This window comes from Kogia breviceps, chromosome 8 (assembly GCF_026419965.1).
Source record: "Kogia breviceps isolate mKogBre1 chromosome 8, mKogBre1 haplotype 1, whole genome shotgun sequence".
Taxonomy (NCBI): Eukaryota; Metazoa; Chordata; class Mammalia; order Artiodactyla; family Physeteridae; genus Kogia; species Kogia breviceps.
This window is the reverse complement of record NC_081317.1, coordinates 52,233,815-52,305,903: the sequence shown is the minus strand read 5'-3', so window position 1 is coordinate 52,305,903 and position 72,089 is coordinate 52,233,815. Positions and strand designations below refer to the sequence as shown.

Here is a 72,089-nt window from a genome sequence, read left to right as displayed (position 1 = left end):
AAACAGAGTTGTATAAGGAGTCAGCACTGCCCACTCCTGCTCTGTCCTGGCTGCAGCTTCACAAAGCCTCCCCTCGCCCTCCTTCTCACCCTCCACTCTCTCTTTTCATCTGAGGAGTCAGGCTCCGAGGAGAAGCCCAGGACTCAGCCTAAAGGGAGAGATGAGGCGTCAGGGAGGGGACAGAAAGGATGGGTGGAAGGAAAGGGGATGGGAAGACAAAGAGAAGATCAGAAGAAAGAGAGTGAGGCAAGCCAGGGGGAGATTGAGAAAAGGAGAAGAGAGGGAGCTCTTTTTAAATATATTATGGTCTAAATATTTCAGGGACTTTTCCTATAAGTCTCCAGCAGTGATGAAAGAAATCTGAGACAGAAGAAGAAGGAAACAACAAACACATAAAGATTAACTTTCAGCTAAAACAAGCTTCATTGAATGAACTTTGGGTTATAAATTGCTTTTATTCTCTGGGAGTACTTGTGACTGTTTGGATTTCGCTAATTTTTTTCCCTTCAATTCTCATCAGGGTGAACTGGATAGCGTATAAGATGTTCAGCAAGTTGTTCAGTAGGTAGGAGGAAGTCACTAATTTATCCTCCCTACTTCACTGACTACCAAGCAAATCCACTTAGAGGTGAAGCTGCAGAAATGCCTTCTACATGACTGACCAGCAGTTAGACAATGTGGATTCTGGGACAGGATGATGTCAGCAGCCTGTCAGACCTAAACTTTGCTAATGTTTCGCAACTTTGCATAAGTCATTTCAACCTTCTGTCTTGCTTTCTCTTAGTGGCCAGGGGAGGAAAAAACAATGATTAAAATCTACTCCATGGGGCTTCCCTGGTAGCACAGTGGTTACGAATCCACCTGCCAATGCAGGGGACATGGGTTTAAGCCCTAGTCTGGGAAGATCCCACATGCTGTGGAGCAACTAAGCCCATGCGCCACAACTACTGAGCCCATGTGCCACAACTACTGAGCCCGCCCACGCTCCACAACAGGAGAAGCCACTGCAATGAGAAGCCTGCACACCGCAATGAAGAGTAACCCCCGCTCGATGCAACTAAAGAAAGCCAACGTGCTGCAATGAAAACCCAGGGCAGTCAAAAATAAATAAATAAATCTATTTTTTAAAAAAATTTACTCCATGCATATTTATAAAACATTTTGAGAGTCTCCTAATGGAATTTTTCTACAAAGTGCAAAATACTAAATTACACTAACCATCTTTAATGCTATGCTGGGGGGAAAAGTTTTATATATATGTATGTATACACACACACATAATTTATAATATAACAAATTTAATATAGTTAAAGAGGCTATGTTGAGGGAGAACATTTATATATAATATGCATGACCCATATTATTTGATGCTACTTGAGACCTCCCTTAAAAAAAATCATAGTGTCTTAAACTTATCTTTAAGAAAGTGAGTCTACTTAGAAAGGGCATAAAGATTCATTGAGGTGGAGGATGTTTTGTAAATAAAATATGGTTCAGTGTGAAATTCCTAACAATTTGAACAAAAGTATAGGAAGGATCTCACAGACCTCAATTTCAACATCTTAAAGTGCATTTTTTTTTCAGTCAGTGCTTTTGGTTTTTCTTAAAGTGACTGTGAAGTGAAATGGAGGATAGTGTCTGCTGTCTGGCATAGGAATGGGAATTTACTTCTTTAAAGCTATGGTAGTTTTGCTAGGATTTAACTTCTATGCGGAGTGGAAGGTTAGAATGTATTTACATCTAGTTGGTCCCATCCAACTGTAAGATTCTGTTAATGGCTCTTTTCCTGGGTTTATTTGTATCTAACACCTCAATTTAAATCATGTGACTTTTCCCCAGGAAGTCACAGATTATCTGAAGATGAGGAGTTGTCTTTACAGTAAGAGTGGCTTTTAGATAGTGAAACCCACTCTTTAGAACTACTTTGCTGCTTCTCAGTAACTGTTGTTTTGTACCATCCCCCTCCCCGCTGAAAGGTATACATTCCCTTTAGCCCTTTGCAGATGAGCTAAGATATGATTTTATTTCATTATAAATTTTAAAGGGACCATCTACTGATCCTTAAAGGAGCTGTCAAACTAGATTGTGTTCTCCTGTTAAAATCCTAGACCTCTTGCATACCTTTAAAAATAAAAATAACACAGAGGTGACTGGAAGATTGATCACTCCTCCATAACAAGATTAAAGGCTACAGTTTTCAGAGAATGGATTCTATTTACTAATAAAATTTTATAGTAAAAGCCAGTGATATTCAATTGCCCTGTTGTGTGTCCAGTCACTTCTCATGATGAAATTTTTGTTTTATCCTCTACATGAAAATGCAATTAGATCACAGTATAATCTCCTACATAAAACATTTTAATGCTCTGAATGCCCTATAGAATAGAATCAGAACTCCTTAGCATATAATATAAAGATCAAAAACATAAATGCTGATGGGCTGGAGGTTGATGACTGTACTGAGGGAGGAGAGGCCTGAGGCAAACTGGGCAGTACACACATCATGTATGGTGCTGCGCACAAACTTAAACAGTATTGCCAGATCCTCTAGATTTTCTAGAAAGCCTGGAATCCATATTTTTCCATGTAAAATATTCTAAACTTTAAATGTTGACACCTTATTTAAGAAAAATACTGAATGAGCCAAACAAAACCAATCTAATTTCCAAATTCAGGCCGCAGGGCCCTCTTTGCAAGGCTGGACTCTGATGTCTGCCACCTGTAGGGCTTCATCTCTTACCCCACACCTTAAGCACATACCCTGTCCTCTGGTCATAGTCTGAGAAGAGCAGCTCTGTAAATGCACTGCCTTCAGTCCCATGTTTGCAAGCCTCTTCTTGCGGCCTTTTCTTGCCTGCGAACATGGAAGTCATATTTCATGATTCAGCTCATTGGCCTTTCCTCAAGACATCCCTCACCCCTACTTAGGCCATACTCACCACACTGTGCCTTATACCCCTCTCTCCAAATTCTATATAACTTCTCAATTACATCTGTAATTTACTGCTCTTTTTTATTTACCTGACTCGTCCTAAGAGACTCTAAGCTCCCCAAAGACAGGGACAGTATTTTATCAATCTCTGTATTCTCAGTACCTAATGCAGTGCCTGGTATATCACCATCATCACTAACACATATAGTACTTAACTGCATTCCTAATGCCTGATAAGTATTAACTTGAACTCTCACACCAGACTGGTATTATCCTCCTCATTTTACAGATGAGGAAACTGAAGCACAGAGTGTGACAAGATTCAACACCAAATAGCCTGGAGTTAGAGGCCAAACTTCTGGACCATATTTCCTCCCATATGGAGCAGTGTTATTTGCTGGAAATAAAATTAAATCTAAGTGTCATTTCCTAATAGTTGACCACTCTTTAGTAATCCCTTTCTTATGTATCTTTCAGTTGCCAGTCAAATAGAAAAGCTGAGAGGCTATTTTGCTAAGAAGGCAAAACTTCATTAAAATAATGGTGTTTAAGGAATCTAAGCTCACCTAGCCTTCTGAATTCATCTGCCCTTGATTCAGCCTTGGTGAAAAACAGAGTGCAGCCTGACCGGGTGATAACCCCATTAGGGAGTTTCTTTTGGTGCAAACAGCAATTTAAGCAAATATGCCCTTCTGTTTTTTCTAGTGCTCTTTGTTATTGTAGTAAAATCCAAGTTGAATTTCATGTGGGAAATCAAAAAACCAACGACGGGGACCTTTCATTATACACAGAAATGCAATGAAATGCTTTTTATTCCCATTTAAGCACTTATTATTTACCTGCATAGCTAAGGAATGGAAGATCTAAAAATAAACTAAGTGCTAGACTGGCCTCTGCTCTTTTACCCAGATGGAAATTTCACAGGCCTGTATGAAGTTTCAGGGTAAGTGCTGTCACTCTCAAAAACCAGTAGGTCTGCATTTTCCTTTACAGTTCAAGTACTCAAACTAGACATTGTTACTGTTTTTAATCTGATTATAAATATTTCAACTAAAGTAGTTAAATGTTTAGAAAAGGTGAAGACCTGGTAATACTAAGAGACTGAGGTACTCTGTTGACACTTAAATAATGTAGCCAAGGACAACGTAGGAAGTCATTTAGTGCTATTAATCAGTAATCTAAAAGCATTGTGTCTATGTGCATGTGTCTTTCTCTTGGCTAACATCTGTGAAATGATCATTGAAAAATCTGATAAAGGAACATTGTAAAAGTATCCAGTAAAATCCAAACGATTGCCATCAATTACAGCTCACCTTTTGTAAGGCTCAAACTTGACATTTTAAAACATTTTAGTTATCACCTTGCTTCAAAATGAACAATGTACTCGTGGTTAAAATTCTACCTTCCTTTCATCAAGATATTTGTGACCTAGAAAGTTCAATCCTCTAGTAAGTATTGATTTTACTTCTGTAATTTTTAAAATAAAGATTTCATGCCCTGTATATCTTTTTTCCCCAAAAAAATGTTGTTCTATATTCCTGACCCATGAAAAGTGCTGCCATCTGCTGGCCATTGATATATAACTCTATATAAGCTGTTTGGGGTCCTTGAGGAAAGATCTCTGAAAAACTCCGTGCGTTGTTCTACCAGCAACTGAAGCTGAGAACACTTGTCACTTTAGAATTGCCCTTTAAATTATAACACCTCTCTCACTCTCTTTCTCATATGTTGACTTGTAGGGTTAAAAACAAACAAAAATAGGTAATGTTTGCTGCCCCCTGCTGTTCAAATTCCTTAGCATTTCCGAGCTTTTCTCTCTTGCTGAAACTAAAAACATAGCAATTAATGCATTTGTTCCTCCATTCATTCACTCATATAGCCGTTCACTCAGTTATTCATTCGATGAATGAATATAAGCCATCCTATGCACCTACAAACCATTACGTATGCAGATGACTGGGACACAAAACTGACCAATGTGACAAGGAAAGAACAAAGAATTTCTAGGCAAAGTTACATGAAATCTGTTTTTAAATGTCCCTAGAATCCATCAATTCAGTTGTACAAAATCTGTGATACCTGGGCTTAATAACAGTCTGAGGCATAGAGAATGGACTTGAGGACACAGGGAGGGGGAAGGGTAAACTGGGACGAAGTGAGAGAGTGGCATGGACATACATACACTCCCAAATGTAAAATAGCTAGTGGGAAGCAGCCGCGTAGCACAGGGAGATCAGCTCGGTGCTCTGTGACCACCTAAAGGGGTGGGATAGGGAGGGTGGGAGGGAGACTTAAGAGGGAGGAGATATGGGGATATATGTATACATATAGCTGATTCACTTTGTTATACAGCAGAAACTAACACAACACTGTAAAGCAATTATATTCCAATAAAGATGTTAAGGGTTTCCCTGGTGGCACAGTGGTTGAGAGTCTGCCTGCCGATGCAGGGGACACGGGTTCGTGCCCCGGTCTGGGAAGATCCCACATGCCGCGGAGCGGCTGGGCCCGTGAGGCATGGCCACTGAGCCTGCGCATCCGGAGCCTGTGCCCCGCAACAGGAGAGACCACAACAGTGAGAGGCCCGCATACCGCAAAAATAAATAAATAAATAAGATGTTAAAAAAAAAAAAGTCTGAGGAAGAGAGGGAGAGAGAATGGAAGGGGAGGACAGGTAAGAAGTGGGAGAGAGAAAAGGAGGGTGTAGGTAGGTACAGTGAACATGATGTAATCCAGTCATGACAACTTGCTGCTTCCTCTTTAAGTCCATTATAAGCATAAAACTTTTTAATAAGGAGCTAGATGAGTTTAATGGGAGTACATTCCTTCTGGAGCAATATCTGTGTCTAATGTTTTAACTTTCTCCAGGAAGACCAGGAAATGTGCTCTGCTCTATCCTTTCATAGAACCTAGTGGCAGTCTCTACCCTCACCCTAACCACACTGTTTCATAATATCTGACTTTTCTTTCTGACTCCTCTTACCAGACAGGGAGTTCCTTAAGGGCTGAGAAGTTGTACATCTTTCTCTCTTTAGCTCTTAGCTTAAGGCCCAGCACATGGTGGGAAGAATAATATAGTAGTTAAGAATTCAGACTTTGCAGGTGAGACAGGTTGAGAACTGAATCCCAAATACCCTAGTTATATAAATTTGAGAAGACTTCTTAAATGTACTGAACCTCATGTGATAACTGTGATAATAACACCTACGTTTGTGCTTTCTCAAACATCACATTCCATCTAGATTTTTATCTTACTTTGTTTTAATCTCTGTAAAAGTCCCAGACCCCAAGAAAAGGTAGCATTTTAAACTGCAATTGGGCATTTAAAGCTTAACAGGGGGCTTCCCCGGTGGCACAGTGGTTAAGAATCTGCCTGCCAGTGCAGGCGACATGGGTTTGAGCCCTGGTCCGGGACGATCCCACATGCTGCAGAGCAACTAAGCCCAAGAGCCACAACTACTGAGCCCACATGCCATAACTACTGAAGCCCATGCACCTAGAGCCCATGCTCCGCAGCAAGAGAAGCCATCGCAAGGAGAAGCCCACGCACCGCAACGAAGAGTAGTCCCCACTTGCTGCAACTAGAGAAAGGTCGCACACAGCAACGAAGACCGAACACAGCCAAAAATAATAAATAAATAAATAAATTTATTTTTTAAAAAAACTTCACAGGAATGATAGATTTGATGGACTTTTTGATGGGGTGTGGGGATAGGGGAGGGAAGACTGAAGGCTCCAAAGAGACAAGGAAGCATTTGAAAAAGGCAAATCAGCAAAAAAAAAGGGGGAGAGGGTCAGTCAACTTCTCTCAGTCTCATCTGTAAAATGGGGATTATAACAGCATCCAGGTCAAAGGGTGGCTGTAAGGATTTAATGAAGAATATACGGTTTTCAAAAAATATTAGCTATTTTTATTGTTGCTCTTGAAGATTCTCAGAAGACAAACATGACCCCGTTCCCAATTTTTTTTTTTTTTTTTTTTTTTTTTTTTTTGCGGTACGCGGGCCTCTCACTGTTGTGGCCTCTCCCTTTGCAGAGCATAGGCTCCGGACGCGCAGGCTCAGCGGCCATGGCTCAGCGGCCATGGCTCACGGGCCCAGCTGCTCCGTGGCCTGTGGAATCTTCCCGGACCGGGGCACAAACCCATGTCCCTGCATCGGCAGGCGGACTCTCAACCACTGCGCCACCAGGGAAGCCCCCTATCCTGGTCCTTTTATACCCAGAGCACAGAAATGCCCATGTCTCTTTTTCTTTTTTGAGAATTCATGATGTCTTTATGTTTCACAATAAGGGGGAGATACAGAGAACAATTTAATTACATGGATACTCTGTGGCACATATTTTTAAAATTAACTTTTATTGGAGTATAGTTGCTTCACAACGTTGAGTTAGTTTCTACTCTACAGAAAAATGAATCAGCCATACATATACATATATCCCCTCCCTTTTGGGTTTCCTTCCCATTCATGCATTAAGTAGAGTTCCCTGTGCTATACAGCAGGTTCTTATTAGTTGTCTATTTTATACATAGTATCAATAGTGTATATGTGTCAATCCCAATCTCCTAATTCTTGCCACCCCTCCCTTTCCCCCTTGTTATCCATACATTTGTTCTCTACTTCTGTCTCTATTTCTGCTTTGCAAATAGGATCATTTATACCATTTTTCTAGATTCCACATATGTGTGTTAATATATGATATTTGTTTTTCTCTGCCTTACTTCACTCTGTATGACACTCTCTAGCTCCACCCACGTCTCAACAAATGACACAATTTCATTCCTTTTTAAGGCTGAGTAATATTCCATTGTACATATGTACCACATGTTCTTTATCCATTCCTCTGTTGATGGTTTTCTCTGGGTATATGCCCAGTAGTGGGATTGTTGGGTCATATGGTAGTTCTATTTTTAGTTTTTTAATGAACCTCCATACTGTTCTCTATAGTGACTGTATCAATTTACACTCTGCCCAACAGGGCAGGAGGGTTCCCTTTTCTTCACACCCTCTCCAGCATTTATTGTTTGTAGATTTTTTTGATGATGACCATTCTGACTGGTGTGAGGTGATACCTCATTGTAGTTTTGATTTGCATTTCTCTAATAATTAGTGAGGTTGAGCATCTTTTCATGTGTTTGTGGCCATCTGTATGCCTTCTTTGGAAAAATGTCTTTTTAGGCCTTCCACCCATTTTTTGATTGGGTTGTTTGTTTTTTTGATATTGAGCTGCAAGAGCCACTTGTATATTCTGGAGATTAATCCTTTGTCAGTTGCTTCGTTTGCAAATATTTTCTCCCATTCTGAGGGTTGTCTTTTCATCTTGTTTATGGTTTCCTTTGCTCTGCAAAAGCTTTTAAGCTTCATTAGGTCCCATTTGTTTATTTTTGTTTTTATTTTCATTACTCTAGGAAGTGAGTCAAAAAAGATCTTGCTGAAAAGAGTGTTCTGCCTATGTTTTCCTCTAAGAGTTTTATAGTGTCTGGTCTTACACTTAGGTCTTTAATCCATTTTGAGTTTATTTTTGTGTATGGTGTTATGGAGTGTTCTAACTTCATTCTTTTACATGTAGCTGTCCAGTTTTTTCAGCACCACTTATTGAAGAGAGTATCTTTTCTCCATTGTATATTCTTGCCTCCTTTGTCATAGATTAGGTGACCATAGGTGCATGGGTTTATCCCTGGGCTTTCTATCCTGTTCCATTGATTTATATTTCTGTTTTTGTGCCAGTGCCATACTGTCTTAGTTACTGTAGCTTTGTAGAGTATAGTCTGAAGTCAGGGAGCCTGATCCCTCCAGGTCCGTTTTTCTTTCTCAAGACTGCTTTGGCTATTCGGGGTCTTTTGTGTTTTCATAGAAATTGTAAAATATTTTGTTCTAGTTCTGTGAAAAATGACATTGGTAATTTGATAGGGATTGCATTGAATCTGTAGATTACTTTGGGTAGTATAATCATTTTGACAATATTGATTCTTCCAATCCAAGAACATGGAATATCTCGCCATCTGTTAGTGTGTCTTTTATTTCTTTCAACAGTGTTTTATAGTTTTCTGTGTACAGGTCTTTTGCCTCCTTAGGTAGGTTTATTCCTAGGTATTTTATTATTTTTGTTGCAGTGGTAACTGGGATTGTTTCCTTAATTTCTCTTTCTGATATTTCATTGTTAGTGCATAGGAATGCAAGAGATTTCTGTGCATTAATTTTGTTTCCTGCAACTTTACTAAATTCATTGATTAGCTCTACTAGTTTTCTGAGGGCATCTTTAGGATTTTCTATGTATAGAATCATGTCATCTACATACAGTGACAGTTTTACTTCTTTTCCAATTTGGATTCCTTTTATTTATTTTTTTCTCTGACTGCCGTGGCTAGGACTTCCAAGACTATGTTGAATAATAGTGGTGATAGTGGGCCTCCTTGTCTTTTTCCTGAAAGGAAATGCTTTCAGTTTTTCACCATGGAGAATGATGTTTGCTGTGGGTTTGTTGTATATGGCCTTTATTATGTTGAGGTAGGTTCCCTCTATGCCCACTTTCTGGAGAGTTTTTATCATAAGTGGGTGTTGAATTTTGTCAAAAGCTTTTTCTGCATCTATTGAGATGATCATATGGTTTTTATCTTCAATTTGTTAATACGGTGTATCACATTGATTGATTGGCATTTACTGAAGAATCCTTGCATCCCTGGGATAAATCCCTCTTGATCATGGTGTACGATCCTTTTAATGTGTTGTCGGATTCTGTTTGCTAGTGTTTTGTTGAGGATCTTTGCATCTATGTTCATCAGTGATATTGGTCTATAATTTCCTTTTTTTTGTAGTGTCTTTGTCTGGTTTTGGTATCAGGGTGATGGCCTAATAGAATGAGTTTGTGAGTGTTCCTTCCTCTGAAAATTTTTGGAAGAGTATGAGAAGGATGGGTGTTAGCTCTTCTCTAAATGCTTGATAGAATTCACCTGTGAAGCCATCTGGTCCTGAACTATTCTTTGTTGGAAGATTTTTAATCACAGTTTCAATTCCATTACTTGTGATTGGTCTGTTCATGTTTTCTATTTCTTCCTGGTTCAGTCTTGGAAGGTTATATCTTACTAATAATTTGTCCATTTCTTCCAGGTTGTCAATTTTATTGGCATAGAGTTACCTGTAGTAGTCTTTCACGATGCTTTGTATTTCTGCGGTGTCCATTGTAACTTCTCCTCTTTCATTTCTAATTTTATTGATTTGAGTCCTCTCCCTCTTTTTCTTGATGAGTCTGGCTAAAGGTTTATCAATTTTGTTTATCTTCTCAAAGAACCAGCTTTTAGTTTTATTGATCTTTGCTATTGTTTTCTTCACCTCTATTTCATTTATTTCTGATCTGATCTTTATGATTTCTTTCCTTCTACTAACGTTGGCTTTTCTTTGTTCTTCTTTCTCTAGCTGCTTTAGGTGTAAGGCAAGGTTGTTTATTTGAGATTTTCTTGTTTCTTGAGGTAGAACTGTATTGCTATAAAAGTCCCTCTTAGAACTGCTTTTGCTGCATCCCATAGGTTTTGGGTCATAGTGTTTTCATTGTCATTTGTTTCTATGTATTTTTTTGATTTTCTCTTTGATTTCTTCAGTGATCTCTTGGTTACTTAGTAGCATATTGTGTAGCCTCCATGTGTTTGTGTTTTTTAGGTTTTTTTCCTGTAATTGATTTCTAATCTCATAGCATTGTGGTCAGAAAAGATGCCTGATACAATTTCAATTTTCTTAAACTTATCGAGGCATGATTTGTGACCCAAGATGTGATCTATCCTGGAGAATGTTCCATGAGTACTTGAGAAGAAAGTGTATTCTGCTGCTTTCAGGTGGAATGTCTTACAAATATCAATTAAGTCTGTTTGGTCTATTGTGTTATTTAAAGCTCGTGTTTCCTTATTTATTTTCTGTCTGCATGTTCTGTCCATTGGTGTAAGTGGGGTGTTAAAGTTGTTCCCAACTATGATTGTGTTACCACTGATTTCCCACTTTATGGCTGTTAGCATTTGCCTTATGTATTGAGGTGCTCCTATTTTGGGTGCATAAATATTTACCATTATGTATCTTCTTCTTGGATTGACCCCTTGATCATTACGTAGTGTCCTTCTTTGTCTCTTGTAATAGACCTTATTTTAAGGTGTATCTTGTCTGATATGAGTATTGCTACTCCAGTTTTTTTCTGATTTTGATTTGCATGGAAAATCTTTTTCCATTTTCTCACTTTCAGTCTGTATGTGTCCCTAGGGCTGAAGTGGGTCTCTTGTAGACAGCATATATATGGGACTTGTCTTCATATGTGTCTTTTGGTTGGAGCATTTAATCTATTTACATTTAAGGTAGTTATCAATATGTATGTTCCTATTACCATTTTCTTAATTGTTTTGGATTTGTTCTTGTAGGTCTTTCTCTTCTCTTGTGTTTCCTGCCTAGAGAAGTTCCTTTAGCATTTCTTGATAAGCTGGTTTGGTGGTGCTGAATTCTCTTAGCTTTTGCTCGTCGGAAAAGCTTTTGATTTCTCCGTTGAGTCCAAATGAGATCCTTGCTGGTTTGGTGGTGAATTCTCTTAGCTTTTGATTTCTCTGTCAAATCCGAATGAAATCCTTGCTGGGTAAGGTAATCTGGTTGTAGGTTTTTCCCTTCCATCACTTTAAATATGTCCTGCCACTCCCTTCTGGTTTGTAGAGTTTCTGCTGAAAAATTACCTGTTAACCTTATGGGGGTTCCCTTGTAGGTTATTTGTTGATTTTCCCTTGCTGATTTTAATATTTTTTCCTTGTATTTAATTTTTGTTAATTTGATTAATATGTGTCTAAGCATGTTTCTCCTTGGGTTTATCCTCTGTTGGACTCTCTGTGCTTCCTGGACTTGATTGACTATTTCCTTTCCCATGTTAGGGAAGTTTTTGACTATAATCTCTTCAAATGTTTTCTCAGGCCCTTTCCCTTTCTCTTCTTCTTCTGGGACCCCTATAATTCGAATGTTGGTGTGTTTAATATTGTCCCAGAGGTCTCTGAGATTGTCCTCATTTCTTTTCATTCTTTTTTCTTTATTCTGCTCCTTGGCAGTTATTTTCACCATTCTATCTTCCAGCTCACGTATCCATTCTTCTCCCTCAGTTATTCTGCTATTGATTCCTTCTAGTGTATTCTTCATTTCAGTTATTGTGTTGTTCATCACTGATTGTTTGTCCTTTAGTTCTTCTAGGTCTTTGTTAAATATTTCTTTTATCTTCTCGATCCATGTCTCCATTCTATTTCCAAGATTCTGGATCATTTTTACTATCATTACTCTGAATTGTTTTTCAGGTAGATTGTCTATGTCCTCTTCATTTATTTGGTCTTGTGGGATTTTACCTTGCCCCTTCACCTGCAACATATTTTTCTGTCATCTCATTTTGTCTAACCTGCTTTGTTTATGGTCTTTCTGCATAGGGTAGTCGTTCCTCTTACTTCTGTTCTCTGCCTCCTGGTGAATGAGGTTGGTCCTGGGGCTTGTGATGGTTTCCTGGTGGGAGGCACTGGTGCCTGCACTCTGGTGGGTGGAGCTGAGTATTTCCTCTCTGCAGGGTGGGGCCACATCAGGTGGTGTGTTTTGGGGTGTCTATGAGCTTAATACAACTTTAGGCAGCCTATCTGCTGATGCATGGTGCTGTGTTCCTGTCTTGCTGGTTGTTTGGCATGAGGTGTCCAGCACTGGAGCCTGCAGTCAGTTGTGTGGGGCCAGGTCTTGGTGTTGATATGGATACCTCTGGGAGCGCACACACTGATTAATATTCCCTAGGCCCAGAAATTCTCTGGCGGCCCAGTGTCCTGGACTCTGTGCTCCCACCCTGGAGGCCCAGGCCTCACCCCTTACTGGGGAACCAAGAACCCGCAAGCTACACCGTGTGGCCAGAGAAAGAGAAAAAAAAAGAGACAGATAACATCTGGGATAAATAACAAAAACAACAGCAAACAAACAGCAGCAACAACAACACAACACACACACAAAGAGAGAAAAAAAAAACCAAAAAACAAAACAGCAACGAGAACAAGCAAACAAAGAATTAAAAATGAGAACAGTCAGTAAGGACTAAACCAACAAAAACAGAAAATGAAAACTAAAACAGAAACAGAGAGTAAACAAACAACAAAAGAAGCAAAGAAAACTTAAAATATACATACACGTACAAATCAATCAAAAAAATACAAAAATAAAAACAAAAACAAGAAAAAAACCTCCAAAACAAAAATAAAGTAAAAATAGAAAAATAAAAAATAAATTAAAATAAAAATATATAAGATAAAAAATAATAAAAGCAACAACACCAACAATTGAACAAAACGAGACGAAAAAAAAGGATAATAGTAGTACGAATATTTTCCTGGGGCCTCTGCTGTCAGTGTCCTTGCTCCTACAGTGAGCCAGAGCTGATCCCGCCGCCCTGGGAGGCCTTCCAATACCTCTAGATAGGTCTCTGGACCTGCTGTGAGCACTGTGAGGCCAGCTCAGACCCTGACCTGGCCCATTTCTCACTTGTATTTGTCCCCTAAGTTCACTGCTGGGAAGGCTACACTGAACTCAGTTGTGGGAACACTTGCTGTCTATGCAGGTATTCCACAGTTGCAGGATTAACCAAGCCAATCTTGGGGACTTAATCCAAGGCTTGTGCAGCTGCACAGAAAGAGTTCTGTTCCTCTTCCTTAGTCGCACCACCCCTGGGGCTCAGCTTTGGTTTTGACCCCACCTCTGCATGTGTGCCACCCTCAGGCATTTGTTCCCTGCCCAGGTGAGAGGAAGTGAAAGCAGCAGCTGCTTGGGGCACACTTGCTCACTCAGACCTGGGTGTGCATGAGTTGCCTGCAGTGGTGGGGGCTGGCAGGCAGTTGTAACCAACTGTGGTGGTTCGCTCTGGTGGGAGTCCCTCCCAGTGGCCATGGAGGAAGGAGCTGTATTGTAGGGGTGGTGTCGGGGGGGGTGGCAGCCCTGCCTCCCCGTGTGCCTCTCAACAGTGGTGCCTCTGTTTTCAGGCAGACCACGCTTCCTCTAGGGGCACTCCCAGCCTCGCATCCCCTCTCTCACGTCACCTCTGCTGTATCCGAACAGCCAACAGCGTTCCTCTCCCTGGATCAGTTCTCCTAACCCCACACTTTAGCATTCAGCCCCCTCCAGCATCGGTGGACTCTCATCCCAGGCAGGGGCGCCTAGGGCTGATTCCCAAAGAGGCTTTGGGGTGGGCAGCGCTCGGACCCCTGGAGCCGTCGTAGGCAGGTGGGAAGGCTCAGAAGGGAGCCCCTCCCAGTGCCAGTGGATTCCAAAGAAGCCGGCCGGTGGGGGAAGGGGTTGTAATGGTGGCTGCACCCCTTGCACACCACTCAGCAATGATGCCTTGCTTCTGTGGTGTCCCTGGCTTTTTCTGCAGACCTTCCCCTTTGTGGAGCTCCTTACTCCTGTCTCTTCAGGCTGTCTTTTCACAGCCAATAGCTGTCCCCTCCCTGGGTCTGCACTCCAAACCCCACTTTCCAGCACCCAGCCCCCCTTCACAACAGGTGACTCACAACTCACGCTGGAATGCACAGAGCTGAGATGTAGACCCTGCCTGCCATTCTTACTTTGTCCTGCCTTCCACAGACCATCCCCTGTGTTCTCCTTTGATCCCCTGAAGGTCCTTTTCTGTCCCAGTTGATTTCCCCACCGTGAGGGAGTTTTTCTTAGTGTGGGGACCTCCCTTCACCTTCAGCTTCCTGCCAGGGTTGCTGGTCCCTTTTTTGATACTCATTTTTTCTTCTTTCTTTCATCCTACTTAGTTGTGAGGGGATTTTTCTTGTCCTATTAGGTGTCCAAAAGTCTTCTGCTAATGTTCAGCATGTGCTCTATGAGAACTGTTCCATTTGTAGATGTCTTTTTGATGTACTTGTGAGGAGTGATGAATTCCACATCCTCCTATTCCATCATCTTGACTGCTCCTCATGTATTTTTTTAAAGCATTTTCAAGTAATGTCATTTTTTAATCTTTTACTTTATTTTTTAAAGTTATTTTTACAGTAGGTCCTTGTTGGTTATCTTTTTAAATATAGCAGTGTGTGCATGTCAATCCCAAACTCCCAATCTATCCCTCCCTCCCACCCTTCCCCCACCGCATAACCATAAGTTCATTCTCTAAGTCTGTTCCACCTCTGTTTATAACAAGATTGAACATTCTTTTCTTCACCAAGGGAAGTATATAGGGTTTAGGGTTTCATCTTGCTATTTATTTTCTTACAATAGAAATAATAATATCTATCTCAGGGCTTCCCTGCTGGCGCAGTGGTTGAGAATCTGCCTGCCAATGCAGGGGACACAGGTTTGAGCCCTGGTCTGGGAAGATCTCACATGCCGCGGAGCAACTAGGCCAGTGAGCCACAACTACTGAGCCTGCACGTCTGGAGCCTGTGCTCCACAACAAGATAGGCTGCAACAGTGAGAGGCCCGTGCACTGCGATGAAGAGTAGCCCCTGCTCACCACAACTAGAGAAAGCCCTCACACAGAAATGAAGACCCAATACACCCAAAAATAAATAAATAAATTTATAAATTAAAAATAATAATATCTACCTCAGAGGATGTGAGGATTCTGGGATTCTGGAATTCCAGGATAGATGGTCATTCTGTCAACCAGAATATGTTTTTAGTGTGCAGCATTATTCTAGGGAGAGTGGAAGACTGGTCGAGATTTTCCTTTAATAGATCCATATGTAAGTGACTTATTTCATCTTCAGTGGGGTCTCCAGAAATGAAAGGATAGATACAATCTGAAGTGAAAACTGAAGAAGAGACAAGATGACTTGGAATGGAGGCTATTTCTAGGTATTTTAGGTTCAAATGGACTTAGGATAGAAGAAAGAAATGGAGAAGACTAAAGAAGTAGAACTTGATTGGATGAAATAAGACAATTAAAATAGGTGAATCTCCAACTATCTGGAGCACACCAAGTTCAAAACAGATGGTCACAATTTTCTCTGCTTATCTCATCACAGAACACGTGGTTCCTCCCTCAACCAAAGATACAAGTTATATGTTACTGTTGGACACTCCATTTTTATTAAAGACCAGTATAAAGGATTGCCACCTAAAATTTGCTGTAAATATTTTTTGAGGAAGTTAACTTCTAACTCCCTTTACAAAGTGCCCTGAATAAATGTACTATAAAAATTAGACTTAAATAATATTTTCTTTTCATGTGACACTTCTTTACTCTGATAACAGGAGAATGGAGCACTTTTTTTCTTCTTGTTTACTTTTCTTTTCTTTTTTTTCCCAGGGAAGTCCCATTAGAGACTTATTTGTTTATTTATTTATTTATTTGGCTGCATCAGGTCTTAGTTGTGGCACACGGTATCTCCATTGCCTTGTGCAGGATCTTCGTTGCGGCATGTGGGCTCATAGTTGTGGTATGCAAACTCTTAGTTGTGGCATGCATGTGGGATCTAGTTCCCTGACCAGGGATCTAACCTGGGGTCCCTGCATTGGGAGCACAGAGTGTTAACCACTGGACAACCAGGGAAGTCTCATTTTTCTTCTTGTTTTCTTAAAGTTTTTGTTTAAGTAATGATTACTTACTGGCCTATAAGACAAGTATAAGAAATTTAGAAAGGTCAGATTAATCAGGCTTTCTGTGACAAAATAAATTCAAGTCTCTAGTTACTAAAACGTTAATGTTATATGATATTATGGACTATACTGTATGGTGTTAGAGAGAAGATACGTAGCTTTAGTTTTTAAAAACTAATAAAATAGTTTAATTCATTCAGTTATTTACCACAACCAGGAGTGTTAAAGAACTTGGGGTGCAGATAAATCTTTTATATACTTACCAAGGAATACTAATTTTTTTTTTTTTTTTTGCGGTATGCAGGCCTCTCACTGTTGTGGTCTCTCCCGTTGCGGAGCACAGGCTCTGGACGTGCAGGCTCAGCGTCCATGGCTCACGGGCCCAGCTGCTCCGCAGCATGTGGGACCTTCCCGGACCGGGGCACGAACCCATGTCCCCTGCTTCGGCAGGTGGACTCTCAACCACTGCACCACCAGGGAAGCCCACAATACTAATTTTTTAAAAATAGAATGTTACCTTAAGGCTGGCCTAGTACATATTTGCATATCTTTTACTTCTTATCCTAATAAATACTAGGCACTATTTCCTTTTAAGAACCGTTTTTTTCTTCTCATGGCAGAGGAAAAAGAATTTAAGTATTTGGAGAACTGCCTATGGAAAAATTTCTCTGAACACAATTTTGTTAAGGTTTGTTGTGTCTATTTGACTTTTTTTTTTTTCCAATGACTATACTGTATGCAATGATGACATTGTGGTCTTTGAATCTGAATTTATACCAGTTGAGACATCTCTGGGGTCTTCATGTCTGCATGGGCTTGCCTGACTGGGATTTGAAGGGGCAACAATTTAAAAAATTTATTATTATTACTATTGATTTTCTTACTGTCCTCTTAAGATATTTTGTTATCAATGTTCTGCTACATCCAAAGTGGCTGCTTGCTAATACAATTTCACCTTTCTACCTAAGCTTCCAATGCCAAACTCTAATCTACTGACAAAAGTGGTGGCCAAAATGTCCCTACCCATAATATCTGTGACACAGGAACATTGTAAAAAGATCTGAGTCACACAGAATTGGGGATCTGCAAGGACACACTCAGGTTGTTCAGAATTTTTATTTCAGCAAATTTCTACAAGGTGGTAGGGAGTTACGTGAGTTGCTTCAGCCATGACAACTTGACAGCTTTAACGTGCTTAGTTGAGGAAGGGTAACTACCAGCCTGGGTCTATTTTGTAGTACCCATCCAGCACTGACACACTGGTCAGTAGCAGAGATGTGACCTTCAGTGGGAAAGCTGATATGGTCAGCTGAGATGATATATTTCATGCATTTGTGTGAACATTTCTTCTTAAATATTTGATGCTCCTGGAATGATTTAGAGAAGTCTTTTAAATTAGCATGTAATTTAGTCATATTTAAACACATAAATCATTGTAGGTTTTTCCCTGACAAGGGAACGTGGGACATGGAAGGACCATTGCTCAAGACCTGGTGTGGACAGCTATTGGCAACACCATCTCAGTACCTTGTTGGCTAGGTGATAGAAGCTGGCAAGGTATGTACAAGGGATTACATGAAAAAAGAGAAAGCTATTGAAATATCCATGTAGTGCCATAATCAGAATCGTTGTAAGGTGGCATGGGTACTGTTTTAGAATTGTCTCCAGAAAGACAAGGGTACAGGTAAACAGTAGGAATTTATAGGCAAGAACAGTAGGGCAAGATGCTACTTTCATAGACAGACCCTTGAGACTCCTATTCTCTTGATGAAGATTCTTTATACCAATCAAAAAGGGAGACCACTGATTATTAGAAACTTTGTCCTACTTTGATTCTGGGGATTATAAGAAAAAATTATCTAAAACTTGGAAATAAGCCAAAAAGATTACTGTCTGCCTTTTCAAAGACATATTAAAGCATTGTTCAACAAGTCTGCCCAAAGGTCATCTGCTTCTGGGAGGGGAATGGCAAACAATAGCCCAAGCCCTCCTCAGCCAAACCAGCTCTCCACCTGTTTTTGCATAGCTTCAAACGAAGAATGGTTTTTACAATCTTAAGTGATTGGGAAAATATCTAAAGAAGATTAATATTTTGTCACATGTGAAAAGTATATGAAATTCAAATTTAAGTGTCCATAAGGCTGTACTGGAATATAGCCAGGCTCATTCAATCAGATATTGTCTACATTTTTGAGCTTCACATACTCCTCAATTTTTGCCTCTTTGTAGGCAAGGTTTGCAGACCCTTTACCTAAGGGCTGTAACTTTGTTTTATTGTTTCTTATTGATAAGCGTTCAGACTCTGGTGGTAGATATCTTGCTTGTTAAGATAGATAAGTTACAATCTTTTTTCGAAGTTAAAGATGCAGGTGGTATCTGTTCACAGACAAGATAACCCCGAAGGCTAGAGTTTTATTGCTTTGTAAAATATATACCAGTTTTGTATCTAATTTTTCCATCTTATTCTAACATTCTCTTTTCTGCTGTTGCAGCATCTTACATCCTCTTTGAATCAGCTTTGTCATCCTGCTGGTTCCTTTATTAATGAGTTAAATACATCTCTGATATGTGCCAGCTATTTATTTGTTTGAATGTTTTTAACTTTCTGAAAACTTATTTTGACATGTTCTTCTAAAATCGATTCTTTTATTAAGAAAACTCTACAGTGGTTGTTGTCAGTTCAAATTACCTATAGCAGGCCAGTCCCATGCTTCTAATATTTGTATGCTCTTTTCTCATAACGCATGATGATGAAAACTGCTAGAGTCCCCTTGGAAGGGGGATCAGTTTGTCTTGAACTCCATGCCCCATACACAAAGAACAAAATAGTGCCTTACAGTCAGCTGGTGGGTGGGTGCCTGTTTTCTGAGAAGTTAAAAAATTGTTTAAATTTTGTCTAGAAATACTATTTTCTTCCCAGAAATGGCTTATAAATTACATACATCACTCAAAAAACCAGACCAGATTTGGGACAATGTTCCCTTCACAGACATCACAAGTTCAAGAGCAAAGCTTGAGCCCTGTCCTGAAATTTAAAGTAGAAAAGTCCAGAAGTCCAGTTTAGCCCTGTTAAAAAGAAAACCACAAGCCCAAAATGGCATCACTTGCTTGTGCTAAAAGCCCATGAAACCAAACTTAGACTCAATACCTAACCTAACCGCAGTTTCGACCTTCCTCAGAAATAGTTTGAAATTTTCTGATCAGCACCAATGAGGTAATCTGTCACAAGGGTCCTCTCCATCCACCTCCCTCCTCCCCTCCCCCACTACAGAGGAAGAAGAGGCAATATGCATGATAAAACCCTTGCTGGTCCTTTCCATCCTAAAAGATGTCCTGGCCTAAAAATAATCATTTATTTTCTTTTGCTAATAGCTCCCTGCCCCATCCTTCTTCCTATAAAAACCTTCCATTGTGTACAACACTTCTGAGAGCTCTCTAGTTCTAGCTAGGTGGGATGCTGCCCTCATGAATTGCCTAATAAAGCCAGTCAGACCTTCCAATTTACTCAGTTGAATTTTGTTTTTAACCCTTCCAGGTTTCCAACTCCTTTGTCTAGGGGTCTTCTAATGCTTACAGGATTTAACTTGTTTACAGGGTCTAACTTTCCGCAGGGAGGCAGTGCTGAGTAGAAACTGGACTTGCTGGTCACATTAAAGCACATAAGTTGGTCAAGATCCCCTAATTGTGAAGCAGCCATAAAACCCAAGTATCTGTGTACCTGCAATGGTTCCCCTCTGAGTAGTGGGCTATCAACAATAGGACAAGCAGCAGACAGGTTCCTAGGAAACTACATTCGGGAGGAACTCCCAGACTCCTGCTCTTCCAAAGGAGCACCCCAATCTTCTACTTTTATTCTTTGCTATTTCATTTTATGACTTAAATAGAAGAAAAATTACATTGCAAGAAAATTTAAACCTAGAGCAAATAATGAGAGAGTAAAAGTCTTTACTGTTTAAGTGAACAGTAATACAGGAAGCACCCAGACAGCGATGTTTTGAATGAAATTATGCTTGCGTTTTGTTTCAGTGTTTTACTGCTATAGGGAAAGAGGAAAGTCTACCCTTCCACAGCCATTCTCCCACCCCCAGAGTAATCTGCAAAGTTTCTGTATATCAGAACATCACTGTCACCCGGCATTTTTTTGCAGTTTAATTCATCCAGGGAGTTTAAAGTGGATTATCCCAGTAGAGAAGGGATGAGGATTTTGAGAGTAAGGGATTATCCCAGTGAAGGGCTGGTATAACGGGGGCCGTGGGTGACCAGCTAGTGCTGAGTGATGAATACATGAGTCTGGATTCTGAATCTAGTTGGCTTGGACTTTGCCTGGTGTGGGTAAGGTTAAAGATGGCCCCGGCCCTGTGGACCCAGGCTGGGAGTTAGGTAGTGTTTTATCCCCTTGAAAGCCTGCCCTCAAACTGCCAGTTTGTAGTGTAGGTCAGAAAGGTTATCCAGCAGCACGTTACTCTGTTTATTTTCTTTTTGTCATCCCCGAGTCTTGGGTCAACCCCACCCCTGCTCTGTCCCCCACCAATTAACAGAAAGGAGCAAACCCCCGGTTGGGTCTCGGTGATAAGAAGAGCCAACCGCGCCCCGCCCCGCCCTGCCCTGCGTTAGCAGCTGGAGGTAACCTCAGCGAAGAGCCTGTTCCCGCCTCTCCACGGTTTTCGCTCGCGCGAGAACTTCTGCACCGAGAATGGGCCTGGTTTTACAGATAAGGCCGAGCTTGCAGCTGAGACGAGGCGGAGCTGGGAGTGCTGTTTTTCCTTCTTTGTAGCATTCTTGTGATGGTTAACGGAGCTGATTAAAGTGCAAAACACAGAGTCTGGAACAACATAAGTACTCAATCAACGGTCTCCACTATTCTCACTATCATGAGCCCGTTAGTTATAACTGGGGGTCGAAAAAAAATCAACGGAGAACCGGAAAGGTCTGCAAACGGGGCGGGACACTGAAACCTCGAATTGGAGGGGGGGTGGCGGGGGAGAGCCCACACCAGCAGCCAATCCAGCTGTCCCGGGGAGGAAGAGGAGGAGCCACAGCCGCCCCCGGGACATCGCTGCTCAGAACCGACCCGAGCGCCTGAAACCGCTCCGCTCCGCCGCTCCAAGTCTCCACCCCGCCCGAGGCCGTCGCTCCTTCCTCGCGCAGCCATGGCCTCAGGTGCCACTCCCGCGGCCGTGAAGGTGAGATTAGTCGTTCCGGCTGCTGCGATCCTTCGTGCCCTGTACGATCCCGCTCCCGCCCGGGAGGACCGCGCCTCTGGGCCGCGCGCCCAGCCAGTGCACCCCCGCCGCGGCGGGGAGTGTCTGAGGCCGGTTAGCCCAGGGGAAGCGAGCGGGGGAGAGAGAACAATTGCAGAGTCGTCCCCCAACCCTTGGTCTCAGCTGCATCCGCAGCGCGCAGGAGGTACGCAAGCACTTGAGAGGGACAGCGGACCGGTGCTGCGGCCGCGCCCAACCCTTCCCGAGCACCTTTCTGGGCAGATGTGTCTGCCCGGGGCTAGCGGGTGTGCCAGGTGGGTGGGCACCTGCAACCGCTGAGACGGGCTCCTTGAGCCCTGACCGACTTCAACGCTTGTGCTCTGACTTGGCTCTCTGCCCGCGGCCCACGTGGGAAAAACTGCACGCTTGCTCTTTTGCAAGCTTCCGGCTTTTTTGTGTGTTCTAAACTTAGGCCTTCTCTGCTTTGGGAACTCTTGAGAGTTTTTTACAACACCGAAATGGAGTATAGGAATACTGGGCCACTCTGTTTGGAGGCTTCTGGCTTTAAACTGCTTTGTTGGCAACCTTGAAAGTTACCCTTGGTCCTCACAGGTTTCGGTACAACGCATCATTGTGCAGTGGGAGCTTTGGCCGGAGGAGGGCACGAGTTCCGAGGATTGCAACAAGTTTCCTTGGGGCTTTGACGCACTTTCTTCCTGGTTAATGCCTCGCAGGGAGAGACTGTAGAATTACAGTCCACAGAAATAAACAGGATCAAAGTTAAGATCTCTTCCAGGCTGTTTATGATCAGCTAAAAACTCAGTTGACTTGTTTGTCTTTAGAAATTATTGGCCGTGAGATAGGAAGGTCCGTCGCCTTCAGGTATCTCTCCTGACTCCGCGTTGTGTGTTCAGTTCCCACTGGAGAAGGCAAATCTGAGATCAGTGTGTAATCAACCAGAGTGATTAGCTTAGTAGGCCCTTGCAGCTTTCAGACACTTGATGTCAGGGGGTGGGTTGGGGAGAGTTGCAGTCACATTTAGATACTATATCCCTTTGCCATTTTGAAAAGAATCTTGCATTAAACAAATATTGTAGAATGCCTCTTCCTTATCAGTCATGGAGAACAAAGCAGAATTTTTATGAAGCTCTTTTTCATTTCAGTAAAATGGGAACATTACTGCAGGGTTTGCTGGGACGTTAGAATTGTATTGTCTTTCTAGCACATGGCTGAAACATTAAATGGTAGTGCTTCTAAGTGAGGGAGCTGAGATTAATTTTGAACATCTTTTCTCCAAAAATTAAATTACGATAGGCCACAGCTTTCAGTGGGCAAGCAGAAAACTATCGCCTTTCTTTTACGGGAATACAATTAAAGTGACATTAAAAATAGAGAGCGGTGGTATTTAAAACAGTCTCACTTTAACCTGGTTTTGCATTCTCCCTTCCACATAGTTTCCCTGTAAAATTAGTGCAGTGCATTTAAGTGCAGAATGGGCACTGTGATTAGAGCCCTGATATAAATATTGAAGTATATTTTTGTTCTTGGCCAGCTGCTGAATATAAAATTAATAGGTACAAATAGTGCTAGGTCTGCCTGCTGATTTCTCTCTTTGGGGTTAGAACAGGTGAGAATTTTGCTGTTGCAAATCCATGATTCCTACACCATTTATGCCAGACTGCTGAGGCAACATCCTATATAGAAAACATGAAATGCTAGTGTCCAGAGCAAAATAAGCTAATGAAAACCATAATCCTATCCCCAGGTCATAAAATATAGAGCTTAAGACCATATAACCACACAAACCTCTTTTTGTGGACATAAAGCTGAGGCCCAGAAAGGTCACCTAAGGAGTCCAGAATTATAGTTGGACCTTGATAGTGATAGAATTGGCCTAGAGCCTGGCATTCCACCAACTGGGTGTTGTGAGCCATTTCTGAAATCTGACATATGGTCCCTGTGCCCTGTTTTATTCTGTTGACAAAGGGCATGCAGCCTTAAGGAAGAGGGAGTGTAGAGTGTTTGCATGAAGCAAGCTGCCTGCTGAGTGCCCAGTGGACAGTCTCCCATAGCATTAGTAGCAGCCACGGTCTGGGAGGACCTCAGGGAGACAGTGTCTTCTGGTAACAGCCACGGGCAGTGGTATGCTTGGCCATGCAGAGGGCTGAACCGATCTCTGGCATTCTGGAGGGCTCCTGTAATGGGCCATGGCTCCCCTAGGCACCTGCCCAGCTTTTACTCTGAGGGATTAAAAATAAGTCTTGTTTACATGGTTGCTATGACAAGGAGGGGATATGGTCCCATCATAGTTGGGTAGTGGGCTATAAACAAAATGGTATCAATATTAAGGGGGACCGGCAAGTCTAGACTGTGGAGAACAGGCCTTTGAAGCTCTCCTTTACGATGTCTGAGTGTGGCCAGCAAAGGCCTTCACACTGAAAGTCCTTGAGTGACCTTTAGAAACTGGTGGACAACCCACAGTCCGCAGTTAGAAACCAAATGACTAATGAGCCTTCATTTTTTGCCTAGAGACACAATGCCATTTGGGGCATGACAATTCCTCCCTTAGTATAACTGTCCTGAGCATTGTAGGACATAGAACACATCCTGGGTCCCCTCTCCACACACAATGCTGGTAGCACTCCCTCCAGTCATTGTGGCAGCCAGAAATTTCCCCGTGGATTTCTAGGCACTTCCCAGGAGAGCACTTGGTTGAGGACCCCTGGGCTATAAATCCCTGAATCAGAGACCGCCTGGTGAGTAGATGAAGCAGCAGCCAGGTTGGTGTCCTGAGCAGCAGAGAAAAACAGAGATGGGGGCTTTTTTGCTGTTGTTCCTTTGAGAAAGGTAACGGGGTGTGTGTGTGTGTGTGTGTGTGTGTGTGTGTGTGTGTGTGTGTGTGTGTGTGTGTGTGTGTGTGTGTGTGTGTGTGTGTGTGTGTGTGTGTGTCGCGCGCAGCTGCTTTGGGTCTTCATTGCGGTGTGCGGGCTTCATCTTGAGGTGGCTCCTCATCTAGGGACACAGCTTTCAGTAGTTGTAGCACGTGGGCTCAGTAGTTGTGGCTCATGGGCTCTAGAGCTCAGGCTCAGTAGTTGTGGTGCACAGGCTTAGTTGCCCTGCGGCATGTGAGATCTTCCCAGACCAGGGATTGAACCCATGTCCCCGGAATTGGCAGGTGGATTCCTATCCCTTGCAGCACCAGGGAAAGCCCTGAGGAAGGTTTTTTGATTGTGATTATAATCATGGTATTCTAGTCTGTGCCTCAAAAACATCTAAAGCAGTAGTTCTCAAAGCCTGTGCTGCATCTGCACCCTCCTGGGAATTTGTTAGAAATGCAAATTCTTGGGCTCTTCCCCAATCCTGCTGAATCTGAAATGGGGAGGTGGGCAGCAAATTGGATTTATTTTCAAGAGCCTCAGTATATTCAGGTACCCGCTAAAATGTGATAACCATTGGCCGTGGAGCTTTGAAAAGGCTGGGCATCTGCATTTTTAACAAGCTCCTCAGATGTTTCTTAGTGAACTAGTTTCAATGCTCTCACAACCACCACAAACTGGATGGCATACAATATCACAGGTGTAGTCGCTTAACAATTCTAGCAGTCAGAAGTCCAGAATGAGTCCTATGGAGCTAAAATCAAGATGTCAGTAGGGCAGGTCCTCTTGTAGGATCTAAGAGAGAATCTGTTTCCTTGCTTTTTCCAGCTTCTAGAGATCACCAGCATTCCTTGGCTCTGGGCCCTACATTACATCACCTTTTCTCCCCCTGCTTCCATCATCACATCGCCTTCTTCCTCATTCGACCTTCTTAAAAGGACCCTTGTGATTACATTTAGGGTCCACCCAGATAATCCAGAATCATCTCCCCATCTCAAAATCATTAATCACACCGGTAGGTGCATAGGTTCTCGTAATTAGAATGCTGACAGGCTCTCTTGCAGGAGCCATTATTCAGTATGATGCTTAGCTAGCCCAGATTTTAGAAACTGATGATCTGGGCCCTAGAGCAAGGGTGCTCAATTATGGCTACACATTAGAACCGCCTGAGGAGCTTTAAGAAAAATAACAGCTCTGTCTTGCTCAATTAGAATATCTGGAATCTGGGACCTGGGGTTTGGTACTGAAAGCTCCTCTGGGGATTCTAGTATCCAGCAGCTGACCCAGGAGGAGCACCAGGAAGAATCCTATGTCCTTCCACAAGTGAAGGAGAGTGCTACAGAGTAAAATAAGCTTTGAGGAAAATCCTCCTCAAAAAGTCACTGACCACTTCTGGAGGTGAATTGTATCTTCAAAGAGGGTGTCTACCCATTAGAATAATATCTTGACTTTGCAAGGAGAGGTTGGTTAAATAAAAACCAGGAATGTTCTGAACCTGAAGTTATTTTGGATTAGCACTCCCCCCACCAAGACCTCATTTAACTTTAATTACCTCTTCAAAGACTATTTCCAAAAATAGTCAAATCCTGCCCTTCAAAGAAAGGCAAATCAAAACCACAATGAGATAATCTCACACCTGTCAAAATGGCTATCATCAAAAAGTCTACAAATAACAAATGTTGATGGAAGCAACCTAAGTGCCCATGAGCAGATGAAAGGATAAAAAAGTGGTATATATATACACAACGGAATATAAGCTGTAAGAAAAGAATGAAATTCTCCACTTCACGGAGTGCTAGGTTCCTCCATGTAGTATAAAGTGATGGTGAGTGGCTGTTGAAACCAAGTGGGGTATGTGAAATCTCCTGTGGCTGGTACCAGGGGAAGTGGACACAGGGTAGGGATTGGTGTGAACCCTTTTGGCATCGTTGGAAGTAAACATTCTGGCCGGGTAAGCCAACATTTAGATAAAACGCTTACACAGTCTCAGAGAGGAAGCCAAACCATCTCTTCTTTTTGAGGAGTTTGACTTGGTGGTCTGCAAGTGGAAAAGTGTGGGATGAATCAACTTGCTGTTAAAATCTAGCAATGGCCTTGATAGACCAGGGGGTCCTTATTTCAGAACTTTATCTTGTGTAGTGAAGAAGTCCTGGCTGGGCAGAATTGGCCCAGAAATTCCATCTCAGACCTTGAACACTTTTCCTAAGCATTCCTAGGACTGCTTGGACTGAGGGCGATGCCTCTGGCCTAGGAAGCCTGGTAAGTATGCATGAGGTCATGCATGGACAGCCCCCTCCCTTCCAAGGTGGTTCACTGAGGTGCCCAGAGTTGCTGTTTCCATGCTTGCTCTGTGACCTTGGTCCAGAACTTGAACTCTGAGGATCAGTTTCTTCATAACATGGAGACAAATTTCTAATTGGTTGTGGTGTTTATCAAGGATTCCAGGGGATACTGGGAGGTAGTACATCATAGTGGTTGAGTATGAAAGACCTGGATTCCAATCCCAGCTTTGCTCTTTACAATTTGCTCTTTGGACAAATTTAAGATCTGTGTTTCTCTTTCCTCTTTTACAAAATGGGTGTTACACTATAGGGCCCATCTTACAGGGTGGTTGTGAAAATTAAATGAGGTAAGGCCCCTGGAGAACTTGGCCACAGTGCCTGTGACATGTAAATACGAAGACATAGTTACTTTATCAAGGCAGGTACCTAGTTGACCATTTGAATTGAGGCTGGAGGGGAATGACAGGCCACTGGTGCTTGGGAGTTTCGTCCCATAGTTATACTTTACCATGGAGCCAGCAGGTGGCGACATTGCCATATCTTGGCACTGCCGGCCTCCGTCTGCAGCAAGAAAATGGTTAGCGATTGAGTTCCCTGGTGTGGCTGTACTCAGTTGCTACACTTGTCCTGTGTTCCTTCCAAGATATGGGTTTTGAGAAACAACTTGAGCCAATTTGGACAGGCTCTCCTGCAGATAATTCCAGTGCCAGAGAACACATCCTGGCCTTTCTGATGAGCTGTAACAGCTCTTGTTTTCACACCCAGTACTAAATATTCCTCACTGAGGGCTGAGTTAGCAGCTACCCAGTGCATGGTCATCATGCAGCCAGAGTGGTTTGGGCTGAAGCCTGGGGCTGCTGAGGGTGGGCTCCAGGGCACTGAACTTCAGCAAGACCCCAACTGGCATTTCTTATTCACTGCTGTGAGGCTGGGCTGGCTTACCTAAACAGAGGGTGGTTTCAAAACCAAGTCTGGTTTGTTTTGTATATACAAGTCTGAGTCCAGTATTAGATCCAGAATGTGAGATGCCATGGCCTAGGGGAATGGCCAGAAAACAGCCAAGTCAGAGTGGTAGTATTTTTTTTAAAAAAAGGAAGCAAAAGAACACCAGACGTTTCCATGAGTAGTAGAGTCCCCAGAAGGTAGGCTGAGAGTAATTTCAAAGTCAGCAACTCAGTTCGGTGGTCTGAGGTGATGACATGGGCTGGACAGTTCATTACACCCCCTACCCCATCCTGACTATGATGTGTGGCGCTTCAGCCTTACATGAAATGATAAAATAAAGACACCAGCTAGAGGAAGGGTTAGGATTTCATAAAATAGTGCGATTTAAAAAATTTCTACTGAACTGAAATGAATTTAAACCCACTGACTTAAGTGAACACTTCTGTTGATTTGAAAACTGCAGTCCTGTATTGATTAGTCTTTACCTACAATGTTAAGTTGTAACAAAGAAAAATGACTTGTAGAATATGTAACCTGCTGTGGTTTCAACAATGTACCACAAGGTGGCAGCAACTTCAAAAACTGGTTTAGCCACTTGAGGAAGTCGTGCGATGCTTTCCAAGTACTAAATCATGTAACCTGCAGTTCTTTGTAAAAATGTTACTCAATCGCCCTTTTTCTTATTTTGTTGATTTATTTTTCTAGGAAATAGGGCCAGAGAGGTAACTGTTTTCCCACATACTAGTATAAATCAACTGTGTAACCTGATCTCAAAATTATTTAATTCAGATGTTCAGTTAATTTTTAACTTTGGAGTTTTGTTCTCAAGGAGCTACTTCCGTTGAGTAGAAATTTTACTCAAGTGACAATAGATTTAAAGCTGTTCATTGAAAAAAAATGCTCAGGTGACTTTTTATTAGGTTTCTAGTTCATCTCTGTAGCCTGTTGCTGACAATTTAAATAGTATTTTTCCTTTATGAAGTATCAACCCAGGGAAACCTTCCTAATGATTTCAGTTATTTTATTTTTAGTTAACAGTTTAGTTACTATATTTAGTTATCTTTGTAATTGTTTTTGTTCAGGTGTCTTAATCATCAAATTAGATTAACTCTATAGGGTAATATCAGTGTTTTTAATCTCAAATTACTCCCTGAAGACGAGGACAATTAAATTAATGTCTGGAAAATGCAATATGACACTTAAAAATAATTTGGAACTACAGACCTTTGAATTACTTACTTACATTTACATGTATATGAATGACAGTTGGATTTCATAAATACAAATGAGGCTAACTTTTCATGCTATTCCAGATTCCTCTATCTGTGATCCCTTACAGCTCTGATTTTAGTGGCATAGGAAAGAAAATCTCTCATTTCTTTATCAAGTGTGGTAATGAGGAGAAATCCTTACCAAATGGAAATGCTGAATATTTTCTATCCTAGTTGTTTTTTGAACATTTATTCCATCACACATTTAGTAGAGATAATAAAATTGGTTAGAAAGTACTTTCTCCAACCATACTTAACCTATTTTTAGGTTTGGCTTTATGATTTAAACTAGTTGAAGTACATTTCCATGCTAATTTGTTATTCAAATAGTCAGCAAAAATGTGATTTAGTCCGAAAAGGTGACTCATGCTTTGGTTATTTCTGGAATATAGAAAGCTTTTGAATGTTTGTTGAATAAATGATTGCTTTTCAGGAATGTTCAGATTTCTAAAATAACTAGGGCTTAGCAGGAATTGAGAAGAGCATATGCGTATGGTTAAACGAATTTGCTTAAAATAATGATTTTTGTTTCTACTGCAAACTGATCAAATGTGATATCTTTTTATTGTCTCCTTCAGATTGGAATAATTGGTGGGACAGGCCTGGATGATCCAGAAATCTTAGAAGGAAGAACTGAAAAATATGTGGACACTCCATTTGGCAAGGTTAGTATCCAGTTAGTGGAGACATACTAGCTTTTTTCTTTCTCCTTGTTGACTTGATTTTTAAGTTTAAAAAATTTTTTTAAATTGCTTTTGTCTTGGCAGCACAGGGCTGCCTGCCCCAGGCTGAGAGAGGCCAGGAGTTCTGTTATTGGGTTCTGCCAGCTGAGACAGTATCCCTGAGATTGCCTTGGACTTGACTACTGAGAACATGGCTTTTAAATGTGTACAAATAATTTCTTAATTATATCCCTAGAAGCCAGATGCTCATTTCAAACACAGGAACTGTACTCTCCAGATCACTGCATTCAAATCAGCTTCTAATTTGGGGCCTATCGGTCATACCACAGTCTTTAACAAATGGGAGGAAATATCTAATGGCCTTTTCTTAGTAAGCCCTGGCCCAAAGGGGGATTTTGGGGGGACTGAGAACATAACTGAATTGGAAATAAAACACTCCTCCTTTTCTATTAAAAGGAGGCTGTTTAGTTCTCCCAGCCCTTGTGTCATCCAGCCAGGGTGAGGGTGTCTGACTTCTCCTAACTCCATAGGGCTACTTCCAAATGCTGTGGTTCCTCTGATCCACATCAGGATCCTCTAATCCTGTGGTTCCTATGAAGATCCCTGTATTTGGTAATCCCAACCAAACCCTCCTTTTCAGCCAAGTCCTTAGATTTGATCTGGTATCCTCCAAGTCCTGCTGTCAGCTTGCTCACTTCTTAGCCTCATGTTTTCTTAACCTCCTAGGTTCTCAGACCTTTTCCTCCATTACCTGAGGTCATCTTGTGGCCATCTTAGACCTGGTTAACACAGCAAATGGTTCCAGTGCTGAGTTCTTAAATTCCTGATAGGGGCCTCCTATTCCTTTTGCGTTTCACTCTCACACCTGTTCCTGAACCTGCCAAATAGCCTTGACACATCTGTGTATGATCAGTGTGGCCTCAGAGTCCCCAGGGGTTTTTGCTACAAATAGATCTTACTAAATGGTACCTACCCACGCAGGCTTCGAAGTCTTACGAATCTCTGTACTGGTAGAGAGGGCTCAGTAAATATTGAGAGACTAAGTTGATCCATCAAATCTAGACTCTTTTACTTCTTTGAAATATACCCTCAGACCCCAAGTTTCTATGACTCCTACTACAAATGAACAATTGAAATTGCAGCCTTTTGATTGTTTCTATATGTGTTTTTAAATCACTGACTTGTAACCATTTTTCACTATGTGCAGCCTTCTGATGCCTTAATTTTGGGGAAGATAAAGAATGTTGATTGCGTCCTCCTTGCAAGGTAACATATTTCAAGCTTTTGAATGTTACTACTAAAGGACATTTTAAATTTAACTTAAATTCTGACAAGAGTAATGATGCAGGTATGTGTTTTTAATGTGTTGGTGGAGCCATAGCATCTGAGTCATCTTTATCGCTTACAGTTTCGGGGTAGGTTTTACTGACTTTGGAGATTAAAGATCTTGCCCATCCCCCTTAGGTTGGGAAAATGTTTAGAACAATCCAATGAGGGATGCAATGATTTGACTAAACTTGAAGCTCTACTTTCAGTTCTAGCTTCAAGAGGAAATGTTTTCTTTTGTTCTTTTCTGTCTTTTATCTTCTAGTTAACAAGATCAAGAAAAACTGCTTCATTCATGACCCCTTGTGTAGTAATAGTTCTAGATTTGTGGGGAGTGGGTTTCGGGTCGCTGAAGTGGGTTCTCTGTGGTGTCTACACCCTTATTTCCTTGACAAGGCTCGTGCTGTTCCCTAAAGAGAAGAGCAAGTCATTTTATCACACAGTTAGAAATTAGTCAGACTGCATGTTATTAGCTTTCTATTGCTGCATAACAAATGACCACAGATTTAGCAGCCTGAAATAGCATACATTATCCCACAGTTTCCAGGTAACTGGAGTGTGGGCACAGCTCATCTGGGTCCTCTTCAGGGTCACACAAGTATATATTGTATCACATGGGTATATTTCAGTGCTTGTTCTTATCTGGAGCTCCAGGTCCTCGTTCAAGCTCATGTAGGAGTTGGCAGAACTCAGTTCCTCAGGGTTGAAGGACTAAGGCTGTAAGCTCCTAGAGGTTGTCCATGTTCTCTGCTTTGTGGCCCTCCCCGTGGGCAGTTCACAAGACAGCAGCTTGCTGCTGCAAGGCCAGCAGGAGGGCCAGGTAGTGTATGCTGGCAGGCTGGGGCCTGATCATGGGAGTGACTCCCAATACCTTCCGCTGTGTTCTGTTGGTTGGAAGCATCTCAGGTCCACCCACAGTCGAGAAGGAAGGAATTATTCAGAGCATGAAAATGAAGACCACCCTAGGGTCTGTCTGCCACACTGCATTTTTGAAATGGAAGTGGCTTTGCTGAGTCCAGTAAAACTAAATTTTAGTTCTAGATGGTCGCATAGGGTTGATTTCAGGCAACCTTCTTTGTTGGTCTGTGGTCATTGCTGGAGAAACGCTTAATTTTTTCCAGACTGTAAGAGAAAATCATTCGTGTCGTAGCCCCGTGGTGAAGGTTTTATACTCTTGCCAGCTGAACTGAAGTGTGTCGAACTGTGAACCACTCTATGCAGTGGTTCTTAACTCCTTTTGATATGTGAATTTCTTTTGAAAATCTAACCAGAGATTTGGAGACCAGCCTTAGAAAAATGCATGTACAGTAGACCCCTCTTATCCACGGTTTCAGTTACCCATAGTCAACTGTGGTCCAAAAGTATTAAATGGAAAAGTCTAGGGCTTCTCTGGTGGCGCAGTGGTTGAGAATCCGCCTGCCGATGCGGGAGACACGGGTTCGTGCCCTGGTCCGGGAAGATCCCACATGCCGCGGAGCGACTGAGCCCGTGAGCCATGGCCGCTGGGCCTGCGCGTCCGGAGCCTGTGCTCCGCAACGGGAGAGGCCACAACAGTGAGAGGCCCGCATACCACAAAAAAAAAAAAAAAAAAAAAAAGGAAAAGTCTAGAAATAAACAATTCATAAGTTTTAAATCTTGTGCCATCCCACCCCCTCTGCTCAGGTCAGGAATCATCCCTTTGTCCAGCATATCCACACTGTGTACACTACCCACCTGTTAGTATAGGAAAAAAACATAGCATATATAGAGGTCAGTACTATATGCAGTTTCAAGCAGCCACAGGGGGGTCTTGTAATACATTTCCTGTGGATAAGCAGGGACTACCATACTTTCTGGGCATTCATGGACTTCCACCTTCTGAGGTCGTTTATGACCTTGGAGTAAAACCCTGATATGCTAATGTTTGTCTGCAATTATGTACAAATTATTTCCATATTCTTAATTCTGTTGTTGGTGATCAGAAGAGACATTAAAGTTTATTTCAAAATATCAATATGGAATGATACAAGGGATATTGGATAGCAGCCCTGTGGTGCAGGGTTTTTTATTATCCATTTTACACATCAAAAAAAAAAAAAATTGGGGGCCGAGAAAGCTGAGTGATTTTGATGAGGTCACACAGCTAGTAAGTGGCAGAGCTAGGATTTGAACCCAGGCAGTTTTATTTCAAAGCCCAAACTTTTAATCAGTATCGTACAAAGTGAGATTTTTGTGTGTTGTTACTTCCTTGAAAGCCTGTTTCTGTATTATCACATGTGAAGACCACTGGTCTGTTGACACTTAGCCTTCCTGTGGCAGAACATTACCTGTGATGTTCGTACTTTTTCAAGCAGCTCAGGATAATTTTAACTCTCTGTGAAATACTGCTTATAAATATACCCTCTAACGTGTGAATTTTTAAAAATAATTTTAGAAATCAAGTTCCCGTTACTGGCTGTTTACTGGCACACTGGGTGGGTGGGTGGGTGTGGGCGGGTGTGTGTGTGAGAGAGATAGGGGGAAAGAGTGTGTGTGTACATACTCAGTTTTTCGTCCAACAGATTGAACTACTCATATGGCAAGTCCAGTTCTAGGTACCAGCAGGGAAGACAGATAAGGGCCTCACCGTCTCAGGGGTGATGCTAGTGGGAAGGATGGACACTGAGAAGGAAATATATAGTTTGACTGGCCAGTAGGTGCCAGAAAGAAAAATAAGGTCAGGGGGTAGTGATGTGATGGAGATCCAGTGGTCGTGGAAAGCACTCCTCTGGGGAGGTGATGTGGGAGCCAAGGCTGAGCAGGAATGAGTGTAGCTAAGCAGCGAGGCCAGTGAGGCTGAGCCCCGGTGGGAAGGGATAAAGGTTAAGGACTGGCGTTGCCGTTTGTAGGCTGGGCCCAGATGATACGAGCGCCATGGCAGAGTGTTTGGATTTTGTTTGAAGCATGACACGAAATCATTAGTGGTTGTGTTAAGTGTGCTGGGGCTGCCATAACAAGGTGCCACAGACTGTGTGGAAACAGAAATTTGTTTCCTCACAGTTCTGGAGGGTAGAGGTCGGAGATCAAGGGGTCAGCAGGGTTGGTTCCTTCTGAGGTTGGGAGGGAAGGATCTGTTCCGGGCTCCTCTCTTTGGCTTGTACCTGTCTCTCCCTGTATCTTCACATGTTCTTCTCTGTGTATGTCTGTGTCTTTTTATAAGGACGCCATTCGTGTTGGATTAGGACCCACCCAAATGACTTCATTTTAACTTAATTACCTCATTAAAGACCCTGTCTCCAAATACGGTCACTTTCTGATGTACTGGGGGTTAGGATTTCAGCCTAAGAATTTGGAGGGGACAAAATTCAACCCATAACAGTAATGATGCGTGAGGTGATCCATTCTTGGACCATACCTGCTGATGTCAACATAAACAACGGGGAAATCTAATATTTTAAATGTTTGATTAATTTATTTGGGTGATCGGGCAGAAAAGAATAGAAAGATTAGACTGGAAACTTGAGTTTCTATTTTGGGTGTTTCTTCCTTGGCACCTCTTCTTTGCCATATCATGGCTTATGAGAGACCAGATGCCTCAGATTCTGGGGTGTTGGTGCCCCACAGGATAGACATGGCACATTTTCCTGGAGAGTGAATTCTAAGTAAGCTATTACCTACTCTTGACAGAAAAGTAAACTATGAAATGTAAATTGAGTCTGCACTTTATTTTTATTTTTGGCTGTGTTGGGTCTCCATTGCTGCGTGCGGGCTTTCTCTAGTTGCAGCGAGCAGGGGCTACTCTTCGTTGTGGTGCATGGGCTTCTCATTGCGGTGGCTTCTCTTGTTGTGAAGCATAGGCTTTAGGTGCGTGGGCTTCAATAGTTGTGGCACGTGGGCTCAGTAGTTTTGGCTCTCGGGCTCTAGAGCAGAGGCTCAGTAGTTGTGGCACACGGGCTTAGTTGTTCCGCAGCATGTGGGGTCTTCCCGGACCAGGGCTCGAACCCGTGTCTCCTGCACTGGCAGGCGGATTCTTAATCGCTGCACCACCAGGGAAGTCCCGAGTCTGCATTTTAAAACCAAATAGTTTATACTTAAAGTAGGCTGGTTATTGCCTGGCCTGTTCTCACTCTTCCTCTGCCAAGGAAAGCATTTTGGTGGGCAGGGCTGGAAGGCACTGCTGTAAATGAGTTTTCTTTTCCAAGAGTATTAAAAATGTCCTGCTCACTCTCCTACCATATTTAATATATTTACTCTCTTTCCTTAGGCATGGGAGGCAGCATACCATCATGCCTTCGAAAGTCAACTATCAGGCGAACATCTGGGCTCTGAAGGAGGAGGGCTGTACACATGTCATAGTGACCACAGCTTGCGGTTCCTTGAAGGAAGAGATTCAGCCTGGCGATATCGTCATTATTGATCAGTTCATTGACAGGTCAGCAGTCGTCTAAAATGCTCAGGCTCCTCCTGTATGATCATTCTCAGCTCAAGTGGACAATGTGTGGGGACTTGGGGGAAAGGGGACACAGGCCCACAGATACACAATAGAAGAATTCATCATGAACTCTCAAGTTCTTAATTCCCAGCTTCAACATTTATCAGTTTGTAACTTTAAACAAACTTTTAAAAAAACAAATTACTTAATATTTCCTTAGTATTCGATGTCTAGGCAGTGTTCTCTTTTTCCCTATTGTCTCACAGACTTTGTTTTTGTAGTTGGTTTGTTGAAATGAGGGTCCAGAGAAGTCTTTTCTTTTTTGTCCTATAGTCTCCCTACATGCTGGATTTTACTGATTGCATCCTTAAGTCTCATTTTGTGTCTTCCCCTGTCCCCTGTGTTTACCGTAAACCAGTGCTTAACTCTGGAGGCCTGATCGGAACCAGGTTTGAATTCTTGGTGAGAATCTTTCTGCATCATATCAGGAGGCACGTAATGTCTGGTTGTCTTTTTGTGATGTTAAGATTAATAGTTGGTTCCTGAGCTAGGGATTTTGTTACTTAATTGCACAAGGAATCTATAATTTCCTTTACCAAAATATTGAACAATAATGGACTGCCAAGATCCTGGGCTTTCTCTGCATTTAGAAGTAGTTGAGGAAGTCACAAGAAAATGGGTGGTCTCCTAGGGATCCCATCCTCCTGCTGCCCCCACCTCCCATTCCTGGGGGAAGTAACCACTTCCCAGAATGCTCTGGATGGAGACAGGTAACTGTAGTCTGCTACTTGAGCCAGAGCGGTGGGGCGAAGTACCACAGAGAGTAAACCACTTGGTAGCTCCTATCAGCATCTCCCATCCATTCACCCCGACCATCACCTCAGTCCATCCTGCTCTTCCAGTCTGTTAACTCTGGGCTCGCTGTACCCAACGCCTCTCCTACCTTGTCTGTTATGGAAGGAACGTTTATTCAGTCCTGTTCTGTGTGTCTTCTGCTTTTCAGGTATTTAAATATTCCCTAGTCCATCAGAAGCATTGAATGTTTCCTGATGAAATGAAGCTATTAGCTTGAACCAGATGAAATTGCCTGTTCTGTAAGTTAGAAATGGTTGAATATCAGTAATTTCATATGGTTCAACCTAATAAATAATGTGGGTAGACTAAAATCATTACGTGCCCCTCCCCTTTCATTTTTCCTATCATTTTTCTGCACCTGACACTATATGTTTTTCATCTTCCCCTCTAGAATGTAAACCGTGTGAGGGCATGGACCTCATATGTCCTATTTGCCACGTTATCCCCAACACCCACAATACTGCCTGGCCTGTGGTTGCTCAGTCAGTAGTTTTTGAGTGACTGAATGAACATGATTGTTCGAAGGGAGAGGCAGGCTGGGGTTTGTGTTTAGGGGACATCTTGATCGAAATCTCTATGGCCGTCAAAGACATGTGTTTGGGGGTAATGACCTAAGAAAATGGGTGCAATGTGTTTTTAATGCAGTGCACAAAACTCTAGAATGATGTGGATTTATAAAGTATGACAGATGGTACTGGAAAGAAAAGTTTGGCTTGGATACTAAGCCTGGGATTAATTTGTTACTTACGTAGTGTAACTGTACACTGTTGCATTTCCCAGATCTTTTTCTCACATGTAGTAAATGTAGATGTTGCACATACTGGCTCTCAAGAAAGCAGGTGGGGCACAAAGAGAATAGAAAGAGAACAGGTGTTGCCATCAGATCTGGTTTCTTTCTGCCTTGGCACTTATTAGCTGTGTGACCTTAAAATCTTCTGGTATCTGTTTTCTTCTATGTGCCATGTCTATAACCTGCCTCCTTAGTCTCTCCTTGTTCTGAGTTCTGAGTTCCTAGCGAGTGCCTTTTATGGATCTATACCTTTACTGTGAGTCTGGGCTAGAGTATGTCTGCTAGTTAACATCACTTGGTAAAAACAGAAAAAAAGGTCTGTTAAAAGGAGGATCCCCTAAGTAAATAACATTTAGAATGAAATCTCAAATTTTGTATCAGTTACGTATTGCAACAATAATATTTTTGATATATTGTTACATAAGGTACTAAAGCTCATTTCACCTGTTTCTCTTATACTGTTTTGATGTGGCTGCTAGAACATTTTAAATTACATATGTGCCTTGCATTATTTTGCTATTGGAGAGCATCTTCTAAGTGTTACTGCTGCTGTTTGAGCTATGTGGTTTCTGTTAACCAGGCTTGAGAATGTCTTACAGGAGAGGAGAATCAGAACTTTTTGCCTTGTGAATGCCCTACATGTTTTGTACTGACAGCACTTTTTTATTTTAACAGAGTAAATCCTGGTGTGTTGAGGCAGGCACCTGAACCTCCACTTAGTCCTGTCATCAGGCATGAATGGTGAGCTGCAGGCTGTGCTGTTTGCAGCCTCAGTGCCCATAGCTGTAACCACAGCCCCAGAATGTTTGATAGGACTGCAGCATCCTGCAGAGGTGCACAGAGGATTAGAGCTGTGGAGGGCAGGAGCACTGAACTCTAGAAGGGTCATCTTGGCTCTGTTTGGCCTCAGGCAGATCACTTTACCTATGTGGGCCTTGGTCCTCTCTTCAAAATTACAGGTTGAACTCCATCACTTAAGCTCCTTTTCCTTGCATTGTCCATGGGTTCTTCTCCAGGGACTGATCTGGAAACATATTTGCTTACTACTGCTATAACTTTGCCAGCACATCATCTTAGAAAAAATATCCTCATCCTAAAGTGTCTTCAAAGACTAGAGGGACTGTTAATCTCCCTGACATACATTTGTGATAAAGAATCAAAATGGAATAGTAAGGCTATTCTTTTTTAATAGATGGCAGAACTACAGCATCTTGCTTTCTTTGCCCTCAGTGCTCAGCATAGGGGGAAAAAACACCAACCTGGCTTGTCAACCATGCTGTGCATACCTTAGAAGTCATTAAGATTTAAGAGTGACAGGTAGCTTTGATTTTTTTTTTTTTTTTTTTTTTTTTTTTTGTGGTACGCGGGCCTCTCACTATTGTGGCCTCTCCCTTTGCGGAGCACAGGCTTCGGACGCTTAGGCTCAGCGGCCATGGCTCACGGGCCCAGCCGCTCTGTGGCATGTGGGATCTTCCCGGACGGGGGCACGAACCCGTGTCCCCTGCATCGGCAGGCGGATTCTCAACCACTGCGCCACCAGGGAAGCCCAGTAGCTTTGATTTTTATGGTTGTTTTTAAAATCATTAGACTCCTATAAGCTAAAAATGAAAAATACCCTTGAAGGTGTCTGACAGGCTGAAAGCTCTTTTAGGAAAATAAGATCATTCTCTTCTGAAAATCATTGGGTTTGCTCATGCTACATTCCAGCCTGTAAAAACTTGAAAGCCTCGGCATGAGAAAAGGGGAATCCTGGGTGTGGCTGACCTGGAGAAATCAGGACAGCAGACAGGTGGGGAGAGGAGGTGGTTCCAGTATTTTTGGGTGTGTGTACTCAGTCCTTGCATCTGTTTCTCAAACATGCAAGGAAATAACCTTTGCTAATATTTAAAGTGAAAGTAATCTTTCATTTGTGATTAGGGCTGCTGTAGAAAGGAAAATGTATGTGGATCTAGAACTTAAATGCTGAAAGAATGTGTTCTCTGGTCACTTTCCCACGTGTGTTGCACAGTGACAGGTTTCCTGACTCTTCTGTTATCCTGGACCCCATGTGCAATATTCTTCACAAACCAAAAATTTAAAATACTAATTCATACCAAGAACTTGTAAGAAGCTCGCCCACAGTAAGTGTCCTCAGTGCCTGCCTTGGGCCTCCTGATGTACTGGGTTTGATTAATCCCTTTCTTCTACTTGGTGGAGGTCCCCACCATCAGAGCCATGAGTCATTTGGCAATTCATGATAAAACATGGTTAAGAATGGGGCTTGTTCTGCTTCTTGACCATTATTAAACAGTCCATGTGAACTGGGGAGAGAATGTGTCTGTCTGACCTTTCATCTGTTTTAGGATTGTGAGGCTATTTCTACTTTAAAAGGATCTTATAAGGGAGACACTCCCAAGATTCATAATTTGGGGTAGTTCTGCTGTGGTACAAACCTCTGCCCGTGCAGCGTACTTCTGGCTCTCACAGTGTCTCTGGTGGGGAAGCAAGACTGTCTGAATGACAGAGAGAAAAGACCTCACAGGGAATCCAAGTTGATTCCCTCCCCAGAATCTGGCTTTGCACATGAAACAGAGACAGAAATCTGAAAGCTTAGCTACTCTCAGGGTTCCACTAAGGCTTTTCAAATTGTTTCTCTATTGTGCTTTATACCTGTCTACATCTTTGTGTCTTCTGATCTCCTGTATCTATTTGCCACTGTCCAGGAAGCAGCTGGTACAGCCAGCGGCTTTACTTGCTCAGTGGTTCTGCTGTTACCTCCCTTCCTGCTGGTAGAAACACCTCCCTCCTTTGAGCCCAGCAGGATCAGTGGTAGGTGTTTTATGAAGCTGGATACTCCCTGCCTGTGGTTTGGTGAGGGCTCCATATAAGACTAACCAAATTCTGAAACAAGACTTAGAAATTTAGAGGCATAACTATGCATTTACTTGGCTTTTGTTTTGATTTGTTTTTGCTTTCCAGCCTTGCAGGTAAAGACATAACATAACCATCCCTCGCATCCCACCCCACTTTTAAAGCCTGACTTTGATGATACATTATAAAGTGGAGTATAGAAGTGATTTCTAATGAGATTTTTGCTATTATAGAGCAAGCAACACTGTTTCCCCTAGATGCTTTTTTCAAAGCATTAGGCATTTTGTTGTCTTCCTGTTTTCCTTCTGTTGCACATACCCTCCATTGTCGACCCAGTTATTGTTAGATACTGCTAGGAATTCATTTGTTTGTGGGGGGTGGGGACTGATTATATGGCCTCTCTTCCACCCCAAACTAGTAACTTTCCGTGCCATGGAAGGTACACATGGGCAGGAGATTCTAGCAGCTTCCACATATGACCTTTCTCCTTTCACCATCAATCCTGATTATCATCACTGAAGGGAATTCAACTCACCTTATTTATTTATTTATTTTTAAAGAATTAGTTTTATTTATATATTTATTTTTGGTTGCGTTGGGTCTTCGTTGCTGTGCACAGGCTTTCTCTAGTTGCATCGAGCAGGGGCTACTCTGTTGCGACGTGCGGGCTTCTCATTGCGGCGGCTTCTCTCGTTATGGAGCACAGGCTCTAGGCCTGCAGGCTTCAGTAGTTGTGGTGCACGGGCTTAGCTGCTCTGCAGCATGTGGAATCTTCCCAGACCAGGGATCGAACTTGTGTCCCCTGCATTGGCAGGCAGATTCTTAACCACTGTCCCGACAGGGAAGTCCCTCACCATATTTATGAAAGGAACAGTTAGATATGCAGAGTGTTTGGAAAGATGCCCACATTATATTAAGTTTAAAAAAAAAAGATGCATACTAGTAGAGTCACTTAAACTGCTTCTGTCACTACCAGAAATATCTCAAGGTGAGGCTGGGTAACATCTGTAAGGATGAGAATAAGATTCTTTCTTTTTAATAGCGGCCTCTATCAGGAATGTTTAAGGTGTTTTTTGTTTTGGGGGTTTTTTTAACAATGAGAAAAGTATGACCAAAAAACTAAGATTAAAAAAAGGCAGGATGTAATTCCTAATGCCAGGTGTTTTCTGCAAAATGCTTTTCTGCAAAAAAACACACTGGCCTGAGGCTCCTGGTTAGGTTCTACTAAAAGAATGTGGTGGAAGAAGCCCCAGCTTGGAAGTGAGGACATCCAAAATTGTATCCTGGCTCTGCCCCCAAATTCCTGTGTCACTTAGTGTCCTCATCTCCTAAATGAGGGTGTTGGATTGATTCCTAAGGGTTCTGATGTCCACCCTCTTGAGAGAATTAGCTAGAATCAGGAGAGGTTGGGGGTTGGGATGAGCTTTGGCTGGTGATGCACACTTACTCATCAGGAAAGTCCCGCAGTAACCACAGGGGTAAGGGATGATGTCAGTTTATTTCCCTCCCAAGGACATAGCCCTGCCTTGGGCTTCCCCCAGGGTTTAACAGTGCAAAGTTCTTCTTACCCACCCTTGGAAGGTCGGCCTAGAGGTTGAGGTGTGTAATGATGTCAGTTTCTCATCTTTCAGCCTCTTGGGCACGGGGTTTGTTCTTACCAATAGAAGTGGAGGTTTATGATAAAGAATTATACAGGAAGCCTTTGCTCAGCTCTTTCTCCCATTCCTGTCAGCAACTATTTTGAACCCTTTCTGTTCTCTCACAGCTTCCTGCCCATATCCTTCACTCTTGGTTGAGAACATTGCCTCTTTACAAGAAAACAGATGGTATTAGGCACAAACTCGCCATCTTCCTTCACCCTCCCTTTCACCAGTTACTTGCATCCCTGTTCTTCTTTGTCATCTTGCTGCTGTCCTTGAAGTGGGGGCAACTGTTCCCTGTGTGAGGTTAACTCTGTTCTGCAAACTACCTTCTCACCTTATATCCTTACTGTTATTTTAAAAATGCTGTAAGCTCCCAATGTTTGAGTTCCTACTAAGTGCCACAAATCAATTAACCCTATTTACCACATATACGGGTCGTTTCCTCAGTTTAAATTGAGGGAACTTAAGCTCAGAAATATTGGTCATTTGCTAATAATTGGGACCTATAGGGTTTGAATTTGGTTCATCTGCAAACCCTATGACCTCAACCACTCCTGACACATGGACTTCCAGCTCTGGCCTCCCCCTCGAGATCCACACTGGCTCCTAGATACAGGACAATGTCCCAAAGACACCTCACACTTTGTAATTCACACTTCATTAATTTTCCCCCTTGGCTGTCTTCTAACCCAACACCTTCCCCCATCTCGAGCTCCCTCTTCTCCACTTGGTAAGTTGGTAATACCATCGCACTGCCATCTACCGGGTGATCGCTGCTGTGGATCTGTCACTCCTACATCCAGTCGGTCTCTACGTGGTACCCATGTGTGCCTTGAATCCACCCTGTCATTTGTCACCACTGCCCTCATCTGGGTTAGTTCTTAACATTTTTACTTCTCCCAGCTTGACTCCCCTCAAAGCTGGTTGCCATACTACTCCTGGAAAATATAACAGGAAGGAAGACACAGTCACAGGAGTGCTGGAAACCAAGCTCAAACAACTGCTACCCTCTGGGAGGGCTTGCCCCAGAATCTGTTACTGAGCTCGTATGCAGACTTCTGAAAAAGCAGCACAGTCTAGAGAAGGGCTGTCCCTGTGCAGAAGACCTCAGCTACTCAGCTCTTCCTGTAATTTGATGTAAGTTTTTCCTAATTCCTTTTGTCATTGATGGTAATGATCTTTGATGTGTACTTAAAACTATTTTGTCCCCTTTGTGGTGGTTTCTTCACTGCTTTTGTACTTTGCGTCCCTGCTCATTTCCCTTTCCCCAGTGAAGTATTAATGTTTATTATCTGGTCATCTCTCGTCTTTTGAACATGAAGTCAAGTTATTTCTGGATAATTATGAAGGGAAAGAAAATATTAAGTTCTTCCCACCTGTGAGATGCTGTTAGGCCCTGGATAATTAACGCACATACCTATTACTGGTAGAGATGGTTAGAATCGTAATAGAAGGCAATCTGACACATTACTAAAGTTTTCAATATGCATGCCTTTCCAACCAGCCTTCCCCTTTTGCAGCTTGCAGTGCTAAGAGTAAATGCACCAAACGATGCATTTTTCACTTAGGGGCACTCATGAGATAGACTGTTTGGGTAGACTTTAAGTGATGTGGGTAGAATCATTTCCCCAAAACCAAGCTGCATATGAGCAGCCCTTGGCCCCGCTTTGCCAGTAAATTAACCGCCTCGTGTTCCTGTGTGCTGAGGCTCGTGGACATGTGCTGTGCTCCAGAACCACCTTGGAAGTGTGCGGGTGGGTGTGTTTGCTTCTGCTGTGGGAAAAGTGTTTTCCTTCATCTTGTTTGCAACTCAGCATTTCCTCAAAGGAAAACTATTAACAGATGTCTGTCTTTGTGCCAATTCAAGGATCTTGATCCAGAAAGAACCTACTGGTCAGTCAGTTTCTGGGCTTTGTTCCCCCACTGTGTCTGAAAGTGCCCGGTATTCTCTCCCTAATGGCCTTGAACTCATTTCTCTTGCCAGTACACATCACTTTGTCTTCTTCACTCTTCCATACGCAGTTTGTTGTTTGTTTTGCTAACTTTTCTCATCACATATCCCTGTTTTGGGGGTACCCTTGACTTGAGACCCGAGTACGTCTGCTCTGAAGTTGGCAGACGAGAAGTACAGAAGCAGATTTTCTACCAGCAGTAGTTACTTGGGCTGAGCACTTGCTTCATGTGTTCTCATTCAGTCTTCACACTGTATTTACCCTCCACACTTCCCCATTTAAAATATAAGAAGACTGATAAGGTGAACACAGGTCAGAGTGACTCTCTCCTGGAGGCACACAGCCAGCCAGGGAGCAGTAAAGCCAATCAGTTGGGCAGTCCCTGAAGTCTACTTCCAGTGGATATCCCAGGCTGATGGTGGAGAGGGGGGTGAAATTAGCAGTCCCTTTGCCTCGCTAGGAGGCTTCAATTGAAGCAAGAGTTAGGGGCAGAGTTGCATTGTGTTAACTGTGTTAAACCATATGAGCACATGTATTAGCTTCCTATTGCTGCTGTAACAAATTACCACAAACTTAGTGGCTTAAACAACACAAATTTATTATCTAATTCTGCAGGTTAGGAGTCTAACATGGGTCTCAGTAGGTTAAAATCAAGGGCTGCATTCCTTTCTGGAGGCTCGGGAGAATCCCTTTCCTTGCTCTTTGCCACCTTCATTCCTTGGCTCCTGGCCCCTTTCCATCTTCAAAGCTAGCAATGGTGGGTCAAGTCCTTTTCATCACTAGTACTGACTCTTCTGCCTTCTTCCACATGTCAGGACTCCTATGATTATACTGGGCCTACCTGGTTAAACCAGGATAATCTTTCTAAGTCCAGCTGGTTAGCAGTCTTAATTCCACCTGCAACCTCTGTTCCCCTCTGCCATGTAAGGTAACATATTCATATGTTCTGGGCATTAGGGTGTGGATATTCAGGGGTGTAGGGGGGCCATTATTTTGTTTGCTACCACATGCCACTTTCACTGCTTGGTAGGACAGAGCCGCCACCCTTAAACTCTCATCCTTGTTCTAGGTTGCTTCTGGAAGGTGTGTGATCCTTCCTGTTCTTCTCACCCACAGCCTAAAACACAGCTTCCCAATGGATCCAGGCAGTCTGACGTTGTCTAAGGCTAATTTTTTCCTGTGGCCCAGGAAGAGATTCCAGTTCTTTCTCTTGATGGGAGGAAGAAGAGATCTCATTAAGGGTCCCCTGTATCAGGGAAAGGTGCTCACCTAGGCACGGCTGCACACCTAGTTTCTGCCCTCAAGAAAAATCTGCAAGTGTCTTCCATTGATGAGCTCCTCCATGTGCTTGCTTCTGCTGCACTTGTGTCCATCAGTAATGTGACTTGGGTGAATACTGTGGGCCGGATGCTGCATCTGTTCCCTCGTTGATCCTCAGGGCAATAGTAGTAGCACTTTGCAACAATTACTATTTATACCCAAACACACATTTGACATATAAATGGAGGAGTTATCGCATCAGCCTATTGGGATGTAGCTACCGGAGGTTTTTTGCGGCCCTGTTATAAACAAGGGTGTAAGTGGATGTTGCTAATACCTTATGAAGAAAGAACTCAGGGAGGTAAAGTAATTTGCTCAAGGCCACACGAAAAATCAGTAACAGGATTGAAATCCAGGTACAAAACTACATTTCCTATATTTTCTCCATATCCATCAGAAAACTCCACTTGAGGGTGAACTATTTTGTTTATAGAAGAGCTCTTTTGACTGGAAATTGGGAGTGAACAGGCAGGAACCCCCTTCAACACAGGCTCAATGAAGTAACAGTCCCCACCGTGTGGGATGTCCCTTGCTTCTTGCTGCGTTACAGAAGCTCTCACTTCTACTTAAAAACTCTCGGGGAGGACAGGAGATCTTAAAATCACATATATTTTCATTTTAGAATTTCACTTGGGTGGTGTCCTTCAGTCACTTCACTTGTGATTGCAAACCCCATTGCTCTTGGTCTGAATTTCACTCAGCATAATCATGTCTCATTATTTTATGCAGCATAGGAGTATTTATAGTGATTTAAAATTAGATCATTACTTTTCCTTGAATATGTCACTGTTTGAGTTATGCAGAACACCACAAGTAGGTGGGCAGTCTGAGTGAAGAGATGTTTCTTATCGGCACTTTCCCTCCTGGGATCTTAACAGCATAACCCTGAACCTATTATCAATACTGGTATTAAAGTCCCCATTTCTTCCTCGGGGCTACCCCTCCTGCAAGGTTGCGTGCTCTGAGGCCCCATTCTCAGCTACAGCTTCTCCTTGGTGCTGACTCCCAATTCATTCTCTAGCCCAGGCCTCAGTTCTGAGCTGCCGTGGGATATCTGGGCATCAGGGCTGACTTAATCCTCATAACACTCTTATAAATGGGTGGATGAACACTACATTTTGTAATTGGGAAATGAAGAATCAAGAAGATTTGGTGGTTTGCTGTAAGCCTTAAAGGTGGGAGTTAGGGAGCTTTGTTTAAAGAGAAAAATGTAAAATGTTCCATTTGAGAGGGAATTAAAACTGTAGGCAGTTAGTGTCACATGTACATAGCATAACATAAGGAATAACTAATACATATTATGTCTTAAGGTAAATGTTCAGAACAGAGAGAGGAGTAATTAGGCAAAGAAGGAATGGAGATAAGAGAGGGACAGAGATAGATAAGATGGGGGTGTTACTGCATAGATGTCTATTGGGGTATAGCCACTGAAGGGTTTTGTGGCCCTGTTTTCACACTTAATCATGGTTGTAAGTAGGATTTTTTGCTAATACTTGACTCATTGAAGGCAGAAACCAAGCCAAAGCTGGAATATGTGGAACCATTTTATTAGTCAGTTTTACAAAAATAGAAAAGCCTTTGTTTATACAGGCTGGAAGAGTCATCTGACCTGTTCTTCAACGCCATCTGAAATTGCTTTGGGCTTAACTTAACCTTTCCCTTTAAGAGCCATATACGGTAAGGGGTTGAGAGGAGCACAGACTGGGTTTTCATTCGTCCAATCTCTGAGGCCTAATCTCTGAGCAAGGTGGCTTTGGTGCCAGCTAGTGTCATTGTTTAAAATGTGATGGGGAGGAAGTAACAGGTTAACTTTGATAGGTGGACACGCCAGCTGTGTAAACTGAACCAGAATATTTCTCCGTGCCGTTCCCTACCTTCCCACCCCTGGAAGCAGAAATGAAGTGATTTGCCTTCAGCTGTTGGTTTTCCCTTGCCCTGTCCCTCCCCTGCTCTCCCCTCTAGGAAAATGAGGACTTTCTTTTCTATATTGCTCATGAGTTCAAGTTTAGAACAATATAATGGATATAGGAAGTGCTTTATTCTGAAAACTTTGAGAGAGAAGTTGCTGGGTGACTTGCCACTGGCTTAATTTTACCCTCTCTCCTACAGATTCAAAAATGTTTTATCAGAAAGTTAACTTTAGAACTTTCATGAGACTTTAGAACTAATTCTGGCGGTTAAACGCATAAGCTTAAGTAAGGGAGCAAAGAGACAGATGATTCTGAAATGTGGAGCTGGATGAATGGCTGCTTTCTTCAGTGGGTCAAAGGCATGAAAAAATAAGGTTGAGGGCAGAGGACAGGAATTACTCTCAATTTAGTGACAGGGCAATCACATGCAAAGTTTGGACCGTGTTTGAACATGAAACTAATCAAGCAATGGTTTAAAAAAAGATTTTTTTGAGGACACCAGGGAAATTTGCACATGGTCTATATATTAGGTGATACTGAGAAATTAATGTCATTTTTATCAGCTGTGATAATGACATTGCCGTGGAAAATACTCCACATATTTTGGTCCTTCTGAAGTAGGGGTAAAGTGACAAAGTCTGGGATTTGCAACAGATGAAGCAAGCTTGACAAAATTTAGGAAACTGTTGAATCTAAGTGATATATATGGGGTTCACTATACAATCCTTTACATCTAAGATGATGGAAAATTTTCATATTGACTTCTTAAAGGTTTTACCTGGCCTCCTGAGCCCACAGTTGAGTTGCATCTACAGTTCAGTGTGGTTATCCTATCACAGCTACCAGACCACAGACACTTTAATTCCTGTTGGGAAGCACGTTGCCACCAACCCAGAGCCAAATAACCCAAATACCAGCCAGAAGCTCTTATTCTTGTTGTTGTTGTTTTTTTTTAAAAAAAGTTTCCTTCAGCTTATCCAGAACTATTGATCCTGGAGTGAGGGCCAAGATATCGACCTAGATACAACTGATTACCAGCCTCCAAAAGGGTGGAAAGGTGGCTTTTTAAAAACTACCCTATTTTATTTTGTAGGACTACCAGAAGGCTTCAGACCTTCTATGACGGAAATCATTCCTGTGCCAGAGGAGTCTGTCATATTCCAATGGCTGAGCCGTTCTGCCCTAAAACGAGAGAGGTTCGTAATATTTCTGGAAGGTACACCAGAATAAATCATGAGGGCTTCGGGTAACATCTAGACATAGATTAACTGGCCATGGCCAAGCATGTGGTCTCTCTTCCCCTCTCTAGCTTGCTGCTTACTCAAGGTTTCATGAAGAGTTGTTTCCCTTTGCTAATAATGCCTCCACTACTCTCAGTCATTTGTAAGCTGAATCACTCAAAGTTGCAACCTCCTTTTTTTTTTTCTTAAATAAGTTTTGATTTTGCTGTCAGGATACCTTTTAAAATAATTTAGAGTAGCATAGTATGTCCAGAGTATACAATCTGGAACCAGATTTCTTATGATCAGGTCTTTACTCTTCAGCTTAATTGTTGTGTGTCTTTGGACCAAAACCTTGGGTTTGGTTTCCTCGTTTGTAAAATAAGGTGATGATAACATTTACTTCGTAGGACTGTGAGGGATAAAAGAGTTATTTACTTATAAAGTGCTTTGAGTGATGCCTGTTAGTTATATGACATCCAGTGACTGTTAAATGCTTTTATGAATTAAGTTATTAATAATCTGACAATAAATTGTCAGATTGGCATCATTTGCCTTTGAGCTGAGTTTGGCTGTTACTGTCCAGCTTCCTCTCCAGGATTATAGTAAGATCTCAGGACTAAAGGGGCAGCCCTACAAAAGCCAATGGTGATATAAAGTGAGGAATCACAGCCTTAGCTTTCAGAGAATAAAATTGGCTACCACAATTCAAAAGTCCATCCATGGTACTTTTCTTATAACTCAAGATTTGAAAGTCAGGTGCAACCCAGTAGGTCAGAAGTTATTGTCAGAGACAAACTGCCTAGTAAAATCTACTTTATAAAATAACTTAAGATAATACAGATACCTAAACATGTTAACCATTCAGGTGATTTTAACACCTATATATGGAAAGTAGTATATGTTCAGCCTTGTATAATCATGTAAAACTAGCTTTCTTACAGTTAAGAGCTAGGGTACCTTAACCTCACTCTGGTCTCAGAAATCTAGAATCCAAAGCCAGGCGTTGGAGGGAGCCATTTCAAATATATTCACTGCATGTTGATTCTCTGTGACTTCTGTGAAAGCACCTTTTTTACTTCTTTAAAACAAAAAAAGGGGCAGGTTAAGTTTTAAGTGTGAGGTTAGAATACATTTGACCCTTGAACAACGTGAGGGGTTGGGGCACTGACCTACCATGCAGTTGAAAATCTGAGTGTAACTTTACAGTTGGCCCTCCTTATCTGCAGTTCTGCATCCAAGGATTCAGCGAACCACAGATTGTATAGTATTGTAGTATGAAGTTATTGGAAAAAATCCATGTATGAGTGGACTGCACAGTTAAAACCTGTGTTATTCAAGGATCAACTGTGTATGTTCCTGGGTGGTTATCAGCAGAATATATCAGGACAATGTAAGTCTGAAACACAGATCTGTCCACAGAATAAATTTGCTCTCCAGGGGAAGTTAGATGTGTGCAATAACATTTTTGTCCACTTCAAAATGGGGGCAGCTTGGGAAGAAATAGACTAGGGAGACAATACGCATCTTAGCAGGAAATCAGAGGTACCGCCCCAGTGATTTGGGTACTAGGAGTAGAGGTGGGTAAGGGAAGTGCTAATGATGTATGCAGAGCACATGTAAATGTGGTGGCTGGGTGATAGTTTCCAGTAATGCAGTTTGGCCTCCCTTGAGACCGAATTAATTCAGCTATTATTAGTCTAGTCAAGCTAAGGACCCTCACATAAAGACTTTAAAAGAGTGCTGGGGAGGGCAGTTTAAGAAAATGGGAAAATAAGGCCTTCAGAATATTACTTTATTCTTATTTACCCTAAAAGAGATTTTTAAATATTGTCCAAAAAATGTAGAGTGGGTGGTGTTGCCCCTTCGTAATTATCACTTTAACTTTCAACATCATTGTGATCTTTCGTGTACCGACGACAGATTGTCAAGTGGCAAGCAAGGTACACTTATGGTTGTACTATATCTTACCATTTGTGTTGAAATATATGTATATAAAAGAGATAAATATGAAAATATTTATATGCAAATTGAGTGTTTCTGGAAAGTTGACCAAAGAACTGGTAACAGTGGTTTCCCATGGGGAAACTGGGTCGGTAGTACACAGGTAGAAGAAATACTTGCACAGAATAATAACCTTTTGTACTGTTTACATTTTTGAACCATGTGCAAGTATTACCTATTCCAAAAATAGTACTTCTAGTCGAAAGGTAATCTGAAACAAATTATTCTAAAGTCCTGACACAATAAAGAGACCTCTCAGCCTGTAGTTTATATTTCTGGCACCTTACGGTGGCGTTATCTGTTCATGTGGGAATGCAGAGTACTTGCCCAGGTGGCAGGGGCCCAGGGTCTGTCACTGGCTGGCCCACCCAGGCCAATAAGCCTCTACTTCCTCCTCCCCATCGTGGCACCCACCACCCAGGGTGATGGTGAAGACTTACAAGGCACATTGCCACTGGCCTGCGATAGTTGTGATCTTTCTTCACACATCTCTAGAAGCACTCTGAAGTTTGGCTGAGACATACAGCTCAGTTATTTGGGATTTTTAAAGACATTTAATGAAGACAGGACGGGGATGGTTATATATTAATTTTGAAAGTGGGGGGGACAGCAGGGGGAAAGAGTGATTTAATAAGCCCTTGTATTGATACCTATACTCCTTAAGGAAAAGTTTTGATTTAGCAGAATCTTATTTTCAGCATGTATAGGATAAATAAACATGATGTAGCATCAGCTAGTCATCTAGGGCTTGTCATGGTTCTAAATATGGAGTTGCCGAAGCTCTTGTTAAAATTCTTTCTCGTCTTGCCATAGCATAATGAGTTATTTTTAAGGAAATAGGTTAATTTGCTTATGTGGTTCAGACATGTGCAGGCAAGACTTTGGCCTAGATTGGAGCCTTCTATTGACTTTGAGTCACTCCATTTTATATATAGTATCATATGAAACTTGACAAATTATTTGGGAAATGTGTAGAAGCTGCCAGTGTTAATAATTAGAAGACCAGTTAAGCATTTAGATTCCTTGCTATATATATTCCTTAGCTCATTTAATATTCACAGTATCAGGGCTTCCCTGCTGGCACAGTGGTTAAGAATCCGCCTGCCAGTGCAGGGGACACAGGTTTGAGCCCTGGTCTGGGAAGATCCCATATGCTGCGGAGCAACTAAGCCCATGCGCCACAACTACTGAGCCTGCGAGCCACAACTACTGAAGCCCCCGTGCCTAGAGCCCATGCTCTGCAACAAGAGAAGCCACTGCAATGAGAAGCCCACACACCGTAACAAAGATCAGCCCCCACTTGCTGCAACTAGAGAAAGCCCACATGCAGCAACAAAGACCCAAAACAGCCAATAAATAAATAAATAAATTCTTTAAAAAACAAAAAACTTCTCAGTATCTCTGAGTTATATAATATTATTATTCCCATTTTACAGATGAAAAAACTAGGACGTACATAAGGGTAAGTGAATTTTTGGCAGTGCTTTAACACTTAAGTTTAAAAGACTAATATTTTTTTAATTAAAAAGGAATGTTGAAGCACAGGCTAAGAAAATAATGAAGTTAGATTAGACGTACATTATTAGACACTAAAAAAAGTGATCAAACTTTTAAATAATGTTTCTAAACTCATGTGTGGCCTTGCCTCTAAAGGGATGCCAAGATAAGTTTATCTCTGGATAGAAGAAATCAGCATAGCCCCATGCTGTTTTTTACTGTATGTCTTTAGAGAGGCAACAGGCAAAAGAGATTATGAAATCACTGTCTACCCCCAAAAAGCTTTCACAAAAGCCCTCAGGTTTTGTATAAAAGAGCAGTGAGAATGAGTTTCTCAGGAGCTTGAAAACAGTTCACTCTGCACATCTCTGAGATGTGAATGAGGAAGGCACCTTAGTGTAGCCTTGGAGGTTAAGAGCTCAGGCTCAAGCCCCCATTCACAATCCATGATAGTCTCTTAAAGTTGTTAAGAAGTGAGATTAAAGCATGTAAACAAGTGCCTGGTGTGTAGAAAAACCTCACTGTTTGCTCTTGTAGCTGTGAACTAGAGGCTGGGGCAGGACAGAGCACTATGTAAGTGGGTAAGGGTCTAGGAAACACCCTTCTGTGATCTCCTAGGTTCTCTTCGAGGGCCTACAGGTACTAGGTATTTATAGTAACAATCTTTTAAAGTATCAGAGGAAAAATAAATTAAGGTGAACTTCTGTTTGTATGTTTTGAGTTTGGTTCTTTGCATTCTAGGTCCTCATTGAGACCGCTAAGAAGCTAGGACTCCGGTGCCACTCAAAAGGGACAATGATCACAATTGAGGGACCTCGTTTTAGCTCCCGGGCAGAAAGCGTCATGTTCCAAACCTGGGGGGCGGATGTTATCAACATGACCACAGTTCCAGAGGTGATTCTTGCTAAGGAGGCTGGAATTTGCTACGCAAGTATTGCCATGGCAACAGATTATGATTGCTGGAAGGAACATGAGGAAGTGGTAGGTAAAATTCTCTTTGGAACTTGTATGGCCTGGGTTTCCACGTGCCGTGTGAGCCAGTAAGAGAGTGTCTTAACTCTTTGTTTATATTACATTAGTTCCAGAAAGTGCTATTCTACCAGGTTTTAAAGTCAACTTTTTATACACTATCATTAGGTATTAACAGATTTTTTTCTGTAGTTCCCACTGGAAGAACAGAAATCTTCATAGAGAATAAAAAGACACTTTTATCCAAGGATCAACAGGGGAACAGTACATTGTAAACATGTAGGTGTGTTGGGAATTATATTGAGACTTGGCCCTTACTTTAAGGATAAAGACTTGGTTATAAGTTCTCTATGCTGTGCTACTGTTTATTATGTAGGGTAAAAACCCTACTATTACATACCTTTTCCTGGTAAGAGGACTCTGTATTCATGTCTGTCTGTATTCATGTCTATCTCACCTCATGACTGGGTACTGTGCTTGGTATAATAATATGATAGCAGACAGACAAGTCCATAAGGAGCCAACATTCTGGGTTTTGTGGGGCTGGGTAGAGGCCAAGCAAACCAATGTGAGAAGGCTCAGGGTTATAAAGAAATAGTGTGATAAGGTACAGAAGTACATATCAAATTGGCCTAACCAAATACTTGAAATCCAGGAAGGGTTCCTGGTTTAAGTGGGATGGGAAAGATGGCCGTGCCTGAGTGGAGTGGAGTGGAGAGGAGAGGAGGGAGAAGAGGGAGGCAGGGCCACGTAGGCTGTGTAAGGATTTCAGATGGGAGGTCAATGAGGGTTTTTGGCAGGAAAGACAGCAAGATCCAGCTGGTATTTGAGGACACTGGGCCACTGAGGTCAGGCTTCCAAAACAAATATTTTCTTTGTGGAAAACTTTGAACATCTACAAAAGTAGAGTCTAGTATAATGAACCCCCAGTTACCCATCACCGAGCTTTCCACAGTTATTAGCCATGTCAAATCTTGTTTTATTTATATGCCCCTACCCACTTTTCTCTCCCCTACCCTAATTATTTTGAAGTAAATTTTTCTAAAAGGCCTCTCTTTTAAAATAATTTTTTAAAACCACACCATTGTTGTATGAAAAAATATTGATATTAATTCCTTAATATAATCAAATGTCCAGATTTGTCACATTTTCCCTCATTTTATAATTTTTAACTGTTCAAATTAGGATCCCTTATCACATTGCATTTGAACGATATGCCTCTTAAATCTTTCACTCTAATATTCTCCTCCCTTTTCATTCCTTGCATTTTACTTGAAAAAACCAGATCATTTGTCATTTATCTCATTTTAAAAAGAGAAAGTGATAAAACTACAGCCAAGAAATTTTGAAGGAAGAAGTGCTGGGGTGGTGGTTCTGAACACACTTAGGGAAGGTGACATCTTCTCCAAAGGGACCTTACCACCATCTCAGGCTGCTTGTTTCACCATCCAGTTTCATCCATCCGTGGGTATGGAGTTTGGGTCACAGATGAACACAGATTCTTTGCATGAATGTCTTATCCTGACTCCACAGTGTAATAAACTGTTGCTGACTACTAGGATATTTGTTATGTAAGAGAATTGCAAATCCTGACCCAACAAAGTCTCTGACTTGGCAGCTTTGGTCACCTAAGGAACAGCTCAGCCTCATGATGTTGAGAAGCTGCTTCCAATTAATAGGAGATTCCAGCCTCTGCCACTCCCCAAGAGCAGATTGCTTCCTGCCTGTGGCTTTCTGCTTGGTCTAGTAACATTTGTCTCCCATGCAGAGCGAATGGTACTTTCGTTTAGTAGCCCACATGAGGTTTGGAAAACAGTCAGTTGGAGCTACTTCAGTTAAATGCAAAAAAAAAAAAAAAAAAAAAAAAAAAAAAACCTAAGCTCTGTGTAAGTGGTAAGGCATGAAAGCAAATAATATTAAATGCCACCAGGAAAACATAGACACAAATGGCATCATCTCAGTCAGCTATGTGTGTCATTGTGCCTTAAACCAGATGTGTAGCCTGGCATGGCAAAAAGGTTTTAGAGTTGCCTAAACCCTTCTTCAAATTCCTGTTGTTCTTGTAATACTGGGTGAGTTATTTATTTAACCCGTTCGCATGGGTGGGGGTTGTGTAGTTACATTTCTGACCTGGCAGGACTATTAGGAGAATTAAACCATATGATAAATGTAGAGCATCTAGTATAGTGCTGGCTCCTGAGAGGGTGGTCATCAGATGGTAGTGGTGATGGAATGGGGGAGGGGGATATTTTCTGAGAAAACTTCTGAGATTTAAGCTGGATGTTGAACAGAAGGTTAGAATTTATTGTGAGGAAATTGGTAGAAAGGACATTTTGGGTGAAGAACAACAGCAGAAACAAAGAGAAAAAGGAGATCAGAATCTATATTAGTCACAAAGTGTGAGGAAAAGAGTAAAATACAAGGTAAATCTCTTGGATGTTTCATGACCCTGCATTTGAAGAGTCATAGCTAGCCAGGCACCCAGCTAGCTGGTCACCACCTTGTGCTGTGATCCCCTCGCACAGTGATGGGACTCCCCTCTGCCACAGTGCTCATCATTTTGTTCTAAACACATCTCAATGTTGTGGGAAGGGTCTGGACTTGATATTTCAGGAAACAGAAAGGTGTAAATCACTGTGCCCCTGAATCTTGGGTTTCTTCTAAGCATAGTGAAACATGACAAGTACTCTTTCTGATCATCTGTTTTACACTCAACTTTTTTCAGCTTCCTTACAGTCATACACAGAAGCAGACAATGGTAATGAACGTCCAAGAATCCAACATCCAGTTTCAATCATAAACATAACTTAAGGCCAATCATATTTCATCTATACTCTGATCCATAATCATTTTAGGAAACATTTAACATAACCACATTACCGTTATCGCATTCCAACAATAATTGCTTAATATATCCAGGCAAAGTTCAATTTTCTAGTTATCTCAAATAGCATAAGTGATTTTTTTCTTCCAGGTGTTTTTAAAAGAAACCAGGTCATTTGTCTTGTAGAGTTTCCCACCATCCAAATTGGTGAAATCATCTCCTTAGGGTGGTTTATCCAATTTCTCAGTGCTCTGTTATTTTCTGTAAATTGGCAGCAGGATCTAGAGATTTGATCATATTCGCTCATCGTAATCCACAAGGAAGCTCATTAAAGTGGACTGTTTCTTTGTTTGGTTTGGGTTTTTTTGGTTCTGTGATGTTAACAGCCCATCCATTAATTCACTGGGACTGTAAAATGGTTGATGCTTTGATTCCATCGTTTTTCTTTATTAGCTGGAAGACTTCTCTAAAGAGAAATGTGCTTATCTTCTGATTTATCCAGTATAGCAATCGTTTTTAAAACTGGAATCCATTCTATGGACATGAGGAGAAGAGCCACAATCTTTCTAGGCCATGCTAACACATTATACATCTGAGAAACTTTCCTGGATGCCATACTGAAAACCAGCAGTGCTTTTCAGAGACATCATTGGGTTTCTCCAAGAGCTCTCCCTGATACATGCAGAGCTTGGGTCAGGGGACTGAAACTGGGGTAAACTGACTTTAACAGATCAGGTAGGAACTCAAGAAAATGTTCTGTGAAAAGCAGTGGAATTTTAAATTGCTGTTAACATCCCATGCTGTTGTTTCTCTAGGTTTCTGTGGACAGGGTCTTAAAGACCCTGAAAGAAAATGCCAATAAAGCCAAAAGTTTACTTCTCACTACCATACCTCAGATAGGATCCATGGAATGGTCAGAAACCCTCCATAACATTAGGGTAAGTATCCTCAGCCATCTGTAAGCAGATACTTGAATAGACCCTCAGCTGCCTTTTTCTCTAATTTGCATTTCACCTTGGTCCATCTTATGTATTTTATACTAGACTAGATGTTTTCTACAAGTTTTCATTCTATTTACTACTACTAATCATAAATGGAATAAATATACATTTTGGCTGGTAATGCAAGAACACTGGAAGTTAAGGTGGGGAGAGTTTTATTATCTAGTCTACCAGGTTCTTAACATTGTCCTGCTTTGCAGTATATCCCTAAGTTTTACTTCAGAAGATTGGTAATGTTTGCTCTGTACATGTATTACACTGCAGACAGGCTGTTTTCTCTTTGGCAGATCCATGCAAAGTGTTGGCAGGCTTTAAAGCCAAAACACTGACAACAGCAATACTGAAATGGTGCCAGGGAATGTCTCCTTACAGTTAATGCTGCATCAAACTAAGATAGTAATTAATGATAAACAAGTGATGGGTTGCAGATCGGTAGCTCTTCAACTCTAGTATTAATTCCCAGAATATAATTTGAACTGACTGCTGAGCTCAGAGATGTGTGGTTTTTATCTGGACATCTTGAGACTCTCTTGATTAACCACCTTGGATAAGGAGTTGCCTGAAATTGATCAGATGTTACATTCACCTAGTAGCCAGTATATCCTAAGGTCTCCTAGAACACATCTGTACTCTTAGGTCTTAAGAAAAGTAGTTGAGAGAGGATTCGAAAAGTTGATAAAAGCCCTCTCTACCTGAATTGCCACTGAGGAGCCCTGGAATGAGAGCCACTGTTTTAGTGTGCCAAGGACACTATGTGGTAGTAAATGATTGCCAATTGCTGGGCATGGAGGTGCCATGATTTGTAGTGTTTGCTGATTGCTGTGGTATAAATGCTCTTGCACGGATGACTTCAAGCTACTAACATGAAGCCACTGGTAAGCTGAAGTGATGTACATAATCAGGCAGCTGGTACAAGCTGGTACAAGTAGGCTCCAGCACACCACTGTAATATGCCTTTCAGCCTTGAGGACCGGCAAAGTCAGGAATATTGGCATTTGTAATCTATCTTCCCTACTAGACTTTAAATCCATAAGGAGCAGGAAACACATCCATTGGTTTCAGCCTGTATACCCAGGAGATAAATGTTCTTTAATGAGTAAATGTTAGGCCCTTCCCCCCATGAAGTATTTCATCATAATTGAAATACAGGCAGCCCTTATTATAAGGATAAAGAAAAGGGGAACAGGAAACAAATTCTAAGAATTGGAGAATGTCACTTTAAACTAGAAAGTTACATTTAGCTAAACATAATGAGTGTAATGTGATAGAGCAGCATGACTTTGGCTTGTCTAAATAAACACACTGTTGATTGGCAGGAAATGTGACTCATACTTTTGCTGCTGCTGAGGGTATAACCTGCAAGATGGGATGGTGTGTTTTGGGTTTGTTTTTTGTTTGTTTTTAGGTTTCTGACCCCATTTTGACCATAGGCCCTTGAACTTAAGGATAATTTGTCAAGCAATAAATTTATTATTTCAGCTGCATTTTTAAGTAAAGATGTCTGGATAATAGAAATCGGTGTTCTCCTTTCTTTCTGTGAAGCTTCTGAAAGTGTGTGTAAAATTGCGTGTTTCTGTATGTATGCATTTTTTAAGAGGGTTAATATGTGTAGAAAAGAGAAAATGAAGAATTGCTGCTCTAGACAAAATTGAGAATCATGGCCTCCATTCTATAGCATTAAGGAACACCATACTAACAACCCCTTATTCCAGGGCAGTACTTTCAGCTCTCTCAGCCCTGAAGTGTGTATCATTAATTCACTACACTTAGTGAGCACCGACTATATGTCAAGATATGTAAGACGCTGTAATGAAGAAGCTCCTATTCTATTTGGCAATACTAACATGGAAATTTCAATGGCGTTTTTCAGTGGAATAAGGCTAATGATGGAGGTTGCGTAAACAACAATCCAGGCTAGAGGTTGGTGTATAAAATATGTCCTAGTGGATGTAAAGGCAGGTGGAGATAAGTGAGAATCAGAACAGTCCTCTGAGATAAACATTCTGAACCTCACCTTACATGAAAGGAGAATGAAGAACTAAAAGTTAGGAGTTATGCTCAAAGTCCCATAATTTGTGCCTGCTTTCTTTCAGAAAATGGCCCAGTTTTCTGTTTTGTTACCAAGACATTAAAATAGCATGGCTGCCCAGAAGACAAGGTAACCTTCTAATTCCAATCATTTGGGGGAATTCCTGCTTGAGAAAACACAGAAGAGACATGCAGCTTCTGTGCCCTTGCCCCCTAAGGAAGAACAAGTGATAAGACAAGACATTGCTCACATCAGAGATGCCTTCTAAAAGATTTGGACTGCTTCAAATAACAGAAGGAAAGCAAATAACCAGAAAACATGTGGGGAAATATTTACACGTTAGAAAAAAAGAAGACACCTTTCACCATTCCCCCAAATTTGTAACAGTAAAGGTAAGCAGGTAACATTCCTATGTTGCCAAGGAATGTGAAGAAATAGCTCTTAGACTATTTATTGATGTGACTGTGAATTGGTACAATCTTTTTGGAGGGTATTTTGGTAAAATGTATCAAAAGGGTTAAAAAATACCCTTTATGCTGGTTACTTTACTCCTAGGAATTTATCTTTAAGAAATTATCAGAGATACATACAAATAATTATGTATAAAGAAGGATGTAGAACATAGTTTTAATAGCAAATATTCAAAACAATCTGAATATCCAACAACTGGAGGTAATCATGGTTAAGCTCTAATTAGATTATGAAGCAGCCAACTGAACATCATGGTTTCACATAATATTTAGTGTACTAAGGAAATTGTTGCTCTATAATATGAAATGGGGATATGTAAGCATTTTACAGTACTAATTTTGTTTTAAATATGTACAAAGAATAGAAAGAAATATATATACTCTTGTTATTATATTTGGGGGAGGGATACTGGATATATTTTTAATTTTCTTTATATTTTTCCATATCTTCACATTTTTCTACAAGGAATATAATCAAATAGTGAAGTTTTAAAAATAAAAATGGGCTTAGAAAGATCCAGTTCTTGAAAACACACTGTTTCTGGTAATGCAGCAAAAGTTAAAATGGCAATACTAAGAGGAGTTCTGTTTGTGTTCAATCTTTATTTTTGTTAAAAAAGATAATTAATGACTGTATAGTCAGAACAATACTTGGGTTTGTAACAATGTGAGAAAAGCTGGGTGTTTAATATGGAGCTAATCTTAAATTATTTAAGAGACTGTATACACACATTATAGTGTGTCAGATATTCTTTAAATTGACATTTGACTTTTTGTTTCTACTCCTTTTATGATTTGATGAATTATTTTCCATGAGTTGGTGATTTTTGTTTTGTAATAAAGAAAATGGAAGCTTGCTTCTTATTGTTTTTTATTGTCAATTTTTTAGGAATGTGGTTTGTTTTCTTATCACAGGGAGATCATTCTTCCCTCAAAATTACTCCTTGTCACTGTGGTCTGTTACTGGGTCCTTTAGTGATGTATCTCATCTGTTTAAAGAGATTGTAGATTGTAGAACACATTCATTGTAGGATGAATGTGTTTGTGTCTAAGAAACTGTCTTCAAGATAATAAGCTGCTAATTGTAAACAATAAACTAGTTACCCTTCAGCATTAATACTAAGCTGTTTGGGTTACATGTAAGTATGGCTCTTGGGTTCTCTGATGCAGTGGTTTCAACTCTGCATATGAGGGAGCCACAGAGGACCTGATGGGTCTGAACCTAAGGTTCTCTGGCTCTATATCCCATGATTGTTTTCACTACCCTGTAATATATGCTATGCCTTACTTTCCTTCATTTTTGGTAGGTGTCTGAGGATGTCAAGGCCAAAATGCGGGCATTTTTCTTGTTGCCTTCCCAAAGTACAGTGCTTCCCAAGTTAAAGAACTTCTTTTCTTAATCCAGTAGCCTTTTCTTGCAGCCTCATTTTTAGACTTCTTAAATGGAGTACATGGTAATCTTGTTTTGTTACCCATCATTCACTCCTTAAACAAAGCCAGTAATATAATTTTCCTTCTACCTCATTCTTCAGGACTTTGCTGACCATTTCTTCCCAGAATACCTCCCACTTCTATGATACTTCACTCCTTTTCTTAGCTACAAAAATAAGTGAACACTGTGATCAGTTTTGAGCATTTCGAAGTTTCCCCAGTGGATTATGGGCATAATGGAAAAGTTCTAGCTTAGTGACTTAGCCCCTTGGAAGAGTTCTGAGTTACTAATTAATACATCTGCATCTACTTAGAAATGTGTATTGGCATTGTGAGCTGCTTATTTCTGTTCTGCATTGTTGTTCATGATTTTGACAATTAGATAACCAGAATAGTTCATATTCAGTGTTAAACCAAAAAGAGTAGAGAAGGCTGGAACAGCAGGCTTAAATTTGAGACCTGAAAATACTTCGCAAATTAACCTCAGTGCATCCTGGAGTTGTTCATAATAGGCCAGAGCTTAAGAACGGCTAAAATTCTCAGTGGTGTGGGGCTGGGTGGGGGAGTCTAAATAAGGTGCATTAATTCAAATAAATAACATCTTTATGTGCCAGTATAAAACAATGTCAGTGATAAAAGTGGAAACCAGAGAAATATGTAAAGTAAAATAATGCAGTTTGTGTGGATGTGTGGATAGCATATTTATGCTTTATGTCCACAGAGTTTCTGGAAAGAAGCTGAGTGATAACTTCTGAGGTACAAGCCAAGAGACGTACAGTCTACCTCGTACCTTTCTGTACTCTTTGGACTTTTTACCATAAGCATCTACTCTTGGTTTATTCATTTTGAGGAATGGAGAATAGGGGAGGCCTTGCTCTATAGCAGTTTATATAAAATAATCTCTTTAACTTGACATTGAATTCTACGAGGTCATGTCCGGGACAGTGTGTCTACCTCTGGGCACCACAATTTCAGGGGAACTCTGACCACCTGAAAAGCACTGAAAGAAGCGTATGGGAACTGGGAAGACCATGCCATGTACATAATGGTTAAAGGGACTGAATATGTCTAACTATTTAAGAGAAAATCTTATGTGAGCATTTAGAATATTTAAAGGGCTGTTTAGTTGTGGACTAACCTCTCTCACTACTGATAAGCCTCCATAAAAGCAGGAAACATCTTTTTTTTTACTTATTATGGAATCCTTTGTTCCTTGTACTTAGCACAAGATCAGTGAATATCTGCGTAAGTGAAAATCTGATCCTATTTTTCCTACATAAAACCTCCATCAGTTCTTCATACACCTCCTTCTCCGTCTTCACTTTCAGCAAGTGACTTCAGTTCCCTCTTCACTGAAAAAACTGAAGCATCAGCAGACAACTTCCAGGCATACCCCCATTACCCTCTGTTCTTTTCCCCTCTGTTGTCTTTTCTGACAATACACATATTAGCAGCACCTGGAGGGCTTTTTAAACCAGACTGCATGATCCCACCCGAGAGTTTCTTTTTTAGAAGTCATCAGTCTGGGACATCGTAATCTGGGGTTTGCAGCCATCTTGAAATTGTACACACATTTCAGTACTGGTGTCTCAGTCCCCCTTTCTGTGTCTTTGCATCTTCCAGCCTCTGCTGAGCTTGTTGATTGCTGCTCCCAACATAAGCCATTCTACTGGTGGACAGGGGATGGTTAGAAAGAATTCTTTTTCTTAAATTTTGAATTGAAGTTAATCTACCTGTAACTTTGATTTGTCCCTCTCTGGAACTACTAGGGAGCCATCTAATCTCTTCCACACAACACAATTCTAATATTGGATGGCAGCCTGTCCTTCCAAGAGACCTTCTGCCTGAACATCTTTAGTTCTTTTTCTTTTCCAGTGTTATTTAGATATAATTGACATTCAATACTGTAAGTTTAAGATAGCATAATGACATATGTATATATTGCAAACTGATTAGTTAACATCCATCACCTCATACAATTACAGAAAAAAAATGTTTTTCCTTGTGATGGGAACTTTTAGGATCTGCTCCCTTAGTATCTTTCAAATATACCAAAAAGCATTATAAACTATAGTCATCATGTTGTACGTTACATCCCCGGTAGTAACTTATAACTGGAAGTTGGTACATTTAACCACCTCCAACTAATTCCCCTACCCTCCACCTCCTGTTTCTGGCAACCACAAATCCGATATCTGTTTCTATGAGTTTAGTGTTCTATTTTAGATTGCACATATAAATGAGATGAATAGTATCTGTCTTTCTCTATCTGACTTATTTCACTTACCATAATGCCCTCAAGGTCCATCAGTGTTGTTACAAATGGCAGGATTTCCTTATCTTTATGGCTGTACTGGCTGTACCATATTCCACTGTTTATATACATACCACGTTTTCTTTATTCATCCATCAGTGGGTACATAGTTTGTTTCCATGTCTTGGCTGTTATGAATAATACTGCAATGAACATGGGGGTGCAGATATCTCTTCAACGTAGTGATTTTGTTTAACATTTTTGAGAACCTCCATACTGTTTTCCATAGTGGCTATACCAATTTACATTCCCACTAACCTTGCACAAAGGTTCTCTTCTCTCCACATCCTTGCCAGCATTTCTTATCTTTTTTTTTTCTGATAGCCATTCTGACAAGCCTGATGTGTTATCTCATTGTGGTTTTGCACTGCCCTAATGTTGAGTACCTTTTCATGTACCTTTTGGTCATCTGAATATCTTAGGAAAATGTCTACTCAGGTCCATTGCCAATTTTTCAGTTAGATGATTATTATTATTTGCTATTCAGTTGTACGGGTTTTTATATATTTTGAATGTTAACCCCTTATCAGATACATGATTTGCAAATATTTTCTGCCATTCTGTAAGCTACCGTTTCATTTTGTTCAGCATCTCTTGACTTCCAGAAGCTTTTAACTTGGATGTGGTCCCACTTGTTTATTGTTCATTTTGCTGCTTGTGCTTTAACTGTCATATTCAAAAAATCATTGCCAAGACCCATGTCAACAAATGTCTTTCCTATGTTTTCTTCTAGGAGTTTTATGGTTTCAGGTCTTACATCTAGGTCTTTAATTCATTTCAATTTAATTTTTGTGAGTGGTGTAGGTATAAAATAGGGCTTCAGAGTTTCTGATTCAAGAGGTCTGGAATAGGGGCTAATAATTTAAATTTCTAATAAGTTCCAGGTGACCACACTTTGAAAACTGCTATCATAGATGTTTTTCCCTGCTCATCCACCTACTGGATCTTGTAACTCTCACCTAGTCAAAGACATCACTCTGGCACTTGCCCCTTTCTCTGTAATCAAACTGTCCCTCATTACTGGATCACTGCATCTCAATGCACAAATATGCTATTATTTCTCCTATTAAAAAAATACTTCTTGACCACAATTCTCTCTGTTTGTCTTAATGCTTTGACTTTCATTGAAATATAACCTCTTGAAGAGCTATCTGTTTTCACTGCCTCCAATTCATCTTCATTCTTTTTTGGCCGCATTATGTCTTTGTTGTGCACAGGCTTTCTCTAGTTGTGGCGAGCAGGGGCTAGTCTTCGTTGTGGTGCACGGGCTTCTCATTGTGGCGGCTTCTCTTGTTGCGGAGCATGGGCTGTAGGTGCATGGGCTTAGTTGATCTGCAGCATGTGGGATCTTCCCAGACCAGGGATCGAACCCATGTCCCCTGCATTGGCAGGTGGATTCTTAACCACTGTGCCACCAGGGAAGTCCCATCTTCATTGTCTGTTCAGCCCACTCCAAATCAAGTTTTGCCAGCATCTCACTTCCAATACCACAAAAATTATACTCAAGGTCACTTGTGTTAAAGCTATTGGTCAATTCTCAGACTTCACCCTTCTCCTCTTAGCAGCATTTGATACATTTTATCCCTTCCTGCTCTTTAATAAACTTTCTTCATGTGGCTTCCAAAGGCACCACACTCGATTTTTCTTCTACCTCAACAGCTGCTATTCAGTCTCCTTTGCTGGTTCCTCCTCTTCTCCCTGATCTCAACCTTTGGATTTTCTATCTTCACTAATTCCTTGGTGACCATTTCTCATCTTCCCCCCAGATCTGCTCTCTCAGCACAGTTGTTGGCAGTTTCATTCACCCAGTTCCTCAGACCAAAAATATGGAGTCATCCTGGCCTCTTCAAAACCCACATTCACACCAGGAAAACTTTATTCACTCTACCATCAAAACATAACCAGAAACTGACTACTGCTTCTAACCTGCTCTGAGCTGCTCTCATTTCTCACCTGAATACTGAAATAACCTTCTAACTAGTCTTCCAGCTTCTACTCTTTTCCATGGGAGCAGCACTTGTCCTTTCTCTCTCTGACTTCCTCTTACTAACACCCTCTAACTCACTCTGCTCCATACCACCAACCTTGCTTTTCCTACAACACACCAGGCCTTCTCCTTGAGTACTTGCTTGGTGTCCCTTCTTCCTGGAAAACTCTTGCCCCAGATAACCACGTGGCTCACACTAGCACCTTCAAATCTCTGTTCAAAATAAGCCTCAGTGGGTCAACCCCAACCATCCTACTTTGACAGAAAGCGAGAATCCTCACTCTACACTCCCAGCACTCCTAAGGACAATTACCTGGCTCAACTTTTTTTTTTCCCCATAGCTCTTAACATTCCCAACATACTCTAGTATGTTATTTGTGTTTGCTTCTTTGTTGACCCTCCTGCTTTCTCTAAAATATAAACTCTGCAGGAGTTTTGTCATTCACTGATAACACATCCCAAATGGCTGGAACAGTGTCTGGCACTTAGTAGCCTTTCAGCCAATACTTTTTGAATGTACGGTTTCCCCTTCCTTATCACAGCGCTGCATGTTCTAACATGTTATGGCTTACTCCAGCCTCTTCTCTCACTTCCCATATCTCATGGCAGAGCTATCAGAGCTATCCTATAGAAATATAATGTGCACCAATATATAATTGTAAATCTTCTAGGAGTCATTTAAAAAGAGATAACTGAGGAGCTGTTCGGCAGCAGCTGCTGCCTCCTGCCTTCCTTTGCCAACACCACCCCACATCATAGCAGAAGAGACAGACCCTGGCACTTTAAGTGTGAACAGCCAGCCATCAGCCCCAGCAGCTAGTTCACTGCCTCTAGCCCAGCGATACTGAAAACCATTCCTCACTGGAAAGAAAAATCCTTTTTTTTTTTTTTTTTTTTTTGCAGTACGTGGGCCTCCCACTGTTGTGGCCTCTCCCGTTGCGGAGCACAGGCTCCGGACACACAGGTTCAGTGGCCATGGCTCACGGGCCCAGCCGCTCCGTGGCATGTGAGATCTTCCTGGACCGGGTCACGAACCCGTGTCTCCTGCATCGGCAGGTGGATTCTCAACCACTGCGCCACCAGGGAAGCCCGAAAAATCCCTTTTGAGAGGAGACAAGAAGGTGGAGTAGAAGGAAGTAAGCTCACCTCTTCTTATGGAAACACCAATCACAACTAACTGCTGAACAACCACTGACAAAAAAAATGCTGGAACCTAACCAAAAAAATACTCTACATCCACAGACAAAGAAGAAGCCACAACAAGATGGTAGATAGGGTGCAACTGAGATAAAATCAAATCCCTACACACTGGGTGCGTGACCCACAAACTGGAAAATAATTATACCACAGAAGTTCTTCCACAGGAGTGAAAGTTCTGAGCCCCCACATCAGCCTCCCCAGCCTGGGGCTCTAGCAATGGGAGGAGGAGCCCCCAGAGAATCTAGCTTTGAAGGTCAGTGAGGTTTAATCACAGGATTCCACAGGACTGGGGGAAACAAACTCCACTCTTGTAGGGTGCACGCACAGTCATGTGCACACCAGGACCAAGGGAAAAAAGTGGTAACCTCATAAGAGACTGGCCCAGACATACCTGCTAGTATTAGAGGGTCTCCTGTGGAGGTGGAGGGTAGCTGTGGCTCACTGCAGGGACAAGGACACTGGCGGCACTAGTTCTGGGGAGTACTCACTGGCGTGAGCCCTCTTGGAGACCACCATTTTCTCACCAACACTGGGCCCCACCCAACAGCCTATAGGCTCCAGTGCTGGGATGCCTCAGGCCAAAGAATGAACAGGATGGGAATACAGCCCAACCCATCAGCAGACAGGCTGCTTAAAGTCTTCCTGAGCACACAGCTTCCTGCTAAACACACTCCCTGATGCAGCCCTGCCCACCAGAGGGACAAGACCCTGCTCCACCCCCCAGTGAGCAAGAACCTGTCCCTCCCATTAGGAAGCCTGCACAAGCCTCAGCCTCATCCACCAGGGGACAGCCATTAAAAGGAAGAACTACAACCCTGCAGCCTGTGGAACAGAATCTGCAATCACAGAAAGTTAGACAAAATGAGATGGCAGAGGAATATGTCCCAGATAAAGGAACAAGATAAAATCCCAAAAGGACAACTAAGTGAAATGGAGACAGGCAATCTACCTGAAAAAGAATTCCGAGTAACGATAGTAAAGATGATCCAGGATCTCAGAAATAGAATGGAGGCACAGATTGAGAAGATACAATAAATGTTTAACAAAGACCTAGAAGAACTAAAGAAGAAACAAATAGAGATGAATAATACAATAACTGAAATGAAAACTACACTAGAAGGAATCAATAGAATAACTGAGAAGAATGGACAAGTGATCTGGAAGACAGAGTGGTGTCTTTATTCTGCTGTGGAACAAAGTAAAGAAAAAAGAATGGAAAGAAATGAAAACAGTCTAAGAGACCTCTGGGACAACAATAAATGCACCAACATTTGCATTATAGGCGTCCCAGAGGAGAACAGAAAGGGCCTGAAAAAATATTTGAAGAAACAGTAGCTGAAAACTTCCCCAACACAGGAAAGGAAATACTCACCCAGTTTAGGAAGTGCAGAGAGTCCCAGGCAGTATAAACCCAGGAAGGAACATACTGAAACACGTGGTTATCAAATTGACCAAGATTAAAGATGAAAAAAATATTGAAATCAACAAATAATGTACAAGAGAACTCCCATAAGGTTATTGGCTGATTTCTCAGCAGAAACTGCAGGCCAGAAAGGCACAATATATTTAAAGTGAAGAAAGTGAAGAAACTACAACCAAGAATACCCAGCAAGGCTCTCATTCAGATTCGACAGGAAAATCAAAAGCTTTACAGACAAGCAAAACCTAAGAGAATTCAGCACACCAGACCAGCTTTGCAACAAATGCTAAAAGGAGTTATCTAGGCCGAAAAGAAAAGGCCAAAACTAGAAACAAAATTATGAATGGAAAAGCTCACCAGTAATGGCAAACTTACAGTAGAGCTAGGAAATCATCTGCAGACAAATATGATATCAAAATCAGCAACTGTGAGGGGAGCACAAATGCAATAAACTGGAAATGCATTTGAAATTAAAACACCAGCAACTTAAGACAATCTTGTTCATATACAGACTGCTGTATCAAAACCTCATGGTAACTGCAAACTGAAAATCTACAGTAGATACACACACATAAAAGAAAAAGGAATCCAAACGCAACACTAAAGATAGTCAAATCACAAGAGATGAGAACAAAAGAGAATGGGAAGAAAAAAGGCCTATAAAAACAAATCCAAAACAACAAAATGACAGTAAGAACACATATCGATAATTACATTAAATGTAAATGAATTAAATGCTCCAACCAAAGGACACAGACCGGCTGAATGGATACAAAAACAAGACCCATATATATTCTGTCTAAGAGACCCACTTCAGATCGAGGGACACATACAGACTGAAAGTTAGGGGATGGAAAAAGTTATTCCATGCAAATGGAAGTCAAAAGAAAGCTGGAGTAGCAATACTCATTTCAGACAAATAGACTGTAAAATACTGTTACAAGAGACTGTTACAAGAGACAACACTACATAATGATCAAGGGATTAATCTAAGAAGAAGATACAACAATTGTATATATATATGTACCCAACATAGGAGCATCTCAATACATAAGGCAAATACTAACAGCTATAAAAGGAGAAATCAACAGTAACACAATAATAGTGGGGGACTTTTAACACCCCACTATTATCAGCGGACAAATATCCAGACAGAAAATAAGGAAACACAGGCCTTAAATTACATATTAGACCAGATGGACTTAACTGATATTTATAGAGCTTTCCATCCAAAAGCAGCAGAATACACATTCTTCTCAAGTGCACATGGAATATTCTCCAGGATTGATCGATCACATGCTGGGCCACAAAGTGAGCCTTGGTCAATTTAAGAAAACTGAAATCATACCAAGCATCTTTTCCAACCACAATGATATGAGATTAGTAATCAACTACGAGAAAAAAACTGTAAAAAACACAAAACACGTGGAGGCTAAACAATATGCTACTAAACAACCAATGGATCACTGAGGAAATCAAAAAATACCTAGACACAAATGAAAATGAAAGCACAATGATCCAAAACCTATGGGATGCAGCAAAAGCAATTCTAAGAGTAAAGTTTACAGCAATATAATCTTACCTCAGGAAACAAGAATAACCTAATAACCGAACCTTACACCTAAATCAACTAGAGAAAGAAGAATAAACAAAACCCAAAGTTAGTAGAAGGAAAAAAATCATAAAAATCAGAGCATAAATAAATGAAATACAGGCAAAGAAAATACAAAAGATGAATGAAACTAAAAGCTGGTTCTTTAAAAAGATAAACAAAATTGATAAACCTTTAGCCAGACTCATCAAGAAAAAGAGGGAGAGGGCTCAAATCAATAAAATTAGAACTGAAAATAAAGTTACAACTGTCACCACAGAATACAAAGGATCATAAGAGACTACTACAAGCAACTAAGTGCCAATGAAATGGACCTAGAAGAAATGGACAAATTATTAGGTACAATCTCCTAAGACTGAACCAGGAGTAAACAGAAAATACGAACAGAGCAATCACAAATACTGACACTGAAACTGTGATTTTAAAATTCTCAATAAACAGAAGTCCAGGACCAGATGGCTTCACAGGCAAATTCTATCAAACATTTAGAGAAGAGTTAACACCTATCTTTCTGAAACTTCCAAAAATTTGCAGAGGAAGGAACACTCCCAAACTCATTGAGGGAACCATCACCCTGATAACAAAACCAGACAAAGATATCACATGCAAAAAGAAAATTACAGGCCAGTATCACTGATGAACACAGACACAAAAATCCTCAACAAAATACTAGCAAACTGAATCCAACAATACATTAAAAGGATCACACACCATGATCAAGTAGGATTAAAATCAGGAACAAGATAAGGTTGTCCACTCTTGCCACTTTTATTCAACATAGTTTTGGAAGTCCTAGCCATGGCAATCAGAGAAGAAAAAGAAATAAAGGGAATCCACATTGGAAAAGAAGACGTAAAACTGTCACCATTTGCAGGTGATATGATACTTATACATAGAAAATCCTAAAGATGCTACCAGAAAACTACTAGAGCTCATTAATGAATTTGGTAAAGCTGCAGGATACAAAATTAATACACAGAAATCTGCTGCATTTCTATACACTAACAACAAAAGATCAGAAAGGGAAATTAAAGAAACAACCCCATTTACCATTGCATCAAAAAGAATAAAACACCTAGGAATAAACCTACCTGAGGAGATAAAAACTATACTCCAAAAACTATTACAATTCTGACGAAAGTAATCAAAGATGACACAAACAGAAAAATATACCTTGTTCTTGGATTGGAAAAATATGGTCTAAATCACTATACTACCCAAAGCAATCTACAGATTCAATACAATCCCTATCAAATTACCAATGGCATTTTTCATAGAACTAGAACAAAAAAAAATTTAATTCGTACAGAGACACACAAGACTCCAAAGAGCCAAAGCAATCTTGAGAAAGAAAAACAGAGCTGGAGGAATCAGCCTCGCTGACTGAAAACTATACTACAAAGCTACAGTCATCAAAACAGTATGGTCCTGGCACAAAAACAGAAATATAGATCAATGGAACAGACGGAAAGCCCAGAAATAAACCCACGCACCTATGCTCAATTAATGTACAACAAAGGAGGCAAGTCTATACAATGGAGAAAAGACAATTTTTTCAATAAATAAAAACAAAAATAAACAAATGGGACCTAATTAAACTCAAAAGCTTTTTCACAGCAAAAGAAACCATAAACAAAATGAAAAGACAACACACAGAATGGGAGAAAATATTTACAAACAATGCTACCAACAGGGGATTAATCTCCAAAATTTACAAACAGCTCATTGGGCCCAATATCAAAAAAGAAACCATGCAATCAAAAAATGGGCAGAAGACCTAAATAGACATTTCTCCAAAGAAGACATACAGATGGCCAAGAGGCACATGAAAAGCTGCTCAACATCACTAATTATTAGAGAAATGCAAATCAAAACTACAATGAGATGTCACCTCACACCAGTCAGAATGGCCATCATCATGAAGTCTAGAAACAACAAATGCTGGAGAGGGTGTGGAGAAAGGGAACCCCTCCTACACTGTTGGTGGGAATGTAATTGGTACGGCCACTATGAAGAACAGTATGGAGGGGACTTCCCTGGTGGCACAATGGTTAAGAATCTGACTGCCAATGCAGGGACACGGGTTCGAGCCCTGGTCCAGGAAGATCCCACATGCCGCGGAGCAAGTAAGCCTGTGAGCCACAACTACTGAGCCTGCGCTCTACAGCCCATGAGCCACAACTACTGAGCCCTTGTGCCACAACTACTGAAGCCACACGCCTAGAGCCTGTGCTCCGCAACAAAGAGAAGCCACCACAGAAGAGTAGTCCCAGCTCACCGCAACTAGAGAAAGCCCACATGCAGCAACGAAGACCCAACACAACCATAAATAAATGAATGAATGAATGAATGAATAAATAAATAAATAAGAACAGTATGGAAGCTCCTTAAGAAACTAAAAATAGAGCTACCACATGATACAGCAATCCCACTCCTGAGCATATATCCAGAGAAAAATAGAGTTGGAAGGATACAGGCACCCCAGTGTTCATTGCAGCACTGTTTACAATAGCCAAGACATGGAAGCAACCTAAATGTCCATTGACAGATGAGTGGATAAAGAACTGGCACATATATACAATGTATTATTACTTGGCCATTAAAAAGAAGGAAATAATGCCATTTGCAGCAACACAGATGCACCTGGAGACTATCATATTAAGTGAGAAAGACAAATAGTATATGATATCACTTATATGCAAAATCTAAATAAAAATGACACAAATGAACTTATTACAAAACTGAAACAGACTCACAGACTTAGTGAAAGAACTGATGGTTACTGGGGTGGGGAGGGTGTGGAGGGAGGGACAGATAGGGAGTTTGGGATTGGCATGTACACACTGCTATATTTAAAATAGATAACCAACAAGGACCTACTATATAGTACAGGGAACTCTGTTCAATACTCTGTAATAACCTAAATGGAGAATTTTTTTTTTTTTTTTGCGGTACGCGGGCCTCTCACCGTGTGGTCTCTCCCGTTGCAGAGCACAGGCTCCGGACGCACAGGCTCAGCGGCCATGGCTCACGGGCCCAGCCGCTCCGCGGCATGTGGGATCCTCCCGGACCAGGGCACGAACCCGTGTCCCCTGCATCGGCAGGCGGACTCTCAACCACTGCGCCACCAGGGAAGCCCTAAATGGAGAATTTGAAAAAGAATAGATACCCGTATATGTATAACAATCACTTTGCTGTACACAAACTAACACAACATTGTTAATCAACTATACTCCAATAGAAAATAAAATATTTTTCAAAAAGTAAAAAGAAACAGGTGAAATTAATGTACTTAATATATCCAAAATATTATGTCAACA

The 72,089-nt window shown here is 41.4% G+C and overlaps 1 protein-coding gene across 1 annotated transcript; it reads left to right on the top strand.

Moving 5' to 3' along the window:
* The first annotated feature begins 21,523 nt into the window (after nucleotides 1-21,523).
* MTAP (methylthioadenosine phosphorylase) lies at nucleotides 21,524-59,685 on the top strand. The gene is made up of 8 exons (XM_059071100.2): nucleotides 21,524-21,680; nucleotides 29,651-29,737; nucleotides 30,963-31,021; nucleotides 35,304-35,471; nucleotides 47,885-47,987; nucleotides 52,254-52,493; nucleotides 56,121-56,243; nucleotides 58,400-59,685. The coding sequence occupies exons 1-8, from the start codon at nucleotides 21,648-21,650 to the stop codon at nucleotides 58,436-58,438; spliced, it is 852 nt and encodes a 283-aa protein (XP_058927083.1). The 5' UTR covers nucleotides 21,524-21,647; the 3' UTR covers nucleotides 58,439-59,685.
* The last annotated feature ends 12,404 nt before the right edge of the window (nucleotides 59,686-72,089 follow it).

Coding starts and splice junctions, on each gene's coding strand:
- MTAP (XM_059071100.2), top strand. CDS start 21,648: ATGGCCTCAGGTGCCACTCCCGCGGCCGTGAAG. Junction 21,681..29,650: donor CCACTCCCGCGGCCGTGAAG/GTGAGATTAGTC, acceptor TGTCTCCTTCAG/ATTGGAATAATTGGTGGGAC. Junction 47,988..52,253: donor TCTGCCCTAAAACGAGAGAG/GTTCGTAATATT, acceptor TTTGCATTCTAG/GTCCTCATTGAGACCGCTAA.